Source organism: Etheostoma spectabile, chromosome 16, assembly GCF_008692095.1.
Source record: "Etheostoma spectabile isolate EspeVRDwgs_2016 chromosome 16, UIUC_Espe_1.0, whole genome shotgun sequence".
Classification (NCBI taxonomy): domain Eukaryota; kingdom Metazoa; phylum Chordata; class Actinopteri; order Perciformes; family Percidae; genus Etheostoma; species Etheostoma spectabile.
Genome location: NC_045748.1, coordinates 1,897,336 through 1,957,391, shown reverse-complemented (window position 1 = coordinate 1,957,391; position 60,056 = coordinate 1,897,336). Strand labels below are relative to the sequence as shown.

The 60,056-nt window shown below is 43.6% G+C and overlaps 1 protein-coding gene and 1 long non-coding RNA gene across 2 annotated transcripts; one reads left to right on the top strand and one right to left on the bottom strand.

Moving 5' to 3' along the window:
* Window positions 1-8,009: 8,009 nt before the first annotated feature.
* Window positions 8,010-23,194, bottom strand: LOC116704532 (uncharacterized). The gene is made up of 3 exons (XR_004335708.1): window positions 23,181-23,194; window positions 15,746-15,750; window positions 8,010-8,108 (listed from the first exon to the last, which is right to left on the bottom strand). It is a non-coding gene; the product is annotated as an uncharacterized LOC116704532 (long non-coding RNA).
* Window positions 23,195-23,849: 655 nt separating this feature from the next.
* barhl1b (BarH-like homeobox 1b) lies at window positions 23,850-30,203 on the top strand. Its single transcript, XM_032540094.1, has 3 exons — window positions 23,850-25,196; window positions 27,833-28,055; window positions 28,988-30,203. The coding sequence occupies exons 1-3, from the start codon at window positions 24,743-24,745 to the stop codon at window positions 29,280-29,282; spliced, it is 972 nt and encodes a 323-aa protein (XP_032395985.1). The 5' UTR covers window positions 23,850-24,742; the 3' UTR covers window positions 29,283-30,203.
* Window positions 30,204-60,056: the final 29,853 nt, after the last annotated feature.

Genomic DNA, 60,056 nt, shown 5'->3' with positions numbered 1-60,056 from the left:
TTTTTGGAAGAAGTAACTAGTAACTGTAACTAATTAACTTGCCCAACACTGCTCATTAGAATATAACAACCTGACTATCTCCACCCACGGCTAGGGAACTACCTTTGCAAAGGTGCGCCATATTTTTCTCGTAAGCCTATCAGAGCAGTCTGGGCTTAAAGAGACAGGTTAAAAAACGGAGGGTGAATATATCCTCTTTTGCCCCTGACGGACAAGAGTAATTGGGACAAGTTACACTCTTGACTTCAGTACTAGTAAAAACCTGGCTACAGCCCTGTTCCATTTCAGTGATCACAGGCCGCCTATCCAAGCTAATTGCAGAAATTATCTCTGTGCTAATGTTGAGATTCCCTCCTTATGGAGGTATAGGGAAGAGCTGTAACAAGGGATGGGGCTATTCATAAAGAAAAAAGATGAGAGTAACAGAGACACAGAGGAGGACGCTGGAGAGAGGCTGCACAGAGATGGAGGAAAAGGCAGAAAGAGGAATGCGCTCAGAGGGACGGCAGGACGCCGACTGCGAGCTGTAATGTTGCTGTTGCTTTTCCTCTGCGTCACAGAGCACTTCATCATAGGTGGGTTTTTCTCCAGGTCCCCTCCCTTACTATCCGACCCCCCTACCACCATTCCCATCCCCTGTCCTTCTCTGCCTCCTGGGCCCCCCGCTGCAAGTCTGATCTATTGGTTTTCAGCAGCGTGCCGAGCGATAAATCATGGGAATGGGGGCCGGTAATGATTAGGTTGCGGGGTGCAGAGAAAAGAGGGAGAAGAGAAAAGAGGGGACGGATGTGTTGGAGGAGGAGGAGGAGGAGGAGGGATGAAGGTGGGCCCAGCAGCCTTGTGTACAGCAGACAGGTTACTGATGGTGTTTGTTTCTCCCAGGCCTGTACCTGTGCAGGGGGCAGATTCTCCTGGGTGTTACATAAAGAAGCTATGGGTCTGCCGGGGCCCGACGCAGCCTAGAGGACACATAAACTGAGCTGGAATTACCCAGGCGCTGAGATATAAATATATATATATGGCATTGCTTATTCTTGCCAAGCCCATTATATCAGTCCTGCTCCTGAGACGAAGAGGAAGAGGAGGGAGACGCAGAGTGGGAGCGAGATGAGCCCATGGGAGCAGAAAATGTAGATTAATTCTGTTGCATATTTTAGCACAATTAAAACTTCATTTGTCTAAATGTGTAGACTTTAGCCTCATTTAAGCCTCGGTGGTTTGGTAGTTTTATTAACAGGAGAAATTAAAGGATTGAGCAGGAAACATTTACAGCTCACCAAGAAGAAATATTTCAGACGATGTTTTGCTTCTGTGACATTTTAAAAAATGGATTGTTACACCTTATTTTGCCCAACTTCTGGAAATTGAGCTCCCTGTCAATTATTGATACCCCCCTACCGAATCAGATTATATAAATACTGGGAGGAATGTTGAGGAAATTTCTCTGGAACTTGAGCAAAACTTTTGAGTGAATTGCCTCATTGACAGAGATTTTCCAGTCAAACACCCTTTAGCCTGTCACCTTTTACTCAGGTAACAAATCTCCCACAATGCACCCAGCCGCAATGTTTTGGGCTGAAAACACTAGCAGGGATGATAATGAACAAGCTTGTGTGTGTGTGTGACTGAGAACGTGATGTTCCACAACAAGCCCCCCTTACATTGTACAACTAGGTTTTACGGCTCGCCCATTTAATGGCTGTTCTCTGTTACTGTATGTTTCATCAGTGGCGCAGGGTGGCAGGTGGGAGGGATCCTGCCTTTGGAGGAGCGGAGAGGGGCTTTGTTTGCTTTAGTTTACACGCTCGCCCGTTGTTTGTTGCATGTTGACGCGCCAGCTCTCTGCCGTCAGCCTCGCTATCATCGAGTCTGACAGCTCCGCGGCCATGTTTTGAAGGGAGAGGAAGAATTAAAAGATAGAGATGGGTGGGAGAAAGGAAGAAAGGAATCCAGGTGCTCACCTGCTAAGAGCTTACAAACTGATTTAAGAAAAAATCTTTTTAGGATCACAGGTTTGAGGTTCAGGGTGAGGCTACAGAAGGCACCCTCAGAGCTAATGTGGGTGATTCTCTTCTTTTTCTTGGGTGCAGGGGGAGAGGAGGGGGGCTCAGGATTACAGAGATGATCCTGCCATTCATCCTAGCTCTGAACAGAGCCCCGGCTTCCCTCCCCAAACCCTGCTAATTCCCTTTTGATGAGGCGTGCTAAATAAATCCTATTTCCACGCCTTTATTCCCTACCGACTCCTGGAGCGTAGATCAGGGACGCAGATTTTAGGGGCTTCTGCCGCGGTTTGGGACCCACAATGGAGCCTGTCTGCATGGCGGCCCACTCCGTCCAGTCAGCCTCATTATGCTTTCAACACATGCCCAGTGGCCCACAAACACACACACACACACACACACACACACACACACACACACACACACACACAGTCACACAGTCACACAGACAGACAGACAGAGACTAGCTGACACATTTACACATGTAGTTTCACACATATACACCATGATGGCTTTGTGTAATTGCTAGGACAAATGCCGGACATCATGTCATGTACTTCAAATTGTGGTTGGAGTGTTAAGAGATACTCCAGGTGACCGTGTGATGTGGTGTTGTGTGTGTGTGTGTGTGTGTGTGTGTGTGTGTGTGTGTGTGTGTGTACTGTACATCTCCCTGCTGTCCTGTCGACCCTTCCGCTCTCACATGCTGAGCCCCTGCGCTCGGCTATGACGCTAACAAGCTCCTACGTCTCTCCTGCTCTGTCTACACTGGGGCCCTGTTATTAATGGGGACCAGCTGGGAGTGGTGAAGGTACATGCACAGCAAGACAAAGCCCCATATATAATCATAAAGTCATAACAAACGACCTGATGTAAATGAGGATGGGGGTGTTGTGAGGGAGGCAGGGTTTGGAGAGAATAGGGCCACGAATGCTGGGGTGCAGTAAATAAAGAATCGATGTGTCATCATCTGCCATCAAAATGGCCAGTGCCCTCTTGGCTGGCTGGCAAAGACCTGCCTACCTGACCTTTGACCTCCCCCCTGGACATAGCAGACTGGGGGTCAAGCCTTGAGAGGCAGCGCTGAGTGCCTCTGCGACGGCTCAGTTCTCTGCTGATGGGGCAGTTAGCCTGAGAAAAACGTTGCCTCCCTACGTGTCCAGGCAAACAAAAGACAGCTTTCCAGACTCGCTGCGCTGATAGCTTGGCCTCTCTGACATATGGCACCACTATAACACACGCTTCAGGGCCTGGCCGGGTTGCACAGTCTTAGAATCATTTTTCCTTTCGAGATAAAATGATGATTATGATGTTACGTTACAAGCGGTGACAATCCTGGCCTGCTCATCTGCAGTTCTTCTGCATTGGCGAGGCTTACCCAGACACATGCTTCCAATTAGCTGGGCTTCTTCATGTAAATGCTCTATAAATTATCCCCCCTGCCCTGGGATTAGGTGCTCATAAAGAGAGTTAGCATCTCAATAAACAGCAAAGGTTGTGTACGGAGAGCAAATTAGGGCGACAGTGGGAGGGTAAAGGAAGAAGGAGAAAGAGAAAGGGAGGGTGTAACTGGGAGCTGGCAGTAGGTGTTGCTGGAGTTAGGGTGGGGGGGGACAGTCCAAACTGTGTGTGTCTATAAAAACTGCCGGACAGGAGAGAGATTTTCCAGAAGAGTATCTTCTGACGTCCAAACTCTTCATATCGTTTAAAATGTCAGGCAGCTTTTTGGGGCAGAGGGATCACCTGCTGGTCAAAGATGGTTTTATCGAATATTCCAACTTTTAATAATATTATTATTTATCATTTATTTATAATCTAATTTTAAGTCAATATAAATAAAATTCCACCTGCTGATGAAGATCACACGTTTGGATCCAAAGCGCCACAAACCAACTTCATGGACTAAATATTCCAATAATATAATGATTATTAATTCTATATTTGAAAAAGAATCCTGAAAAAAATATGCGTAATTAATGACAATATAAGAATTCAATAATAATGAATACCCATATTATTGTTTTATGTACAAGATAGCAGTAAACAAGGTACATTACATATATAATCGGATAATATATACATAAAATATTTGTAATACAGGTTACTTTATAACATAATATATGCTTCCATTTGCTGAAGAAGACTGTAAGAAGCGATTGAAAGCTGAGAAAAGCTAGTAAGTAGACCTCTGAACTTATTTTGTAGTATAATCCTGTTGGTCAAGAATACTTTTCCACTACATTTTATCAAGGTGCATTTTTACACAGAAGTGCATAACATGATGTAAATGGTGAAACAAATAATGTATTACAACAAATGAGTATTTGCAATAAATCAGGTTGAAAAGTTAAAAAAAGATTTGAGGAGAATACACAGGCCTCACCTATTATTTATTATGTCTTAATTATCTGTCCGATTAGTTACTCATCTATTTAGGCTACAAAATGTCATTAAATATCACCACTATTTCCCAGAGCCCAAGGCGACATCTTCAAATTGGCTGACTAGGATAAAGAAATGAAATGTCAAAAACAGCAAACCCTCATGTTTGGTATTGTTGTTGAAGGGACTTAAAAAAAAAAGCTAAATTGTTGTGGATTTGGTTAACTGCCTGTCTGACGGACTACTCACTAAAGCACCAGTCTACCTTAATTTGACACATGTCATTTTCAAGCTGAAGCTAAACCTCTCAATACTCTAGTGCATATAACAATGACAAGAAAGCTTTGAACTGCCCACTTGTGAGAAAATACTCATGCAGAGCAACTCTCTCCTCATGCAGGCATGGGTTCATCCATGGCTACTGTATAAAAAATAAAAACTTCTCCTAAATGGCAGCGGCTGTGTGTGAAATACGTGACAGCATCATTTGATAAAGCAGCGCTGCTCCGATCTGTCTAACGGATAATAGCCGGGGCATTACGCAAATTAGGCTGTTTGGTTTGTGCAAAAGTGTGGGGTGAGCTAAGGCTTTTTGAATTCTGCCGGGAACGTAAAGCGTCTGTAAACACGAATCACAAAGAGACTTAACGCACTAAACCTCGGGCCACACCGGCCATACAATGGACTGTCATATTGAATTGTCCCAGAGCTGTGGGAGAGAGCCTGTTTAAGAAGACCCAGGGTGGGAGTTAAGCTGAGAGAGAGCCCGGCGTGACAGACACTTGTCCATATAACAGCTCTGCAGAAACTCACAACGGGCTCTCAACAACACTCTGCTTCACTGTCGATCACCGAGAAGCTCAGCAACACCGGCTGTCAGCTATACATGTAATATAAATGCAATCTCACTTTTTCTCTGTGATATATATCGACCATCTCTGAGGGGCAGACAGAGACTGACACACATGCACAAACACACACTCACGTTTGAGTACAGCACCACACAGACAGTCAATAACAGAATGGGGTGTGAGATTAAAGTCTAAGCCCACCTTCTTTTCATGTGGCAGAGCAGCCGCTGCCCCAAGATCTGGCACCAGATGGCGCTGTGCCGGTTGGTGCCAGGAGATAATCGGGACAGATCGGGCCGCATTACTACCCATTATCTTCTAATTATTCTTGTGTGGAGCGCTGATCCTGCCGTTTGTGTAAGTGGATGGCACAGAGAGCCTGTCGCCCCCGGCAGCACAAAAATCCTCCCCACTTCCCACACCCCCTCTGGGGATGGAGGGAGAGATCAGCCGGGGTAGGGAAGGAAGGGACGATGGAGGGGAGGGAAGGAGGAGCTGGTGGCAGCCAACCTAATAGAAGGGAGATACGCCTTTGTCGAATATAACACAGCGCGTCATGTTCATAAAGTGACAGCAATGATGTCAGACTGAGGGGATCTTTAAGGCTGACCTTTGACCCCTGCGTCGGCGCGACATACAGCAACATCTTGCTCCCTGACGAAAACCAGAGCGCGAACAGCCTCTTTCTCCTCTGATGACTTTATGAAAATGTGATAAGGATACAGTTCAAGTCTACCAGGCTCCATTTGTACAGTGCCTGCGTGGAAACAGACCCCAACCCCCCTACCCAAAAGGATAGCGCTTACTGCACAGAGGCATATGGCTTACCATGTGCTGGGTCCCACGTGCCCACTCTTAAGCGCAATTCTACCCCAGAACATCTTCGCTTAATTATCAGCATTTTGTTCAGCATCCTGCTATTTTGCATATTAATATCTGTCAGCTCGCTATGTAATATGAGGAGATGGAAGGCTTAGGCTACGCTAAATCACCACCGTAAACACAGGCTCCACCGAGCGAGCTTATACATGCTCAGCTGCATCAACTCCCATGGGGTGCAGAGTCCAAGATGATGTGTGTGTTTTCAATACTTTTAACCAGGTCTCAAGTGTACACGTATGCATATATGTTTGTAAAGTGTCAAAATCTGGGGGCAACGTGTGAGCTCTGTGTGTGTGTGTGTGTGTACCCGTCGTGCGCGCGTCACAATCCACACAACATGTAGACCCACTGATACACACGCCAGCATGTGCTCACACATGTGTGCCCGTGGCGTGTGATAACCAGCCCTTCCGACTGACATGTAATAAAACACGGCATTGTTGATCAATCTCGCCAGCCCACGGGCCGCACAGCAAGGGCATGTACATGCAAATGAGAATAGCTAAATGCCACTGAGGGGGCAGGAGAGGGAGGCAATCACTTCAGCTGACAAAGTGCACGGGAAGGGGGGATGCAGTTGGAAGGAGAGAGAAAGAAAAAAAGGAGGGGGGGGGACTTGATATTCAAGGGGAACATTTTAATGCAAGGTGATCCAAGAGAAATAAAGACAGCAGGCTTAATTACAGGAGGCGCTGCGAGAGATGAGTTTATCTTCACCGCAGTTTAGAAGTACAGGTTAAAGAGAATCATCATGGCATCTACTGTGCTGATCATTTTAGCCTGGTGAATGATAAAAATGTGCAGTGTGTGTGTGTGTGTGTGTGTGTCTGTGTGTGTGTGCCTGTGTGTGGCAGTGACAGAAAACCACAGAGCTGTGATTAAAATGTAAGAGAGACTGCAGCTAAGACCTGAACCATTCTCCGCCAAGCTGGGGTCAGGGAAACTGATCTGGGGGCCACTTGGGCAAATCCCAAACACAAACACGGTAGAAGAAAGGCACCGAAGCGCAAGGAGGCTGGTGGTAAAAAGACTGATAGAACGCGTCCATGGGAAGATGAACAGCCAGGGAGATCATGAAGGGAGAGCTGATTAACTGGCTTTTTAGATCTCTGGGAAATATCCAAAGGATTGTGCCTCCAGCTCCACAAATCCTGACCCTTAATGCTGAATCCATCAACCCTGGGAGCCCCTGTGCAACAATGAGAAGTCTATAAGCTGCTCCAAGCTGCTCCATTGACGGTTCATTAAGCAACAATGAGGACAGATAACCACTGCATTGCTGTATTGGTGGCTTTCGCTTTACGCCCAGAAAGGGCTTTTAGCTTACGTCACCCCAGCTTTGAAGGAGGGGGGCATTCCCTCTTATAGTGAGCCGGGGGGGGGGGGGGGGGGGGGGGGGGGGGGGGGGCGCATTCGAGAAGCGAGAGGCAAAGATTGAAGCAGGTGTTTTTCTTCTTACACATGTGGATGCTGTGTTGGATGTTATAAATGTCAGACACAGCACCATCGATATGTTTTTATCGGCCTGTGGCGATGACATGGCTCGACGATATTAAGAGGGGGAGGTGGATATTTAAGACACAGCCCCGGGCTTCATCCCACTCAAGAGGGCCTTTCCCCGATCAAAGATCCCAGAGCAGCTGCTGGTGGAATACTGCTTAGAGAGAGATTGTCCTGTAAATGAATGCTGCAGGTTTGATCCCTGTAGTAGCCGGCATGCCAGCACCTGTAAATGGCCTGACGTTCCGAACCATCAGTAGCCCCTTGTGTGTCGTTAAGCATCAGTTGCTAACCCTCGCCATAGTTTTGGTGATGTGTCAGACACCGTTGGCCCTCATCAGTCTCTCTTAAACTCTGAGGTTCTCTGTCTTTTTCTCAGACAAGCACAAATAAAGAATATACCAGGGACCCTCATGTATGTCCCTTGGAATAATTTGACACAGCCTATTTTTTTTTACACTTCTATAGTTTTAGTTATGTGAAAGAACAACTCTAGAAAAAGGAGCACAGGAAGAAAAATAAGGGGCGCACACCTTAAATTGACCTGCATCCTCTAATTTCCCCAATTTTAAGTTTTTTTACTGTTGCTTTGGGGAGAAATACCGAAACTACAATGTGCTGTTTTATTTTAGTTCACAGTCACATTTTAATTGAACGGTGCTTAACAAATGCACATTCACAAATGTGAATCAAGTATTATTGTCAATTTTAAATATTATTATTGCCTCAGCCCCAGGGTCTTCCTCCTATCTGCCTTCCTGATTTTTATGGAAACATGGTAGCAACAGTATGTGTGGACGATGAGCGCGAGGCTACGAAAGCAAGACACACGGGTGTAGATGACGTTGCCCACGCAGCTGACTAATCACTCACGGGCCCTCTCGCCTGACTGGCCAACTCGGGCAGACTCGCTCTCTCCTCCTTTCCAACATGAAATAAAAAAACAAAAACAGAAAAGTAATCAAATTTGCAGTTTGCACATGTGAGAGTAGTTTTAAAAATGGTTGCAAAAAGTCTGGCGCCCTGGATTAGAAAGTAATATATGAACTATTATAGACTAAAAACTATATATTGTTTGTTAAACTATGAAGCATTTTGTAAAAAGAGTGCCACAGACATCTCACTTTGAGAATCACTGCTTTAACTGAATTGGTGTTGGAGGTAATGGGGGATCTTGTGTGCAGCCATTTGCAAGTGCAATGCACCATTACCCCGAAAAGAAAGTGTTCAACTGTCACTGAATTTCAACAACACGCTGCTTTCTTTAAGGCTGGGCCGTGATTGGCTGGTTGCATTGATGCAACAAATAGGACATAGTTTGATTATATAACACGACTCAATGCATTTGGGCAATACAGGACAAAGCAGATTTCTGTTTAAATATGTTTCCCCCACTCAGGACTGATGTTTTCACTTGCAAATGTCTGTACATCAGGTGAAAGAGTTATCTGGCTATTCAGCTCAGTTCATCAGTGACCTCACCATGTAGTTCAGTTTCTCCTTATCTTTTGTGTCTCTTTGGCTCTGCCTTTTCCTTTATTTCACATCACTAGAATAAAGTTCAACAAAATTTGTGCCAGTCTCTAAATATTACAATTAGATATTTCGCAATTTGTGTTCGGAGCATGGTACAACACTGTTTCATCAGATTGACACCACCGCCAGCAGGAGCAGGGATAGGCTTAGACTAGTCTATATCGACGACGTTTCACTTCCGGGATTGTTCAGGTGGAAAATCCGCCTGATGTCCCTCATCTTGGCCAGATGTCCGGTACCTTCTGCTTCATTTGTGTTGGCATTCTAAACTCCGGTGGATTTCTGAGGACTATGGTTACCTGGTCCTCAGATCTCTGCAGGGTAAATCCAGACAGCTAGCTAGACTATCTGTCCAATCTGAGTTTTCTGTTGCACAACTAAACCAACATTGAACAAACACCTTCCACCAAAACAAGTTCCTTCCTGAGGTTATTTTTCAGCGGCACCAGTGCTCTGTCCGGCACTTAGTGAAGCCCAAAACAATTGTAATTGGTTTAAAGAAATGCCAATAAACCAGAGAACATTTTCTCCCATCCCGGAATGCTGTGGACTAGCCAGACCTTCCTCCGCAGAGCCGTGGAGGAAGGTCTAGCAATGCGAGACAAGGGTTAGACAGAAGACAGAAGACATGAGTTGATAGAAGCCATCAGTTTGTCTTTGTTAGGACTGGCTCTTTAAGGAAGCTACATCGTCTGTGTGCTCACACACTGCTAAGACGGGCTGGGAATGGAACCTCAACAGGTGTTTGGTATCGAACAAAAGGCATTTGTAGCAGCTAGTATCAAAAACTGTACAGTAGTACAGAAAGCATTAAATACTCACTCAGATCTTTAATTTTGTTTCCTTATTCTTTGATCAGATAGTTCTAGATTTAAGTCATGATTTTTTTTTTTTTCTTTTAAGGCAAACATTCTTGTGCGGCTGCATGTTTAGATTTAAGAACTTTTTGCACACTAAAAAAAATATATTGCTCAAACTAAGGTATCATAAAACGCATTTCTTTGGTATTTGTGTCCAAATGTATCACAGTTACTACATAAACATTTTAAATGATGCCTAGCCCTGCCAAGTCTTTCAAAATAAGAGCCCTCTAAAATGCAAAAGCAAGCTATTCCTACAGTACGTGTACGTGCACTCATTGGTGCCCTTGCTATACATTACACGCTCCACACTTTGATTTCAGGGCCCTGACCCTGACTCTACACCGGGCAAAGACACACAATCGTTCACAAGACACCTGAGTGTCAGGTGAGGTCAACCTTCCCATGAGGCTTTGTGTTAACTCTAAGATTAGGGATCACGCGGAGCGGCAGGGTCCACCTCGCACAGCTTTTCCCTCTTTTCCCCTGCCTGTGAGTGTCAATCAGTGGCGAGTCACGACCCTGTGTGACAGTAATCAAAGTGAATAGAAGAGTGAGCCAGGTGGTAATTGTGTATTATTCAACTTGCGGGGAGCATGCCACGCTGCTTTAGCCTGTTGATCGCTTATGTATAATTTAACGCAATCTGTGCATGTATTATAGATGAACTGGGTTTATGAAGTGGCAAATAGAGTGCAATTAATGTCTCGGAGCTCAGAACATGCAGATTGACTGTCTTTAGCCTATTTTCTCCTTGCTCATTTCTGTCTTTTTAGTTCTTTTTATCTCCCTCCCTTCTCTTTCACTTCCCTCTTTCTCTCCCCTGTTCCCCAACCTCTGCTGTCTCCCTCTTTCTCTGGGAGTCAACTTTACAAAGGAGTATGAGTGAGAGCGAGTGAGTGAGCACTCTGGAGGCAGTCAATACCTTATCAACTCCTGCCGAACGCTGACACCTTGACGTCCCTCACAGCAAATTATTACTTTTTCATGACGCAACCAGGTGCAATTACAGCAACATCTTTGCGCTGTATCCTGCTGCTCCTGCAACTGTCAAAAGGTGTTCCTGGTGGGATCCTGGAGGAGCTGAGACATCAGTCTCTCAGTCCCTCCCAGATCTCTGCAAAGACAGACTGACAGACAGGAAGCCAGGTAGGGGGACGGAGTGCAAAGAGAAAATAGAGGGAGCCATTCAAACATGCCCAAAGATTCAGTTAATAGTTGCATTCGACTCAAATTCCTTTACTGGGAACACTAAGAGGTTTGTTTAGAGGGCTGCTGACTGACAGCAACAACGTGACAGTGTTTTGTTGTTGTTGATGGCAAGAGGCAGGTAGCGAGCTAGCTGCTGATGCTAGCAGCCCGGTAAACAACCGTGTTTGTAATGTCAGCACACGCTCCTCGCTCTCCTCGCTTCACACTGTATAAACCCTGTAGGCCTGATTATAAAGTTTAACCACACTTGAACACACAACAACACTGAGGCACAAAAAAAAATACCAGGTAAACCTCAATTAAGACTTCAGAGTGTCACTTTCTCCCCGTAGCGCAGCAGCACAAGAAGAGAACACAAAGAGCCCACAAGCCTGTGATGCCACCCCTGTGAATATGGGGATGCTGGGTGGTGGTGGGGGAGAAACTTTGCCATCCTGGAGGTGGATGTTGCCTCATGTCTCTTTGTGTGTTTGGTGTGTCCCCTGGTTGGGAGCAGAGGGGGCGGGAGACATGAGGGTGGTGGTGGCGCTGGCAATAGTGTGTGTGTGTGTGTGTGTGTGTGTGTGGTTGTAGATTTTTGTGTGGTGTGTGTGTGTGTGTGGTTTTTTGTTTGTCATGGAGAGAAGACAGTGTAGAACAGAACAAACTGTGAACGCGCTACAAGACACCTGAGAGTCTCCTCTTTCTTCTCAGACTCATCATCCACTGATCCTCACCCCCCTTTTCTTTCCTTCCTTCCCCACTCAGCCAATTCCTTTAACACTCCATGTGCCTGGCAGTTTTTCTGTTTTTTTTTACAGACCCATTTACACACAACACACACACCACACACACACACACACACACACACACACACACACACACACACACACACACACACACACACACCACCTGACTTATGTAGGTAATGACACCTTAGTGAGCTGTTGGTTTTCCCGTCCCCTCTGTTGTGTTTTTCTCTCCTCCTGTCATCCCCCCCCAACTCTCTTCAAGCACTGCCTTCTCTCTCCTTTGCTCCCTCAGGCCTCCCCACTCCTCCCCTCTCTTTTTTTTCCTGTGGTGTCAGACACAGATTTATTCTGCTTGTGTGCGTGTAGAGTAGAGGAGTGTGAGTGAGCGGAGTGGGGGGGGGGGGGGGGGGGGGGGGGGGGGGCGGCAGGTTTCAACGGGGAGGAGGTGTATGTGTACAATAAGAGATAAGATCATGGCTCCCCAGGGGCTTGTTTGGCCCTGTACCCGATCCATCAAACGCCGGCTCCAAGTGCCAAGGTCAACTCTAATGAGCATTTTCTGGGGGTCTTATTCTCCACGCTGAACACCCCCACCAACACCAACGCACACACACACACACACACTCACACAAGAACATGAGCACACACTCTCCAAACACACCTTGGACATACCTGCTTAGCTGTAGGATGGATGGTTGTGACAGATATTATAACATGCTTGCATGCATCCCAACAGGTATTTTAGAAATCAGACATCGCTGCAGGAGAGCTAGATGCACAAGAGAGCCGGCCCAGGTGAGGGATTCCTGTCAGGTGTGGGGACGAGTATCCAACCTCAATATTTTTTGAGTAGTGACCAAAATTTGTCTGTAGCATTACTTATCAGACACTGTAAAGTATCAAAAGCTTGTATTGGATGACTGGTCACAATAACAGTCTTGTCATCATTGTGCTATTTTTCTTTATACAGGTAAAGTTATTGTATAGTTATTGTAATGTGTTAAGACAACATTAAATAACCCCTTAACATCCAATTTCTCAATTTCTTCTTCCTTAAAAGCTTTTAAGGATGGAAAAACATCTGGTTCTACCCTGACTGTCTAACTTGTATGACCTGTACTCTGTATCAGCTTGTTACAACTCTTCATTAAAGCTATGATGTATTAAAGTATTATGTTTACACTGAATTCAGTATTGAAACACAAAAGCATAATTTCCCCAAAATTCACCCTGAAATATTTTGTGTTTTTGGAAAATTTGGCATCTTTACTATAACTTCAAAAACATGTAGGTCAGTAAAGAGGTTCATTGATGCATTGGGAAGTATGGAATAATAAAAAAGAATGAATAAGAAGGACTTAAAAAACTATTCCTCAAACTATGGTATTAGCGCCAAATCTCGGGTATCATATTGAAAATGGTATTGAAATACTTAAAATGTTACTCAGCCCTAGGCTGGGTATCATCTCATCTGCTGTGAGTTTTCAGGTGTGACACCCGAAAAACCCTTCACACCAGCTCGTCCAGCTGTTTCCCCTAATTTCTGCATCACCAGGTTAGGCGCACACTCGGACAAAAATGGCCCACACAGCCAGGTAGGTGGGCTTTTAGCACAAAGAGTCCCCTCATCATCCCCTCATCACACACTGATCTGCCAAAAGTTGTTAGGGTTTGAAGGCTCGCGGAGCGTGGGTGTGCAACGGAGCATGTGGAGCATACTAATGAAGCAATAAAAGTCACTGCGGGAGGGGTGAGGGCGGGGGGTGAAGGCATGTTGGAGGGGAAGGTAGCGGCGTGCGGAGGATTGGGAGCCTCTGACAGGAGGTGTGATAATTGAGATGTTGCGACCCCACATATTACCTGCATTTTGGCCAAATTAGGAAGCAGGGAGTTTAAGGCCAGAATGGAACGCTGGAGCCCCTCCTGCCATGATCCATGCAGTGTGTGTGTGTGTGTATGTGTGTGTGTGTGTGTGTGTGTGTGTGTGTGTGTGTGTGTGTGTGTGTGTGTGTGTGTGTGTGTGTGTGTGTGTGTGTGTGTGTGTGTGTGTGTGTGTGTGTGTGTGTGTGTACATTATTTTCAGTAACAACTGCTCAATTAAGTTTAGGAGCAAAAAATGTGTGAATTACACATGTAAAAATAAGACTTCAGCTACACATTTTGTGCCCAGAGTTATGGAGTTGGACATCAAAATTTTGCAATACAATGTCACGATATAATTAGGTCATCACAACACCATTTCATTCAAACCATTTTTCAATGTTTTGAGTAAAAAAAGAACAGATTTATCAAAAAAAATCAAAAAGAATGGATGATAAAAATAAGTAGAAGGCCTAAACAGGGGCCAAGGCCATCTGTATAACTCTTGCCTATGTGTGTAAGCATGTGTGTCCTGAGTGAGACTGATAATGTGATTAATGGACGTAAGCACGGCCTCTTTCCTGCCCTCACTTCCCCACATGGAGGGAGAAGGCCAAGGGCCCGGGCTGCCTCGGCCTCCCCTGGCAGAGTAGAGGGTAGGGGGCGAACCTGGACCCTGTGCCCCCTCTGGAGCTACAGGAGCTAGAGGGGAAGTCTCCACACTGTCCACCAGCTTGTGTGTGTCTCCCTGTGGCAGCTGTAGGGGACCCCCCGCCCAATGTGAGCCCACCGATACATCATCACTCAGGGGGAGTCTCCATGACAGGTTAACATTGAACTATGACACCTTGTGCGGTGGGAAAACGACTCTTGTTTTGTGCTGGTTTGGCTGCTTAAACGCACCATTCACCGGGTGCATTTTATCAAATGGAAATAATTCTGCTTTTCTGTTTCACGTCATTGCAATTGAAAACAAGCCATTTGAAGAACCCCTCTTGGGCCACGGAAACCTTTGATGGGCATTTTTCACATTCCCACATTATGTTATACTATATATATATATTATATATATATATATATTATATATATATATATATTATATAGATATTATTATATATATATATATATATGTATACAGTAGAAGCAGAAATTATTAGACAGATTGTTCAATAGTGAACGTAAGTGCTACTTCCCAAGTAGGCCTACTTACTAAATACTAAGCATTCAACGTTTTGTCAGATTCTTGATTACTTATATATTTTAGTGGGTATATAATTGTGATTAAAATCATAGCTTTGCTATTTAGATTGCATTTTATTTAGACGTGTCTGCACAGCTGTTTGTGTTACGACAACCGTAACATTTTGAACATAAGATGTCAGCTGGGAGGAGGCCTCGGGGAAGACCCAGGACTAGGTGGAGGGATTATGTCTCCAACCTGGCCTGGGAACGCCTCGGGATCCCCCATTCGGAGCTGGTAAATGTGGCTCGGGAAAAGGAAGTTTGGGGTCCCCTGCTGGAGATGCTGCCCACGCGACCCGATACCGGATAAGCGGACAACAACAGATGGATAAAGACGTCTAGCTTATTTTGTTAGATGAAAACAGGGTTTTTTAGAAAAATGTGTGTATCTTCTTCAAAACAATCAAAAAAGTATCACACAGCAGGTACCATATAGGCCAACAAGTCCTCTAAACTAAAACAACAAAATATGTTGCCTTCCAAAATTTTGGTCGGAAGTGTTAGCCAGAAAAAATGTTACCAAGTACTTATTGAAAAATTACATACATTCCTTTAACTAACAACAATCTACAGCAGTAGTAACTAAAGAGCATTTTGTGATGGGATGACACCAGCCCAGGGGCGTAAAGTGCCAGTAGCCCCTTCTCTACTTCTTCCCCCGCCACTTCCAGCACCTTTTCTCGAACCACACCTAATTTCCAACTCTGCCGTTATCTTGATCTCAACTACACACCTGGGCGCCTGTGTAGCTCACCTGGTAAAGCAGGGGTCCATATGTAGAGGGTTACTCCTCGATGCAGTGGCCACAGTTTTGACTCCGAACCTTTGTTGCATGTCATTGTCATAAAAGGTTTGTGACTGTATCTTGCACAGTTATCAGGCCAGGGGCGTAAAGTGGGAGTGGTAACGCTATTGCATTGACATCTGGTTGCAAAAAGACAGACATAAACAGCTGGCAAAGAACTCAAACTGCCACTGTGGTAGTTCCTGCTACAGTAAGTGTTTCTAGGACTACTTTTTGCCATGACGGCACACACACAATGTAAAAAACAAAACAAGCTTCAACAACCAAAGCTACCAGTGGCTAGCTGGCAGCTAACTACACACATACTTTTCAATTACGGGCAGGCACATTTCTCCTCTGGCTAACTGCCTCCCCCCACCTCCTGCCCGTCCTATAGCAGTCTGTCCACTAATCCATCCATCCATGCGCTGTTGAGATAGCAACCGGCCCTCAAATGGTAAAGTAACAAAGGACTAGCACTAGGATTAATAACTGTAATGTCTCTGACACTACTTGTTAATGAAAAAAGAAATCACATAACTATTAAAAGTTACTAAGTAAATCTCAACCGCCAAATAACTGTTACAAAAAGAGTCAAATTGGTGTTTTCTGATCGGGTTCTTGGTTACCTAAGGAAACCAGTTATGTATGGGATTAAGGGAAACATCCCGCTTTGGCTTAAAATAAGTACTGTGTTATAGTTAGGAAACTTTCATCGTCAACGGGAAACAATTTGGTTCGAAAGAAACCAATGATGACTTAAAAGAAACAGTAAACAAACAGTGGTCACCCATATCCAAGTCACAACTTTTGTCATCCCATAAACAATCTCAAGCTCCTCCATACAAAGTTTTGTTGTTGTATACTACTTCTGCCTTAGCTGACAGTCAAGTCAGAATTCACACAGCTGCTTGCAGTCTTTAACATAATATTCATATGCTGTTTTAAGGCATTAGAACACCTGGGATGGAATTCCTGCATGAGGAACAATTGGACTACTTGGTAATTAAAATAATAATCAGATGAAGCCCTGTTGCTAATTAAAATACCTAACACTAACCACTTAAAGCCAGATCCCCTCCATCTCATTCCTGATGGCTCTAATCATCTTCTTGGTTTAGGCCCGAGAGGTCAAAGGTCAGCAAAAGTAGGGTTGGCCCTAGTTTGAAGGAGCTGGCATTCCTCACGAGGGCCGGTTATGATGGATGGTTGTAGGCCCTCGTCCTCCCCCTGCCCACAGCCCTCCCCATTGGCTCCTCATTCACCTCTCCGCCCCTTGGCACCGTCCCTCCATCCCCTCTTATCCTCTGACCAGATGTGTTCGTTGAACTCTGTCAAGAATAATAAAACACTGGCTGCAAGGGGCATGCACGCCAGGGCCGACAGCGCAGGGCGGGTGGCTAGGTGCATATTCAGATGCCTGTGTGGACCTGCAATTAGGAAATACACACACATTAGTCAAGAGAGCCAACTAAGGCATCCTAATTATTATAACTACTCATTAATTGTGGTCTTTGTGAGGCTGGGTTAGGTCAGTTGGTAGAGCAGGCGCACGTGTATAGAGGTTTACTCCTTGTCGCAGTGGCTGTGGGTTCAACTCCGACCTGCAGCCCTTTGCTGCTTGTCATCCCCCCCCCCCATCCCTTTCATGTCTTCTCTATCTAAAGACCTAAAATCCCCCAAAAAAAATCTTTAAAAACGAAAATTACAATAAACGAATGCGGCCCACTACAACTTATTTTCGATATTTTACAAAAACAATTTGTATGATATGTTACAAAATATGACGTTCTATTTGTAAAGGTACGTTACCATCACCGTTACGGTTAAGTTTAGGCACCAAAAGCGACTTGGTTTGGGTTATAGTAAGTGCCTCCGGGACACAAACACCAGTCCCCTGGGATTCTTATACTATGTCTCCTGATTTCCTTCTTTGCTCCGGCCATTATTACTACGGATACTAAGTCAATGCCTTACAGCAAACGTCAATGTGGGGCTTGCTGTAATAAATACTTGGATTACATTCAAATTACAGTGCATTACTTTTCATAGCTTTATGGATGAACAGTAAATGAGGAAAGCCCGACCACTATCTGTCTTAGTTTGACCATGAAATGCTGCGTCAGTGTCTCCAAGCCAAATCGGGGAAGGTGAATCACTCTTGTCAAAGTGCTCAGTGGCCGATTTTTTATTGTGTTTTGTATAGAACATGAAACAACCTAGATCACTCTTTCAAACCATTAAAAGTGCTCTACGTTTTATACAATGAGACCTGAAACATGATGCCATCTGGACAGTATAGTTTCATTAACGGATGAAGATATTTCAGAGTCACTTGACATTTGGTTGACACTGACAATCCACACAACACATTACAGCACCATGAATACAAATATTTACTAGAGTGTAAGTGGCCCCATGGGAATCCATATGTGAGCTACATGAGATCTCCACCGTTGAAAGCTGTCAATAAACACAGTGCTGATGTGGATCCAGTCCCAAAAGTAAATAGACTTATCAAATTCTGGAGTCCAACTAATTATTTTTCCATGTTTAATCTTGCCTCTCCCTCTGTTTTCATTGTCAAAGAGCAACGATAAAAACATCTAAGTAGTTGTGTTGCTAAATGACTGGTTTCAGGCTTTCCACCGGATATTGGAACCTGGCTTCAGCCACACAGGCATTAACGGGTGGGGTCCAACACTGGCTCTGTTCAGACCTGGCGTTAACATGCATCTCGGGTGATCCGGTCCCAAATGGACAGCTTTAAGTACGCCACATAAGCATCTTGAGTGACCAGTTTCAATCGGATCTCACTTCCCGGCTCTCTATTGAAATAAACACGTACATCACTTCTGTTTGCAAAGACCACAATGCGTTGTTTATGTTTTTAACCGACGGGAAGCAGCAAAGCACTTCCCCTGCCTGGTCTGCTGGAAATTAAAAGTATCAAACTGGGTCAATTTATTTGCGTGTTCCAGGCAAACCAAATCGACCCAAGATGTTTGACACACGCAAAGTATATTTCTATTGGCATTTCAGTTTTTTTCAGATGTCCTGGACAAAGCCAGTTTATTCGATTTGGTTCGCTACGGTTACACAGTGGACGCCACATACCCACTGCTAACAGAAAGTGCCAATATGTGGCCCAGACAAACTCCAAATGTGGTCCGAGCGATTGGATCTCAATGCGTCCTCAACGCATCTTGGGTGCATTCACACCCGTACTTGGGTGTGTTACACCTGGACGTCTACTTGTCCTCTGATCACCCAAGACGCCTGCTAATGCCAGGTCTGAACAGGGCCACTGATGTTGGCTGATAAAGGCTCGCAGTCAGTGATCCAGTTCATCCCACAGGTGTTGGATCAGGTTAACGTCAGGGCTCTGTGCAGGTCCGTCAAGTTCAACCTCTTCAAAAACACTTTTGCTTTGACTTTTAGAAACAGAAATTCCTGATGTAATTGCCCTAATAAATAACAGTAACAAGTTCCCTGCCCGGGTCAAACCAACAAAACTGATGAGGTGGCTGAGTTGGCTCAGTACTGTAGAGCAGGCGCACATATACATATAGGTTTATGCCTCAACGCAGAGGTCCAGGGTTTGAGTCTGACCTGTGACGCTTTCCTGCATGTCTTCCTTTTCTCTCTCTTCCTTTTCTCACCTAGCTGTCCTGTCCATTAAAGGTGGAAAAGCCCCCCCCAAAAAAAGAGTGGCTACCAATTTTAAGAAATAATTTGAAAGCTGGATTCAGATACAATGAACTACTCCTGAACCCAAACCTGCTTTCTGCCTGATATTCCATTTCCACTTTAACATCAATTATTTTCATATTCACCAACATTCAGCAGATACATCTTTAACGAGCACATGGAGAGAAAGCAGACTATAGAGACTACACAGTCGCTTCACTGAGACATTTTCTCTCATGGACAGATTAAGTTTAGGATTCACCGTTTCCTCCAGTCTCAGTCGACGGAGGAGCACGAGAAATGTCAAACATTGCTCGTCCTCTTTTGAAAGGATGGCATCTGCGGCAAGAACCCAACTCTGTTGATGGAGGATGAAGAAAAGGGGAAAGATGAGGAAGAGGGAGAAACTGGTCTCTTCTTTGATGTTGCTGCTCGGAAAACCCTCCGGGGACAGAATCAAAACCTGGCTCCCCTGAAACCCTCTCACCACGGGCAGCCGGTGACCACCGCCCCCCCCCCCCCCCCCCCCCCCCCCCCCCCCCCCCAAAGAGCCGCTAGATGAGAGGGAAGACCAGGAGTGATGGCAGAGATGGAGGCTGGGCGAGCACATTGATGGCTAGAGTGATGATTTCCTTCACACACACACAGATGCCTCCAGTCATCCATATACCTCCTCCCACCTTCCCCTGGCCCCAGGCAACACACACACAAACACACACACACACACACACACACGCACACACATGCACAGTTAGGCCTCCAATTAAATCAAAAGTGGTTTGTTTTTATTGGTCTTTTGCGCTGACAAGTGGGCTATCATTCTGACGGCTCTACCTGTCAGCGAGCAGCTGAAAATCCTCCGTTGACAATGCCCAATGCTTCCAATTAGGGGAGAATCAGACTCCTGGCGCGCTAGCCATCTTTCCACCCCCCCATCCCCCCCCCCAGGCCCACCTTCCCTCCCTTTTCTCCTCTGCACTCGCTCCACGATCCTCAACCATTCCCCTCTATCCCTCTCACTCTTGCTTTACTCCTTAATATCTCCCTCATCCTCCTCCTCCTTCTTCCTCTCCTCCTCCTTTCCACTCTCTCTCCAGGAGAAGGGGGTCTGTCTCCGCTGCAAATTACCGACACAAAACGAAGGTGGTGGCGGCGCTGGCGCTTGGAGCTGCCGGTCCAGGGCCCTGTCAGCATTAATGAGACGATGAAGGTTTATTTCGCCCGCATGCATGTGCTAAATTCTTTCTTGTGTGACAGCTGACTGGGAAATGTGAGTGTTAACCTTATAAAAGATTCAGCGAGTTCTCATTATTTTCTGTCAACTCCAGTACCTGATGGCGTTAAGGTGCATCATTTGCATCCCTGACTGGTCCAGGGTGCAGCACCAGCTCCAGAGCAAGCGCCTTTTCCTTTTTCTTTTTTCTCTGCCGTTTTTTAATGCTGTTTGTTTGTTGAGAGGAGTCATCTTTTTACATATATCCCCCTCGAAAGACATGCTTTACTCCATGTTCCAAAACGATAGAGATGCCAAAGTTTATTCAAAGGCGACACACATTTTTACAAAACATACCTAGATATATATTTAACATTCCTGCTCAATTGAGCAAGTAAATAAAATCTAGCACAATGTTTTCTCTTTTTTTACCCCGCAAAAGTCCAGGAACATGAGGAAGCCCAGCAGGCATTATTAGTAGTAAAGCTCATGGCCAGGATTCCAATAATGCATTGAAACAAATAAAAACTAAATAAAGCACCAAAGATATAAATTATTAACACTGACAGGTCAGTATGGACTATGATAGATAAAACTGAACCTGCTGGTGCCAGTTAATCTTATATTATTGATATTTAAGAAAATATTCAAAGACTAGTAGCCTGATCAGAAAAAATATTAATATCAATATCTTAAATACAGGCGTGAAGAGGCAGACAGCAATGCACCATTCACTGACAATTTCCTGAAAACATTTCTGTTTCTTCTCTTTAACATGGATCAATAACATCCTCCCACAACATCAGCGTGAGTCGCGTGTGTGTGTGTGTGTGTGTGTTGTGTTTGTGTGTGTATTGGGTGGGTATTTCATTATTGGAGTAAGAGTTGCACTGGCCCTCAAATTCAGACAACTTCCTGAGAAAAAAAAACTGAAATAACTGAACTGTGCTTGACCAGAGGGACACAAAACAGCACCAGCATGAGCCAATCAAAACACACACACACACACACCACACCACACACCACACACACACACACACACACACCACACACTTCTGGCTGCTAATGTTTTCTGCCAAAAAGGGCTCAGATTTTAAAGGCTTCATAAACTTTACCAGAAGCCAAATAGTAACATTCAATTGAACAAAATCATTATTATTTGAATACACCTGTACACTCTCAGTCTATTAGCGCTAATGAAACAATTATTTGTTTAATTGCATTTTTTTTCACAACACAACTAAACAATGTCTCCAGTTTGAGAATTTGAAGCTTTTTTCTGTTGTGTATTATTATAAATATGAATATTTGGGTTTTGGACTGTTGATTGGACAAACAAGAGACATGCAGATGTCCTCTTGGGTTCTGACATTTTTTTTTTTTACTTTTCTTGACTGTTCTGACATATTTAAGACAAAGCCATTATTGAAAATATTATTAACAAAATACTTAACAATGAAAATAATCCTTAGTTGCAGTTTCACTCTATGTAATGTGGCCTAAAATAATCACACAGGCTATGGCACGGTGGGGCTTTTATTTTAAAATTTTTTTCAAAACTAATCATTTTACTTTTTCATCCTATTGGTTGGTTTGTCAGACATTTAAACCAATTAAATAGCATATGTCCCTTTTTATTTTACCCGCAATTTGTGACATAAAAATGTGGGGAAAATTAAGAAAACTCAAAGCAGTTTGAGTAATAAAGAGTTCAAATTAAAATCAAAGAAATTAGGACTGTCTGGATTTTTCAAGAAACAAATAAAAATAATGAAAGCTCCTCTATAAGTTGAACAGGCGGCGTGATGATCCCTAAGAGGACGAAGCCAGTTGAATCACCTTATGATTTATTTAGGATAATGCTGGAGCTGTGGTCATGCGGCACCGCGAGGATAAAGACAAGAAGACAAAAAAAAAAACTGTGAGAGAAAGCATCAAACCACTGCTTCTTTTCATGCGCCAGCAGAGGAGAAAGAAACAGCTAAGTCAGGCTTGGTGTGTGTTGCCTTATATCTGTGTTGTCCCCGCCTCGTATGTGACAGCTTGCAGCCGCGGTGGGACCCCATGGGAGCGGGGAGCGGATTCACTAACCTGCCGGTGTCTGAGACCGACGCGCGCCTCCAATCTGGTGGTCTGTGGTCACATGGGGTGGAGAAAGAGGAGGAGGAGGGGGGGGGGTGTCGATGATGATGAGAAGGGGGTAGTTAGATTATTAGGGGCTGTCGGGGCCGTCGCGCGGGTCAAACTGCTGTGCAGAGAGTGGAGCTAAAAGTGCACACAATGGTATTTTACGCATGTTAAGGTGCGCACAATGGCAGACGCGCCTTGAAGTTGTGCGTCACGCTCGGATACAATTAGACTATTAGAAGGTGATTGTGCTCTAAATGATGACTGGGAAACGAAAAGACATTGCTTCTGCTTAAAATTAAAAAACAAAAATAGTAATAGTTTTTTTTGTTGCAATAGCCAATATTTACGAATATTTCCATTCACCAATTTTCTTGAATGGCATCATAAAAAGATATTGTGGTGGTGTATGCAAAGATTGTTCGTGGATTTGGACAAACGAACCATTAAAAAATTACAATTCAGTAATAAAAATACTAAATAGAGGCCTCTAACATTTAAAATTATTTTAACAATAAATTAGGCCTAATAATAAAATAAGAAGAATAATTTGTCTGTTTTGTCAATTTTGCAACATCAAAACATTTGCACCATAACAATGTTAAATCTAATAAACCGATAAATAAAATATCCAAAAAGAAATTAGTGATGCTGATTAAAAAAAGAGTAAAAAGAGGAGCTGTGGAGGTGGGAAATAAATCCAGAGAACGAAAGGGAGTCGAAAAGAAAAGCAGCGAGCCGCTGCACATAATAAGCCCATTATAAGCCTCATCAATGATGTAATGAAAGCAAACAGTGTGAAAATTGCCTGTAAACAGTTGGATCTGAGTCTCCTGATGAATTCAGTGTCTCTTTTATCAAAGTGAGGATGAGCCAGGGAGACGAGGGGAGGACGGGGGAGGCAGGCAGGGAAGGAGGGAGGGAGGCAGAGAGAGTGGGCGTGTAGGGAGGTCCACATCCAGCTCCCCTCAGCCAATGAAGGCTTGTCACAGGGGACTCACGTGGACGAGGCGCTCTTAAAACCTAGCTCCTGACTTTTCCTCAAGTTCAATTTTTTGGGATTCCCTCCCACCCCTATCACATCTCGTCCGTTTACTTGCCAGTTGTGACTATTTAACCCACTTTACCTCTCCTTTTGTCGATTCTGCGGCGCGCATCGCATCGTCTTCCGCTTCTTCCTCTTCTGTTCCCGCTCCAGCCCTCGGACTCCTCTCTCGCTCTGCTTCGTATTATTTTTTTTTTAAGGTTTTGTTGCTCTAAAAGGAATAAGAAGAGTTTTCCATCTGTCGTTGGTGTGGCCACATGACGAGCTGCCCTGAACATTTCCCCTCCGGTCCTCGCCTGGACCTGTCCATGGTGCTGAAGCGCGTTCTTCCCGAAGACACCGGTGCGCTGCTGCTCCCACATTCCCAGACAGAGTCACTATTTCCGCATCTTTTCGAGTCTTGCAGGTGAGATAATTGCAGCAATAACTGGTTCATCTTCCCTGTGAGGCTGCTGGACTCAAACAGAAGGAGTTGGGCCGAAAGGAAGCAACAAGACTCGACTGTGACTCTGCCAACAGAGACTACAGCGGCTGCATCGATTTCAGGAGGGCTCATTTTTTTTCTAGACTTGACAAAAAGACAAACAAGAGAATCGGATGCTGGAGATATTCGCTCTTTAGGGAACCAGTTGGGAAACTGGAAATAGCGGAGGAATAATCTTCATTTAGCGTATCCATTCACATTCTTTTCTTGGTGCGGGGAGGGGGGTTCTTTCTCCTCGGCTGGATCAACTTAGACTTAAACAACCCCCCTCCCATCTCTCCCTAAAATAAAACTTGTCCTGAATACCAAATGGTAGTTTGAGGAGGCCTCGATCAAGACAATGGAGTCGTCCGCAAACGGGTCCAATTTTGGCATCGACTCGCTGCTGTCCCACAGGCCTGGAAGTCCGCTTGCCAAAGGGGACAGCCTGGCGGGGGAGTGCCGCTCGCCTCTGGAGTTCAGCCCGAGATCAGACGTGGAGAGCGGCTGCTCGTCGCCTCCATCACCGCGGAGGGAGTGCGCAGATGAGGTGGCCCAGAGGCAGGGTCACGGAGGCGGCGGCCTGCCGCCGCACCTCCAGCACGCGCAGATATCTGCGGGCTCGCAGCAGAGGACCGTGACCTCTTCGTTCCTCATCAGAGACATTCTCGCGGACTGTAAGCCTCTGGCCGCGTGCGCGCCATACTCCAGCAACGGCCAGCCGACCCAGGAGGCGGGGAGGCTGGCCTCCAAGATAGCGGAAGACTTTATGGAGAAAATCCACAGCAACTCGTCGTCAGACAGTGAATATAAAGGTAAGGACCGACACGGGGACGGGAGTCCAGATTGGAACTGATCTCGGCTTCTGCTTACACACTTCACTTCAGCCTCCTGTAGAAAACACATATGTTCTTTTGAAATGTGACCCTGGCTGTGTCCCTATGTTTACCTTTCCGGGTCTGTCGTTTTCTGTGTTGTTCAGCTGTCTAGTCTTGGTGCTTTTTTCTGTCCTAACATCTAATTAGGCCAACTCAAATAAATACTGATTTAATAATAAAAAAAAGGGGTCAGAGAGATAATAGTTACAACAACAAAAAGGCTGTGAAATGGGGAAAAAATAGAGCATGAAGTTAAAACAACAATAAATTAAATGTCAATGAAAGCCAAACTTCTGTTTAGAATCTGATGCAGAATTTAGCTTAGCTGGGTGATGACAAAAAATAAGACATATAAATAAAAAAATAGGTAGCCTATTTTAAGGTATTTTGGGCCTTTTCAGATTATTTTACAAAGATAATAATTATCATAGGCAAATAATAGTAAAATAAAAATAGTAATTTAAAATAATAATACAAATAAATAGGCATAGCTTAGTGTATAAGAATACTATTTTTCTAACTCGGCTTGAATTTTGTTTTGCTGGTGGAGTGAAAAACTGTAAGATCTTTATTAATAAAGTGAAATAGATTTCATCAGTGGCCGGCCACCGGAAGCCATCCATAGGGAAAATGCACCGGATCCTCTGCTGAAACATGAGATTTGACCCTGCACGGTGACAGGCTAATGAGTCCAGTTTTTCATTACGTTTTTACATTAAAAATAATAATAATCCGCGGCTGGCCGCGTGCGAGCTTCGCGCTAACAGAACATCCGGAAAGCATCTGTTGATGTCCGGGAGGAGAGGATGGGAGAGATGACAGGGTCGCCTCCAGATAAATGCCATCAAGGGCCTCTCTGTTTCCAATCATGTCAGCCATAACAGACATGTCACCTCCATTGACAGTTTAATGAAGCAGTGCCTGGAAAGAAGACGACCGCTGTAGGCTATGAGGGGGAATATTAAACTTATCCTATAGCCTACATTATTACTATTTCATTAGTTTGTGTTTCTTTTTGTTTCATCTGCTTATTGGCTCACAATGAGTTTTTCCCTAATTCATTTTTCTTCAGCTATTGATACGGTGTCACGTCATCAATTCCCTCGACAAATTCAGTGTGTGTGCGTGCGTGCGTGCGTGTGTCCGCGCGCTCCCGCGTGTCCCGGTGTGGATGGAGATGCTCATCGACGCGCTGATTGATGGAGGAAGCCGCGGGGCCCACACGGCGCCTGCACGGCAGCTTTGATTTCCACCAGTCCGCTTCCTATAATATTTCAGGGATTTGATGCAATTTGTCCCCGGCGCTAATCAGATTTGTAACCGGCGCGGGGCCGCCCGCCTCTTGATTTCCACTCATTTCCACGGTCCTGTGAAGTTTCTCCGGTCGCGGTTGAAAGGCTCGTCCTTCCCTTGTGGCTCAATTAGGCGGATTATTGTGCTCCTTGAGACGATTCAACTATTCAACTATCAAGATCTCTCGCCTCGCTCGTTCTCCCCCCTCTGTCTCTTTTCTTTTCTTTTCTTTTCTTTTTCTTTTCCAGAGAATTGACTGTAAGGACTGTATACCAATGCTCGCCCTGACGTGACACCACGCAGCAGCAGAACAAAGACCGCGGCTCCGCTCACGGGGAAAAATGTCAGATTGGAAATGCGAATATTGGAAGAGCTTTTCATAACAATTTAAGAGCAAATCAAACAGCTCCATCCAGCCCATAGGCCCTGCTGCTAGCGCCGAGGTTTCCCCCTCAACACTGGGAATAATCTCTTCCCCAAATGTAGATAAATACACACAAAAGCCCAGCATGCTGGTAAAAAATCACACATGTTTTTAAATATTTGACCAATATCTGTTTCAGGCGTTTTGGCCATCCGCAGTGAATTAATAAGTAGCCTTTGGTTTACTTGGCGTTCGAACCAGTGATTTAAGTTATTATTATTATTAAAATAAAAAATAAATATTTCTCTTCATGGATTAAACTAAATTCACAGATTTACCTCTCTTACACTGACGTAGGCTAAAACTTTATAAACTTTTAAAAAAAAGTTACATTTCAAAACAAAGAAACCCCTCATAAATCCAAAGTTGGGCTTTATCGCGTCTTTTGAAAGAGGGAGCAAGATTCTTTTATTATTATTATTATTATTATTACTAATATTATAATTAATAATACTATTTTTATTGGCTAATATTAAATCTAACCAATTCAACCAATTCAGTTTATATTTATATGGCACATCACATACAGGACATGCAGCTCAAAGCCACTTCCATTTAAAAGCACAGAAATGAAATGTTAGTAGAATTCTGTCATTTTGCCTTGATCCACTAGTGTTTTTCATATTTCACATATTTTATTATTTCTCCTGAATTAAATCCCTGATTAAAGTAAGCAAGGTCACACTAATGGAAAGTGATTTTTAACATATTTCGTGTTTTAGTAGACACTGATAGGCTATTTGTGTATCGAGGTTGCGTAAATATGACACAGTATGAGGCCTTGGCTCGGTTTTCACCTTTCTTCTCTTCTTTTTTTGTCTCTTTTTTTCTTGTCTCGGCCGTTTGTGTCCGCCAGTGAAAGAGGAGGGGGACAGGGAGATCTCCAGCAGCAGAGACAGCCCGCAGGTCCGGCTCAAGAAGCCCCGGAAGGCCCGGACGGCCTTCACCGACCACCAGCTGGCCCAGCTGGAGCGCAGCTTCGAGAGGCAGAAGTACCTGAGCGTCCAGGACCGCATGGAGCTGGCGGCGTCCCTCAACCTCACCGACACTCAGGTCAAGACCTGGTACCAGAACCGCAGGTACACACACTGCTGCTGCTACTTAAGGCTGGGGGGGGTAATCTGGTTTCTCACGGCTGGCTCAGGACTAGCTGGACCCAGGGACGCCATGTTTTCCTTTCACCCTAAAAAGATGGCATGAGTTCAGTCACTTAAACCCACATGAGCCGCTGCCACCTGGCCTGAAACATAACGTTGTTTTAGTATGGAATCATCTGCCGATTTTTCTCGGTGAATTGATTAATCGCATGGTCCATAAATGTCAGATTTGACTGGACAAGCTCCACCACAGTTCCCCAAAGCACAACGGGAAAGAAAGTCAATACTCCTTCACACTGAAGTGGAACATGTTGGCATTTTAACTTTTAACAATTCAGTAGTTATCCTACAACAAGAATGACTTTATTAAAGCTCATATCCGATTTCATTCCATGCAATGACCCTGCAAAACCGTTTAGTAAATAAATCAAACTCCACGCGCAGTTCAGAGGACCCGTTTTCCGCAATGTCTTCCGCAGTTCGTTTGAATTAACTTGAGTATTTAGTTGTCTGCAGCTTTGACTCTCAGGCAGCTAAATGACATAAATAAATATAAAACAACACTTCGGAGTATGAATAATGCATTGTTGCATGTGTGCATATCAATAATTCAAACAAACCACTATATCTATTCAATTATCTTTATTATGAATTATTCACCTGCATGGAGTGCATAGTCTACTGCCAATCTCACAGACTTCCTTGGGTGTGAAGACAAGTGGCAGGCTGGAGATTTGGGGGATTTAAAAAAAAGAAGAAGAAAAAACAGATGTATTCCTGACTTTTAATTGGACTCCGGGTAAACAGATGGGAGCTATTTTGCTATGTGTCAGATTCAAACACACTCACTTAATACCGCGTGTATTTATCGTTACACAGAGGGTAAAACAGCGTGTTTTCTTTCTCTCTTCCAGGACGAAGTGGAAGAGACAGACGGCGGTGGGACTCGAGCTGCTGGCGGAAGCTGGAAACTACTCGGCCCTGCAGAGGATGTTCCCATCCCCGTACTTCTACCCGCAGAGCCTGGTGTCCAACCTGGACCCCGGAGCGGCCCTCTACCTGTACAGGGGCCCCTCGGCGCCCCCGCCGGGCCTACAGAGACCTCTGGTCCCGCGGATCCTGCTGCACGGCCTGCAGGGGGGCAGCGAGCCGCCTCCGCCTCTGCCCCCCATGTCCGGCGTGCTTCCCCGGCCAGCCCAACAGCGGTGAGCCGGCTGCTGCAGATTCTTGTCTTTTCTTTTTTTTTTTTGTACGGCGATGGCAGCTTGGGACTCATAGGCAGAAATAAAACCAAGACAGAGAAATTAAAAGACGTGACGAACAAGAAAAGAAGAAGAAAAAGAAGAAATAAAAACTGTTCGAGGCCTTTTAATGGTGCGAAACGGCCGATTCAGGCTGAGCCCTGTGGACGGAGCTCTGGGACTCAAACTGTCTGTGTGGAAGGATTTTTTTTGGACATGAGATTTATTTATGACTTATTTATTTTTCAATATGAATCTAAGTTATGTATTTATTTGATACAAGTTGCAGTATTTTCAGTTTTTTTCCCCCATCAACAGATGACCTACAGTTCAATGCCAATTAGACCCTCTATTATTATCATTATTATCATTATTATTATTATTATTATTATTATTTAGGCGTTCATGGATAGTGGCAGAGGCAGAACCTCCTTCCATGTAATATGAATATAATGTAATTAGAGGAGCCAAAGGAACAATGAGTAGCCTAACTCTGTCATTTTCTTTCCACGTGAAGAACAAGATGATCAGCAGTCATAAACCTGTAAATAAGAATATTTTGCATTTTATTGGAAAGAGACTGATTTTAAAGAAACCTTTTTCTTTCTGTTGGTTTGATCCAGTAGTGCGTCTTTTTCAGAGCACGGTGATCCAGTTTAACCTAATAGGCTAGATTAGCCATCAGAAACTATACAAGCGAACGAGTCAGAATAAAAAAAAATAAAAAATAAAAAGCATATTTGTCTGAGAAAGAATGCCTGGACCCACATTTAAAAAAAGGCACAAACACGAGAGCTACGGAAAGAAAGAAATCTATATAAAGTCTTTTTCTTGTTCTTAGTTGAAGTTTTAGCGAAGTAAAAATGTCAAGTAATTTATAAAAAAAAAACGGTTTTATCCCTGCAGAGGGGGCGATGGGAGACGCAATCACCTCACTTAGGTTTTTATTTTTATTTTTTATTTTTTTTGGCTGAACAAATCGGTCGGACTCGGGTCCACGTGCAGGTGGAGCTGCCTGTTGGTTCGCTTTAGATGTATTTGAACAGACGTTGTGCATTACTTATGTTACTTCATATGAAGCCGTGATACCCCTTACTTGTTATACTCTCCTTTGGTGAAAATGTATATTGCAGATATCAAACTTGTGGAGTGGTTCTCGTATATTTCCTGGATCGTTTTTAATTTTTATTTCTATTTTTCGTTCCTCTCTAGCTTCCCCTAAACTCTCTCCCCATTTCGTGAAGTTCATTTTTTTTTTGGGGGGGGGGTGACATTCACAGCACCAGTTTGGGAGGGAAAAGGAGGAAAAGGAGGGAGGATGGGGGGGGATTTGATGTAAAAGAGAATTACTTTTATAAATGTGGAAATAAAAAGTCTTTCATTTAATGACGTGACTCCTTGAGAATGTGTGAAACGGAAACGCCACGGGGCTTTTCAGCTGGAGGCGACACCCAGACCTGGCAACACGTGTGCTGCTTTCAGGGTCGCTTTTTGTGTTGGCCAGCCTTAAAGCAACTCATTTCTGGATAACCTTCCCATATGGAATCACACAGGTAACATGTGGATATACAAAAAAAAACTCATCTCGACACTAAAAGGACATATTTAGTGCGTAAATGTATATATGGGTTTTGATATTTTAGCACTCTGGTTTGGTGGCAAAATAAAATCCATTTTTGACCAAATCAACAGAAAAAAAAAGAAATATAGAAAAATAAATGATAGAGGCCTGCCTGAAGGCTTGACTGGTCACAGTTTAAAACAAAAAAAGAGTGATATGAACACATGTCGGTGCCAATGAGCACAGGTTGGGGAGATGGCTGCTGCCGCTTTAATTAAACAGCTCCACTTTTCTGGAAGCAGCTCGAAAATAAACCCAATTTTTTTTCTCCAAAGTTTCTATTAGAGGAAAACGTGTTTCAGTGAATTTGAACATGTCTGTCAGACGGCTTTCCACTCCTCTGTTTGGTTTGGTGTCGTTGATTTAATTTGTTTAATGTTGAGATGAGGGCGTGGGGGAAAAAGCAGCGGAGCAGCTATACCACTAGAACATCCGTTTGGTAACCTTTTCAAAAGAAAAGCGGAGATTTGCAGAAAGATTCCACAACTAAATTCATTTCGGACAAATGTAAATGTTATTCTGGGTTAATTATACAAAAATGTCGACTTTTATACACTTTATTTTCGTCCTAGGTTATAAGTAGGCTATAAGTGCCTGAACACGTGAAGAAGGGAGAAAGGTCGTTTGATTGGAAATGAAAAGCAAACAGCAATCTCGCACACGTAGTACACGCACGACTAACCACACACACACACACACACACACACACACACACACACACACACACACACACACACACACACACACACACACACACACACACACAAACACACACACACAAAAGTGCAATCAAAGATCAATTCCAGCTAATGTCTTTAGAGAAGGGCCAACAAAATGGAGCGCCCCCCCCCCAATTCTCTTCTTTGCCATTCCCACTTTCCTAAATTAACAGCAGTAACTCCGATTCGTTTTCCATAAACAATGCAGGAGATGAAATATTAATGTTATGTGCGCAATTGTTTAAGTGCCCTAAATGATCCCATTTTGAAATTGATTGTTTCCATCCTTCTTTTCCTTGAGGGTGCTGGATGTGCGCTCCTCTGCCAAACGGCTCCAACAGCTGGTGACCGGGCTGGAGCTGACTACAGACCGGGGATCAGCGTGTGGACAGCTGGTCAGCGGCTCCGCCACCCCTCCCTCCTCCATATCCGAGCACCAGCCTCACTCTCCCCCTCCGAGTCTGCGAGGACCCGAGTTATCCGGCCGTGGCGCGTTGGGGGTTAAAGGAGTTCAGGCTGACGGACAAGACTTGGCGTGTAGGATGTTAACGATTAGACAAAAGACTTTAATAGGTTTTAATTGAAAGTCGATAATGGGTTTGATAGCCAGCTCCCCCTGCTGTCATCTACGCATGGCACCTGTTATCTGGGGCCTCCACTTAGTGGCTGACCACGCCGTGAAATATCAGACTGACGGCCTGATAACTGGTGCGTTTATGATGCGTAAAATTGCATTAAAAATACAGAGCATGTGCCGAGCCGAGTTTTGACGACTGGGAAAGTGAAGAGGGGATAAAGGGAACGGGTGGGGGGTTGGGGGGGGGGGGGATAAAACACCTCCCAACTTGCCAAAAGATCATTATAGTCCCATCATGAGGATCCGTGACCGATTCAGATAACGACGACCCTCTTAATGGAAAGGGGGTTACTCTTGCAAAGTGTACAGCTGATTATTTAAGGAAAAGCCCCTGTGTGTCTTGTTGGGTGACTCGGAGAGTTTTTTTCTTCTTTTCTTTGCATGTGAAAGGCTGGTGGTAAATCCCCCGGCTCTTACCATGGATTGTCCCCGGCTCAGGGTTAATGAAGTGCGGATGGAGTCTCGTTGAGCTCCCGACACAAAAAAAAAAAAAAAAAAGGCTTAGGCCCAGAGGATCAGTGACTCTGCTTAATCCCATGGACTCCTAATAATAATACTAATAATTCAAGAGAAAAAAAAAACTTAACAAAAAACAACCTTTTGATGAAATTAAGAGCTAATCAAAGCGTCATTTGCATTGTGCTCGTGCTGGGAAAGCTTTTATATTTCCTTTCATTCCTAGCTGTGGACCAATGAGGAAAATCTGCAGCTTGCATTAGGATTGTTGCAATACACTGGCGGCGGTTTTGCTTACAAAATCCGCGGGGGAAGATGAAAAATAGATCAATTAAAAATGTTCAAGAAACGCATGGCCTATTTTGCCAGTTTTCCTGAACAATAGCCATAAACGGAAATAAATCTCTTTTTTTTCCAGTTTTTTTGCATAAGCGAAATGTGCCTTTATGGACTATTATATCTGTTATTCACAGAAGAACTTAGGTTACATCAAGTTATTCCCACATGCCGTCCATATCCTACATATTACCTATTTAGGGCAGTTTGGAATAACCTTTGAAGCCACAAAGTGTTTCAAACAGAGGAAAACCGCTGTATTACACACATACCCTCATGTAATACTGCAAACACAGTGTTTGACTTCTTGAAATATGGCAGCCTGTTGTCAATGGGATCATGGGTTTTGTATTTCAACAATTCTGATTTCAACAATTTTGATTTCAACAATTTTGATTCATCCTTTCGATTCCGGTTCTTATTGATTCTCGATTCAGATTTTTTTTTGTATTGGTGGAGTTGAAACTGTGCTGGAAACCAAAAATTGCCAAAAAAAGTTCAAATTTGGAACAGATGATCGGACTGGAAACCAAATTTTCCAATCAATTCCAAGTTGGAACCGGTTCTCGATGGCCAATCCTAATCCCGATGTAAGAAAATGTAAACAGCCTCTGTAGGCTACAGCTGGATGTTCGGTTTATGTATGCTGCAGGCAGGGAAAGGTAGGAGACATTGTGTGTAACCTTTGACCCTGGCAAAGTAAAAAAAACCTAACCTGTGGGCCTATTTTATTTCCCTTTCATATTAAAATCTAAAATGAAAAAGTCACCCAGCTCCATTCACCTAAACAACATTTCTATGGCTCGACAGCAGAAAATAAGGAAGAGAAAAGGAGGAGAGAGAGGCTGGCGTTAAAATGAATCTGACTCAGCAATGAACAGAGACATTTAGAGAGATGAAGTACATGATCAAGTATCAACCCTCCCGGTTAGAGATCCACTCCTTGCCTGGAGTTACGGGGGCCGTGAGGAGGAATGAAAGCCTCGCCGAGTGGAGATAACCCCACTAATCATTTCCCCAATATGACGGGGGGGGGACTACAAACTTGGGTCAGGGGCGCTGGGATTGACATCCCAATCTCAGCAAATAATGAAAGCTTTCCTCTCGGATCAGAAGGAGGGTTAGGGAGGAAGAAAGGAGTGGAGAGCGGGAGAAGGGGGGATAGACGCAGGATAGAAAGAGGAGGAGCTGCTGCTTCACAACCACACACATTCACTTCACAGGAAAGCTCTCATTTCTCTATTTCTACTGGACTGCAGAATATGGTGAATATCCTGATGAACTGAGTAAAATCAGCATATGTAACAGCTTCTAGATGACCCACTCAGGCACCCGTAGAACTGCCAAAAACATTACAGTGATAAAATTAATAGAAGACAGAACTCAATTCAATTTAATTCATAGTATCAAACCATAACAAGAGTTATCTCGAGACACTTTACAGATAGAGCAGATCTAGACCACTCTCTATCATTTACAAGGACCCAACAGTTCTAGTAGTTCCCCCAAGAGCTAGCAGTAAGTGCAACAGTGGCGAGGAAAAACTTCCTTTTAGGAAGAAACCTCGGCCAGACCCAGGCTCAGTGGCAATAATAGTCACAGTAAAGATAATGGAATGAGAAAAAGGGTTCCGAAAATGTCTAATACTTATGTCCAATTTGTCAAAACAAACGGCCTACATTGTTTCGGTACAGTCAGCCTTGTCGGGCTGATGTTATTCCATTCATTCTAAATGCATAGCTTAGCTACAGTAGCTAAGCTAACAATGTTAACATAAGTAGGCTAACTTAACAGGTGGGCTAACTAAAGCAATGTTGCCAGAATGGGAACAAAGGGAACACATTCTTCCTACATGGTTACCCCATTTGCGACCCTAGTCCCAGCTAAAGTCAGAAAGTTTAATCAGCTGTTTTATTATAACATTTAGGCCTAGAACAAAATAGTAATAAACAAAAGCTGCCTTGAAATTAGCGGAAATTAATTAGTGTTAATGTTGGATTTTATTAAGATGTTACCGCCAGTTAGGGCTGGGCGATATGGAGATAATCAAATTTCAAGATATGTTTAACCAAATACCTCGATATCAATACCGCAACGATATTTCAGTGTTGACAAAATATGTACACAATGAGATTTTGGATAAATAATCATCAGTCTGGTAAGTTCAGAAAATGATATCACATTACTGTAATGCAGCCTTTAAAAACAGGAAAAGACAACACTTATGCCATATTACAATATTAAAATATCCAACATCTAAGACGATATTCAGTCTCATATCACAATATCGATATAATATCGATATTCACAATATACTATATAATAATACTTGGAATAACTGCAACAAGAAGACTGGTTGATAGTTTTCACCTGCGGCTGGTAAAAACACGGTCTGAGCTATGATATGGCAGGTACATATTTTACATCTGTAATTGATCATAAATAAACAGGACACAGCTGCATATTTTCATAATTTTGTTTGATCCATTTTTTTCCCTGAAAGACGGATCACTGTTAATAGTTAACAATAGGCTGAAATGTCTGGGAATATACGGTAAATACGACACCTAACACTCAGTACTGTAGTGTAATTGTGTACTGTACATTTCATATTGAAATTATTTATTGGAATATAATATAATCATATATTTTCTTTTTAACAAAGGCAGCCACGTCTCCTCAGTGTTTTAACAAAGGCAATATTCTTAAAATAGTCTAAAATAAACTAAATAAATATAAAAACACCAAGCCAAGGAAGAAGTGAACAATACTAAAAGTACCGGACTCAATGCTATCTTTTGATACTCTGACAGATCAACCTGGTGCCCATTACAGTTCATATCCAAAAAGGACTCAAGTTTGATAACCTGTCCTGATAATGACATGGTTGACTTTGAATAGTCACCAAGAAATCAGAGACCTGCTGTCACCCTATGAAGCATCTAACTTGTGTTTTGGCTGTATACTGGCAAAACACAAGTAAAAAAACAACAACCCTTTGTTAAACATTTATTGGGTTGGTCCTTCATTACAATTGCCAAGCAATCCTTTCAAGCCACATTTAAAAGTATATTTTAAGTTGTTCTTTGAATTGCTCTTGCAACGACTTGCCTCCACTTTTCCCATGGAGTGATGAAAGCAGTGCAGCTTGCAGCAGGGGGTCTGTGTAAGCCGCATCACTATTAGATGACACAGAGATTATTCAATCAATAACTTGTTGCGTTACGACACGCTTCGCCGCATGCCACGCTGCGCTCTCAGCAGCCACTTTGGCCTAACGACATGGCAGAAACAACACTCACACACACACACACACACACACACACCCCGAGGCCCTGACCCCCAACGGCCAACCAGCCCTGGAAATGCCTCTGGGACCAAACGACAACATCAAGCAGTGAGTAAATCTCCCACTGATCTGTAAATGACTTCCAGACAAAGACATTGAAGGAAATAGCACAGCTGGCCATAAAAATACCAACACAAACCATTCATTTGTTTCAGCTATTCTTTCAGAATGAAAATGCAAAAGGAATTCATCTTTAGAAGACACATTCAGCAAGAGAAGAAGACAATAAAAGGGCTACATAGACTGAAAAATACCCCCGTCTGTGTGAAGCCCCAGACTGTTTGATGTACACGTACGAAATTGGTTTGACTGCTATCTTATGATTCACCGTGATGATAAATGCATCCGATAGAGGATTTGAGGCATTTTACAACTTCATCTTAATTGAAGTTTTTGTAATTTTCATATTTCTATAAACTGAAAGGTTACATGGCCCTTAATAGATTAAAACGACAAGTAGTTAAGACTATTTAAAAATACATTTTAATTTTGTTATACATCCAAGGTCAACAATCTCATGCTAGCGCAGATTCCCCAAACGCTGAAAAAAACATATTTTTCTTGAAACTACACAGTATTCAACACAGCAGCCATTTACTATTTATAAGTGATCCCTGCATACAGCTTATAAATGTGGAAGAGTTTCCATGATCTGGTCTCATTTGAAAGCCGGCTAAATTAAAGGGAACAGGCAGTTTCTTGGACCCCTCGGTGGACCCTGGGGGTCACTGACCAGGGCCACAGGGAGGCCTCTCACCTCATAAACATAAAGGGAGGAGAGGCCATCAATAAATGATGAGGAGTGGTATACATGTATTTTTAACGGTGCATCCGTGTGATGTCTGGCAGCTCTCTCACACTCGGTCTCCTGGTGGAGGGCAGAGAGCAGAGAAGGACCATGCATTTTTTTGAATTAGGCCTTCCTCCCTCCCTCCCTCCCTCCCTCCCTCCCTCCCTCTCTCTGTGTGTTGGTTGGGGTGAGGAAGGGAAAGGGGCTGAGTTACGGGGCCAGGTGGTCTTTGTAAAAAAATGAAAAGGTATCGATGGATAACAGGTTCCTGCTTTTGCCAGCAGGGTCATTGCTGTGTGTCAGTGTGCATGGGAGCATAGAGAGTGTTTTGATAGAGACGTTTTTTTTAAATCCCCAAACCATTAAAAATGGGCATCACAAACACTTTGATTATGTAACCAAGATGGAGATATGTTAGTAGGGTTTGGTGATATGATTGATGTCAAGATCACTGTGTCAATTATCTTCTGACATCCATTTATGTGACAAACATCAGACAAATCCCTTCACACACACGTAACAATAAATTCCATTATGGATTCATCTCTCAACTATTTTTTATGGTTTATGGATTGTTTAGTCTATCAAATATTAATAGAAAAAAAGCAGCCAAGACTCTATACAATACATTTAAAAAGTGAGAACCAGAGAATGTCTGACATTATTTTCTACTTACACAAGTAATAGATTTACTAATCACGCCTTACTGTTACAGCACTACAAAAACATTAGCTTGAATCGTCAATAGGACAAACATTTTTAGTAATATGATAACAAAAGTAGGATCATATCACCATCCAATTCAAATTAAAGTTATTATTAACAAGCCCTGCGTGTAGGAGATGGAGGTGGAGTATTAAACCAATCGTTTATTTATATCTAGGATTTAACATGTCAACCAGTAGTAGTAGTACACACGTACACACACACACACACACACACACACACACACAATTTACGTATTTATAATATATAAACCATTTTCTTATTAAAATTTGGTTATATTGAGCATTTGTTTTCAACACTGGATATAAGTTATGGGAACGCTCCAGTGTGGTTTCTGGCAGGAGGGAAATGATTGATTCTGCCGGTAGCCTACAGGGGAGCAAGCAAGCACACGGCAAAGGTTGCTGAATTATTGTCCTTATTAAAGTATATGGGCGGGCATTAGACTACATCTCTGCCAGCTCCTTCACGTGCTAGTCCTGAGCTCTAGCCAATCAACACATCAGTGTTAGATTACCTCGGAGTGTGAGCAAATGAACCCAATGTCCGTTTATATATTTACAGCTTTGGGAATTAGATCAGGTGGATTTGAGCTCTGTGATTGGACAAGCAACTCACTAATCAAGTCTGGTCAACTGTAAATAACTGTCACTGACTTATCGCATTACTGATTAGCCTCTGCAGTACCAGGCTCTGCATACTGAGCAATGCACAAGACGTGTCACAAATTCACGGTACCGTCTTCAAATTGGTTGTTTTGTCCAACCATTTATCAAATCAAGTCAATTTACGAGTTCAGCACAAGATATAAATAATTCTATTTTACTTTAGTCAGCTATGTATGTCCATAAACTACTCGATCGTGTGCATGAGTCCCCACATGCACGCACAGGCTACTGCTATTTTGTGTGTGTGTGTGTGTGTGTGTGTTTGCCCACACCAAAGATTTATGTGTACCTGTGCTCTTGCAGGGTATCAGGTGTGTTCGTCTAGAGGCCAGAGATGTTGAAGTATCAGTCAAGAATGGACAACTTGGGGACTTAAAGGGGGGCCAAAAAGCCCCTAATTGGACAAGTGAGACTGGTGTCGGTGAGGCTTACTGTGGGGAAGACAATCTACCTCAGTGACCACTCCTTGACATGCCATTTGCCTCTGAGGACCCCCAGGGCTGGCCGAGCAGCTGCCCGACAGAGCCATAACTCCGGGCCAAGGCGAGGACCTCGGGCTAACAAGGCGATAACGAAAGACTAGTGGAGTGTGAGAGGCAAAGACAGCAGAGAGTGGTAGAGCAAAAGTAGGAATAGACCGAGAAGTCAAGAGGAAACACAGATGTGCTACGACGCTTTTCTTCTCGCGCAAACTTTATTCTCTAACACGCACAGGAGCCGGAGATCTCACGCTGCCGAGCGGATGTCTTTAAACGCAAAAGAAGCGGTGTGGTTTCCCTGTCTTGCTCCGGATCCTAATGCTCATTTCATCATCAGACAAACTGACACCGATATATTTACACGGAGCCGGAACGGCAGAGGAATTTGGAGGCATGTTGCCTGGGAGATCAGAAGCCTGGTTTATAGAAGGGAGGCAGCACAAACAAACAAACAAACAGTAAAGGCCCCTGGCTCCACACACACACACACACACACACACAAACAAATACACACACATATAAACACAGACACCCACAGACGCCCACAACTATATACACCTGAGTGGAGGAAGACACACTCTCCCAGGTTTGAAGTTTGTCTGGAGTGGCAAGCCGAATAAAGCGTGTGAAGCGTGATGCCAGGTAGGAGAGAAAACCAGCTTCAAACGCTTATCAATACAATTGGCTGTGCCAGGCGCAGCAGTTTAACCTCTTTAGCGCGCCGGATGTCTGCTAACTGGATGTGACGCCTTCTCTGGAAGGCGCCTTCTGTGGTGTCGTCTTCACAAAGACTCACAGGGGCCTGATGGGTACTGAGAGTCCCAGTTTAACTGTGTAGCGCCGCGTCCCTTTGACAGTCCCCAAACTCAACTATAATAACACCCCAGGAAAACACAACAAATTCTCCCACTTGCCAGAGAATAATAATAATAATAATAACAAAAAAAGAAGAAAAACACAGGTTGTGATGTGCAGTGGAAATTTGCAAAACAGTAAATAGTGATTCAAGTGCTTCGCACGACAGATGTCTCAAGTTAGCCTGTTTATGGGAATCAACTTTTCCTGACTGCTCTCATAACACTTTTTCCTAAGAATATCAACATCCTCTTACACACTGTAAAGGACAAACACAAAAGAATTCTAACATATTTGTAAGCATTGACACAAGTACAAAGATAAACAGACTCCCTATGAAAAAACTAAAACATTTTTTTCTACACAGCACAGTAATTCCATCTTGTTTGTTGTCTTTTTATATACATATATTATGCAATTACTTCCAGCGTAACGACCCATGACCACATGATTTTAGCAGGATTTAAAGGCTGAGCAGAGATCACTGGTCAAACCTCATCACTGAATGGCATTATTGTATGTCACATATCCTGAGGCGTGAAGAGGAGCAAGCAGGAATAAAATGAATTCAGAAGGAGGAAGCTTCCTGTGTTGCTAAGACAGAGAAGCTGGGGAGGAAAAAGGGCAGGGGAGCAGCCTGCCAAGGATGTGGCGGGGGCATTAGGGATTGCAGCTGGCGCGCACCCGAGCTGGCTGGGCGCGGCGGCAGCCCCCGGCACCCCTTGATCCTACACAGAGGCAGGTCTCAGCAGACCAGCGGGTGCCAAGACACCTTCCCAAACCTGGAACCATCAGCCTCCACATGGACACATGAAAACAAACAAAAAAATATGCACACGCGTCTGCAGTATGTAGATGCATGCAGGCACACAAACACGTCTTCCTTTTCCTTTGCACATACTCTCCCCCCCCCCCCCCCCCCCCACACACACACACACACACATACCTCTGACAGGCCGTACACAGATGTTTCCATGATAACTATGACAATGTCAACACACACTGCTGTCTAACTCACATCCTAAGTCATAATGAACTAGAGGCACTGAGCCTACATTTCTTCTTCTGGGTTTTCTCTCTGACATTTTGTAGACTGCTGCTGGCTCCAGGTTGTATTCTGACCTCCGGGAGAAGAGGGAGAAATGAAGAAGAGGCTCGGAATAACAGCAGCTGTGTGTGTGTGTGTGTGTGTGTGTGTGTGTGTGTATATACACACATATACACACATATATATATATATATATTTATTTATTTGTTTATTTATTTATTTATTAGGGGTGGAAATCACCCGGGGCCTCATGATACAATATTATCACATTACTTACATCACGATACGATATATTGCGATTTTAAACATATTGCAATATTCTGTGATATTGCAATTTTATTGTTTAATTATTTATTCCCAATTTCAAATGATGTTCCCAAAAGGATACTTTGTCAACATCTGCTTCATCTAAAAAGATACATTTCTCTGTTTGTTCATTTCACTTTATATAATAATAGATTGATACTTGGCTTCTGCGTATTGTGGCAATATTACGATACAGTATTGCCACAGAAAATACCGCGTACGATCTGTGATTGATTTCCCCCACCCTAATTATAATATAGATATAATTATATATACACATATATATATATATATATATATAATATATATATTATATATATATATATATAATACACACACACACACACGGTGTGACCCTACGGAATGGCTGTCCCCTTCAATTAGGCCAGGGAGAGGATTAGCAGCGAGGGGAGGCAGGAGGGACAGGTAAAGGAGCGGGGGGGGGGGGTGGGGGGGGGGAGAGAGGCTTGCAGAGATAGAACTGTAACTGGGCAGCAACGGAGTATTAACGAAAAAGGGAGGTTGAGTCATAAGATGCAGCGGAGGGAAAGGTGAGGAGTCAGCGGGGGGTGGGGGAGATAGACCGGCTGATATGAGGACCTAGGCGGAGTGTGGCGAGGATCACAACACACAAACCCACACACACATACAGAGGAGTAAACTATAGCTCTGCTGCATCATGTTCTGCCCAGGCTCTATAGACACACACACACACACACACACACCACACCACCACACACACCACCCACACCACACACACACACACACACACACACACACACACACACACACACACACACACACACTTTTGAGTAGGAAACAAGTCCTGTGGTGGAAAGGTTGTGTAGTAGGGTTGGCTGTTCATTTCAAACAGTCAGTAAGCAAGGGTCCTATTACAAGTTATTTGATCCACACCTGGAAAAAAATAAAGTGTAAAACCTACTTTAAGTCACTATGTAGCTGTAAATGTTTATTTATTTATTTAATCAAGCAGAATCTAATGTGCAGAGGATACAGCCAGCAGTATCACTAGTATTCCATCAACAAAGGAACCTACTGTATTCTCAAACTGAATCTTCATTAGTTTCGGTGTGATAAAAAAAAAAATAATACTAATAAAAATACAGACGAATCCTGTGTTTCACCCTGTAAACCTGGTTGATGCTTTCAGATTTGGTGTCAAAACAGTTTAGTAATTTAATTCAAGTCAGAAGTGGTGAGTCTTTTTTATAAGGACTTTACAGATTTCTCTTTTAATTAGCCTGTGCCCGGTATCTGAAAGTCAAAAGATACTATCCCCATTTGAAAGATAAAAATAAAATTAGTTGTTGGATGTTTGAGAATGCCACAGTCGGCGAACACGTGTGAGGCTTTGAGTACTGGAGCATCAGGTGCTATTTGAAATGTTTTACAATGAAAACCATGATGTCCTGTTTATTAAAGCATGGCCTGAGACAAGTGAGAAAGAAGTGACCTTTGCCCTTTGTTTCACATTTTGAGCTACAATCAAATAAAGCTGTAGCAACTCTACCGTGAAAACCCAACAAAACACTGTTCTGCTTTCCTGCTGCTCATCTCCATTACAGCGAGCCTCGACCACGATTACCAACAAGGGAGCGCTGCGAGCCCTCGGCGCTGAGAAGAACCGCTCTGACAGCTGCACTAAACCAGACGGAGAGCATGACGGAGCAAGAGAAAGCCGCAAAGAACTATTGTACAGATTCCAGCATCACACAGTTAAATCAACTGCTGCTTTTTTTTTATTTTGGCTGCCTTTTATCACTTTGGAGCGCTCACCTGAGCTCCCCTCCACGCTATTTAATTTTAAGCCACAAAGTTTACTGCCAGTGCATGGCCTTACATTACCGCCTACGCTAAGAGAGGGGAGGGTAGAGGGCAGGAAAAAGGAAAAGGCAAAGACTTAGTTATTGTTTTTATATGAGATCTATTCCCCCGGTGTTCTGGTCAATAATGACTTGATATATCCGCGACTGCCTTGCTATTTGCACTGTTTTGGGCGTGTTTTCTCTGCCTGTGATTGAGCGGAGCTATTTTCACGCGTGGAGAGAGGTGGCTGAGGACCAGGGAGGCTAACGTCTGTTTGAATAAAGTTTATGTGAAATTTTCCAGGGCTCGCCGGGGGAGTCGCTGTTTATGAACTGTAATAAAAAGAGTCATTTTAACGGCGTGACCCCGGTGCAAAGGCAAGGGGGGGGGGGGGGGGGGGGATTTGGTTGTGTCTCTGTTTGCAAGGACGAGGTGCTCTCACAGGCCGTGGAAAAAGAGAGGAAGGAAGGGGAGTGGAAAGTGAAGCGAGGAGTGAGGAAGAAGTCATGCATTGTGAGTTAAAGACATTGATGGAAAAAGGATAGAAATACTACCAAAAAAAAAACAAAGGAGGAGGAAGGAGTGAGTGAATGGGGGGATTACACCGCCGGGTTGTTTTAGCAGCCAGCCAACAGCTCTTAATGAAACACTTTGGTTCAATTTCAGATTCATCTCGCACAGCGTGATCAGCGTTGTCCCCAACAATCCTCCTCTCATCTGAATTTAATGCATGGTAAATGAGAAATTAGAACGCACACATTGCTGCAGACGACTCTCAAACAGGGAGGACAAAGACAAGGAAGATGAACGCGCCGTTTCCCGCGCCCTTAAGTACGTTATGAGAAAACGGCAGTCGATAAATACGTATAAATAGTAACCTTTGAGAAAAATCAAATAATGTTGACCTTTCCCGGAGCCGATAGTGTAATCCTCTGTGCTCCTGGCTGCATGTGGAGACACTTGAACAGTATCACACTTTTAATGAAGAGATGATTGGTCTCCAGGTTGAAACGCTTACAGCTGGACTTGGGCAGATGCTCTCCAAAAGCATACTAAATGATTAGGTTAACGTCACATTAGCTATTCCTCTCATAGGATGAAAGAAAACCTTAAATTTCTAATCTTCTCCCTCCCCTCCCCACAGTTGCCAGCTCATATAGCCCATGGCAAACTGAAAACACGCAAAGCAAGCTACTGCAAAAGGGGCTTTCTTTTTCTTGACTCATGCACTTGAAATTACAGATTACAACTGAATGCAAGAAATCTATGAACATTCTAATTGGTTTGAGCAACCCCCCCCCTTTCAGCTGATGTTCAGTAGAGGTTGAATTGAAATATTTAGCAGCAGACGAGACATTACTGTAGCTACCACGGTGTACAGCTTCTCTAAATAAAGCTCCCCGGGTCAGTGAGACTGCAGGAGAAATCACGGCGTGATCCAGGGAAGCTTTGCTGTGACAAAACTCCTGTCTAGTTCCTGTCGGAGATTTATCAGAGGTTTCACAAAATCAATGCCGCTCGCTGTAAGAAAGATCACAGCAAACACTGGAAACCCATCAGCGGTAATAGCCACCTCGACACGGACGGGGGAGAGAGGAAAAAAAAACGGGTTTGTCAGAAGTAGCAGCGAATTACAGGAAAAACCACACGAGACAATGAGTTGAAATGTACACGTTTTTATGACACTTCTTCTATCGATATAATGAAGGCCGTTTTGTTTAAAAAAGACAAACTCCTTGACTTCACAGCCAACATATATTCCCTTTTGTGCATCTATATGTTTAGGGCCATTCGTGTAGGAGTGTGTTGTCTGTAGGCTATGATGTTCATTGAGTCTATATTTTTATTGTCTTCCTTTGTTTTTATAATATCATAGAACTTTGTAGAGCACTTTGTTCAGCCTAGGTTGGTTTTAAATGTGCTCTATAAAGAAATTGACTTGCACACACGTGATAAAGAAGAATGTGTGTAATGTGTGTGTCCAGCCCAAGCACACACAGCCATCACACAGAACACCTATGGGTCTGTGGCTGCTGCTGCTGCAACACACACACACACACACACACACACACACACACACACACACACACACACACACACACACACACACACAGGATTATTGAGGTAGTATCAAACAGGAATAATAAAGCAGGTTCTTAAGATTTTAATAAGAATAAAATGAAACAGTAACCACAGAGGGGCCAGCAGGGTTAATCCCTTCTATATTACTGAAAATAAAAAAAGGATAAAAACAGACAGGAGGGCAGAGCGGGAGCCGGAGAAGAGAGAGACAGGGAGGGAAGAAGGAGAAGAGGAAGGAGAGGGGGCTGTGCGGAGATGAAATATAAGAATAGTGGTCGGCTGCTATCAAAAGTAGAGCCAGTTAAAAAGGGATTGAAATTAACAAGCAGGTTTAAAATAGCACAAACGAGGTTATAATTTCCCTTCTATTTCACACGCACACAGACACACACAAAAACACACACACACACACACACACACACACACACACAAAGATGACACTGTTTGACTGTGTTTAGACTTGATGAAAGCTCGGTTCATTCCCTATGCGTTGAAACACCCGTGTCGGTTCAGCAGCATATTTCCAATGTCAAAGCACGTGCGCCGGCAGCAGATGGCATGAAACAGTTGGCAAGAGTGAGCGAGCGTGAATATCTGTTTACTAATAACCCTTTAATTACTTCAGATGGGCAATGGGATCAAACATCCAGAGCCACACAGGAATTAGCCTTAAATGAGACTGGACTGTATCTAGTCATATATCTGTCTAGGCTAACCTCTTATGTTGCCGTAAAGTGTTGCTGTGAAGATTGGCGCTTCAAAAAAACCTTATAGACAGAGAGCAGAGACACTTTGAATATTCTCTTTACCACTTTTCATTTAAAATCAAAAATATCCAATGATCATTTGCATTATCTGTAGATTTGTGTTTTTTTTTAATTAATCGGTTAATCATTGAATCCATAAAATGAATGAATCTATACAATGCCCATCACAAGTACCCAGAGCTACAATGTGAGGTATTTAAATATGTTTAACAGACTTGACAGTCCAAAACACAAATGATATTAAACAAATAAAAGCAGCAAATCCTTGATAAATGATGTCCAAGCTAAAATTTACAATTATTTTAATTAAAAAAAATAAAAAATTAGAAGTGGTTGTAGTAAGAGCGTTGGCTGTGTCCTGCAGCGGCGCAGGGTTCGAATCCGACCTGCGGCCGTTTGCTGCACGTCATTCCCCATCTCTCTCCCCCTTTCCTGTCTATGCGCTAAAATATATCTTTAAAAAATGTTTGACATAAGATAGGGCATTTTTTGTTAATTTTTTGTACGTGTAGGCACATTGATGTTTTTTAAGTACATGTTTGAGTTAATAAATATACCTATACAAGTAGTTAGCCTATGCCTGCCATGATATTGGCTTGTCCTCTTATGGACATAATGCAAGAAAATACATATTTGAATATATCTGAACCCATGCGTTTTTTTAGAATGAATATTCAAATGTAATTTTCAACAGAAATAGTAAATACTAAACAAAAACAAAAAGGATTTCTTAAAATTCTGTTACAAAATTGGTTATCATGACCAATGGATACTGAGCGGTACATTTGACAGGTGAAAAGTGAACCTGTCAGTGCTCTCTGGTGGACAAACACTGTAATGGCGACACAGGTCTACTCGACATTTTCTTATTCCGTAATGGCCAACATACACAGTACACACATACCAATACCAAATCTGTGAAATTCTAAAATCAACCAACTGATTAAGCTAAAAAACAAAAACTGAAGGCCCCTATGTTAACCATTTCCCACACACACACACACACATCTCCTTACTGTAAGTGGTGCAAATTGAGCAGATTCCATCATTAAAAAAGTGTGTATTGCTTCCTCAAGATTATGTACTTCCTGGAAACAAGAAGACACGTTGAATATTTTGTACGCTTAATGCATATGCCACTGCTCATACGCTGCGTAGTCGAGTGTTATGAGGGTGCTCCCAGGGAGAAAATCCCTGCTGTGTGTAAATGTCAAGAAAAATGCCTTCATCTGCCAGAATAACGTTAACCTTCTCCATTTTGTTTCACTGAACCCACCTCTTGGGCAAATGTGTTACTAAGACATGCACTCTCAGCCTCCGACTCCTTCTTGCTTTACGCCTTTCATTACGTGAACAGAGAGGGAATGCAGCTCGCCGGCTGACCTTTTTCAGCACGGCTGCATTGAGAAAGCATACATTTTAATGACGGGACCTTTACTTTTGAACAACGGTGAGGAGGGAAGAAAATAAATTGCTGTTCAAAAGGAGATAATACTCTTGGCATTGTGGGATTGCCGGGGATTGGGCAGCTGTGTGGCAAAGACCCCTACGCTGAGACCAACCTGTATAAATTAAGATATAAATAACCTCATCTAGAGTAGTATTACCAGGGGTGTGCTTGAGTGCTCCAACACATGCTTAATATATGCATGTAGGTGTGTGTGTGTGTGTGTGTGAGTGTGTGAGTGTGTGTGTGTGCACCCTCATGAGGGATGCAGAGCGAAAAGGAGCATGCATATGTCCATAGTACAATCTGGTGGCATAACAAAAGTGCGAGCGTGTGTGTGGGGGGCACGTGTGCACGCACACATACTTGTGACAGAGTGCTGGGAAAACCTAAATCCCGCTCAAGTGCAAGGCAAACAATGGTGGCAGTGTGTGGTTATTGTATTTTCTTTGCTTGGATCCCAGTAAACACCCCCAGGCCTGCCTGCCTGTCACCGCGGCCATCCTGCCATCAGCGGCCAGCTCCACGCTGCAGCCAGAGCCCTGGCGCAGGCCCCACAAAGAAATTAAAAGGGGATTAAGGCTGGCTGACACTTTGTGGCCGATTACTCATTTATTTTTTGTGTGTGTCAGAAGCGTAGGGTGGCATCTTGTCTTGGCTAGAAGGAGCTGGGTGGGGCCTGGGGCCGAATGTAAGAGTCATAATAATGAAACGCATCTCCCGGTAACGTCAGTATTGTATATGGTATAGATGTTTTGTTACTGTTGCCAATGCAAACACCTGAATTTATCAATTATTTTAATCTGAGGTATCATTTTTTTTTTTTTTTTGAGAAAAGTTTCACAACACTATTTTTGTCTTAACAAAAGAAATTCTGAAATGTTTTTGAAACACGAGCAGGTGAACTTTCACTGAATAAAAAATGTAGCTCACCTGGTGGAGCGTGTGCCCCATGTACACAGGCTCATTCCTCGCCGCAGCGGCCGCGGGTTCAGTTCCGACCTGCGGCCCTGTGCTGCATGTCATTCCCCCTCTCCCTCCCCGTTCATGTCTAAGCTGTCCTATCAATAAAGGCCTAAAATGGCAAAAAAGGCCAAATATTGAATTTAATTAGGATCTATCTGTTCAAAAAATAAGTAAACATGACCACATATGTGGCCAGACATTTGACACCAACAGTGGGTGCTTGACAGTTTTTAATACTCAGTCTCAGTATTTATGGATACGCAGCCCTATTATCATCAGTGAGGGGAGAGAATTCAAATCCTTAAAGAAAGGGAAAGTACAGCAGCTATACCAGTGCTGTTATAAATAAATAAATAAAGTATTACATTTAAAATGTTCTTATTTAGAATATTATCTAACCTCATTCTGTTTCTAACCCTTTTAGACCATGTTAAAAAGCATTGGGATTAAAAACCAAAAATCATACCCACTTTACTGAAACACTTAACATTTTTAAAACGAAGTTGTTCTCTATGACAACAGCATAGTTGAGATTATCTTAAATTAATTGTAAAATTTGAGTCTACTCTAGCTTGACTACAGCGGCCAGATGATGCAATACAATATTTCCTTCTAAAACATACTGAGGTACAAAAGTATACAAAGTACATAAGCAGTGCTTAAGTAAAAGTGACTTCTCACCTCTGTCCTTTTTCTGATCTTACAGCAGATCATTTATCCTTTTGAAAATTTGGATTTGCCCTTTATTTAGCCTGTGTGGTGCATGATCCTGGCATTAAGTATGCTTAGCAGCAAGTCCCCTTTGATTGTGATGCGCATCAGGCAGCTCAGGTTTACTGCCTCTTTGTGTTAGAACTCAAGATCATCGCTGCAGGGAAAACAAACTGTACAGATGCCAGTGTTTGGTCTGCTAATTAGCAGTTTGTATTAGTAATTAATAGGCATTACCAGTCAACCGGGCTCCTGCTCGGCAGCCTCCAAAAAGCCTGTGAAGGAGATCCAGGCGGCGCGCTGCCCCCGCAGCGCTGCATCGGAGTCACTCTTAAAGTCAGGACGAGGGAGAGACTGTGTGTCCTATGTGACGGCAATCGTCATGAGAGGGACAAAGCAGCATAAAACCAAAAAAAGCCTGGAAGTTAGGGCTAGGTAACAACGCAGTACTTTAGGGAATGGTGTCTGTAGCACCAAGAATCAAAAACTATCAAGCAATAGTTATTTGTCGTAATTACTTATTCTTTGCTAGATCCTGATAAAAATTATTATTTTGCTAATTTTAGCCTGTATTTTATTGGTTTCTGTGTAAATGGAGGGGCAGTTTATAGAAAAATGTATTCATATTGTTCAAACCCAGGGAGGTTTTGAATAAAGTATTGTTATAATATTTGTACTTAAACTAAAGTGCTGTATTGGCACTGGTATTAAAGAAGACAGAAACTCAACACACCATTAAGTCAAGTACATTTTTTTCACTTGTTCCACCATTTCTACAGTGCAAAACAACCTGGCAAGCTTTAAAATCTGTACATTAATGTGTCCACCACTGATCCGGGTATATGATGAGCTGAGGCGTTGTGGGCACGAGGTGAGGCGCGCTGTGGTGGAGTGGCAGAGTTATCAATTATCCAGAGCGCAGTGGCACTCTGGCTTCCTCCAGATCTAGTGTTAAATTAAGTTGTCAGCGCTGTCTCTCCGATTTCCCCCATCACACAAGCAGACGGTGATAGTGCATGACGGCCGCTCACCGGAGCTCCTCGCTGGCTGCCGCCCCGTATCTTGCCTACAATTTATCAGCTTCTGAGCACACTAGCCCAGCCTCGATCCACGCCAACGCACGCCGCGTTGCACCAGAGCCAGCCAGCCCGCCAAGTGCTGTGGCAGAGGAGAAAGGATCGGATCACCTTCCAAAAATGCGCCGTAGAGGACAAGGTGCAGTGGACTTTTGCCCCCACGTCTGGGGCAGGAGTGGACGTGGTGCTTGTTTGAACTTGGAGGGTTGTTTGTGTGGGTGTGTTTGTTGTTTGTAATAAAAAAGAGAAGAAAAAAAAAAGTGTGGAGGGAAAAAGTGTTAAAATCGGTGGAAGGGCATCGTCTTGGGAAGAGCATTGTGCACAATAAAGCCTCTGGCCCTGCTGTCCCGTTGGGGCAAGGCCTCAGGTGAGGGCAAAGAATATGGGACACAAAGCAGGGATGCTTGGCACATGGGCACCAGCCACCAGCTCCCCCCCCCCAGCACACTACTGAGTTGAAGGGCACCGGAACATTCAGTCACAAAGGGAAAGAGCTCCAGTGAGGGGAGGAGACAGGAAAAGGACAACCAGGTGACAGAAATAATGGATAACTGTAAAGCAGCGGGGTGCTAAGCTCTCAGTGCTTAAGTATTTATTTGTGATGAATAGTAATGACGGCACACTTACAAAGCACTTGTTTAATATGGAGAGGGCTCAAGAGGGGCGAGGATCATTCCCGCGCTCCTTTAACAGGGCCGGCGTGCTCTGAGGCGACCACGGGGAGATGCCAAACCCTGCCCAGCCCTCCACCTCCCATCTGCATTCAAAAACACTTGCCGTCCCTTAAAACTGTCCCTGCCTCGGTGCTGAATAAAACATTAAAAACACAATTCTGAGATATTAACCTACTTATTGAAAAAAAAAAAAAAAAAATCTGTGATTTATGTCTATTTTGTTGGCTTTCAATGCTGCCCAGCTGTCACCGCCAAGCCTGTAACCTAAATTATCCAGCGATGCTCTTTCACTCCAGTTAAGGGAATAAGCACTCCTTTAACACTTCAAAAGGCCTGACTGGGCTAACTCAGAGTTGCTTTATTTTTTTATACACTTCTTAAGTTCAGTAATTATTCAATCTGGGAGATAATGAGCGCATGGTTGACCTTGCGGATGAAGAATATTTTCTTTTATGTTTATGCTATGTTTGTGCATGTTTTCCAGGCTAATTTAAGAAAACCGTGCTTAATCTTTCACCAAAAGCAGCAAAACACCGGGCCCTCGGATTCTTAGCGCCGCAGTGGGAGGACCCCTGCGATTAATAAGCAGCATCCAGGCCCCGGTGCATAACTGGCAACGGGTTCGGCAGCCATGGATCAAACAGTCATAACCTCCTGTTCCAAAGATAAGCTGCAATCAGATCTGTGGGGGATCTTTAACCAGGGAGGAGAGTGTGTTTGTGAGAAAAAAAGAGGAAGAACAGACGGGGGAAGTAAGCATGAAAAAGAATGCAAGGGTGGGAGGAGTGTGTATATATGGGAGTGTGTGTGGTTCATAGGGAGGATGGCAGCCCGCTCATCGGTGACGTGCCTGAACGGAACCCAGAGGGGGACCCGGACTGAGCCCCTGCGCTTAATTGGGCACTCAAATGTTACCAGGTCCCTTTCCAAACGACTTGGAGGTGACACATGGACAAGTGAGGGAGCGGAGAGGAGCTTGTGGAGAGAGGAAATGGAGCAGAGGGTTTAGCACCTCCCGTGGCCAACTTCTTTCCTCCAGTCAGGGCGGCGGACGGCGTGAGTGATAGTGCATTTGGCCTCTTGCTGTGCCAAGGATGACACGGCAAAATTAACCCCTCGATAATCGGGACAGATGGAAACGAGGCTAGTATCACTTTTATTTTCTCGTTTGTAGCTGAATGAACACATTCATCTGTTGCAGAGGCGAGGGCAATTGTGGAAAAAACACATAACCTCGTTAAAAAATCTCATCCCCGAAAAACAAATCTGTACATTGAGAACGAGTGTAAAATGATATTAAACACTGGCACTCGATTATTTGATCAAGGCGAAAAGCCAAAAAATGAACTGCAGTTTTCATTTAAAAAGACAAGGACTTCAAAAGTGTACTAGATCAAGATGGGAGCAAATTCCTATTTTTTTTTCAGTTCATCAAAGCCTCCACCGGCTAATCCCTTTCTTATATAAATAGCTCTTTTGGTGGAGAGGGTAGCTGCCGCATAGAGCTCTAACCCTTCTGTCCCTGAAGCTACAGCCAGGATAAGCTGTGTGTTGGATTGGCACATCGGGCTGCCTGGGGCCTGCTGCTGCGCTGGCCGCCAGTACAGATGGAGGGCAGGGCTGGGCAATGCCAGCTTGTCAGTCGGATTAAAACGACTCATTTATTCACTGAAGTATCGTGCAAAGCGACCGGGCCAAAGCGGGGTGAGGCAAAAGGGGGAGAGGAGGGTCGAACAGCGGCGAGATCGGGGCAGTTGGATGTGAGAGAGAGGATGCTCTCTGGCCCTCAGCCCTCCCTCCCTCTTCATCCCGCTCTCCTGCCTTTTTGCCTGTTACTTATCTTTCTAGGGCTGCCAGAAGCCATTACCGCAGTGTACGGAAGGCGGCCGGCAGGGTGGCTTCTCCTAGTGCCCGGGTGACAGATTGCCTCTCGGCATTGGCGGCGGAGGAGGTAAGGGGTGGAAAGTGATTGGCTCCAATGGTCAGGAAGTGGGCACCAAGGGCTGTAGAAGGAGGAGGAGGAGGGCCGAGAGTCAGGGAGAGGATGACAAGACCTGGCTGTGTGACCTTTGGTATGGCATGAGTTACTTAAAGGGGCACAGGCTCTGCTTTTAAGGGCATGCTTGGCAGTGGTGGCCGCCGTGGTGGATGCAGGCCGAACACGGATGCTAGGGCAAGAAGAGGTGCCCTCGATACTGACTTCTCTGGTTGTGCCCTGGACCCCGCGGTCCCTGCGAAACCTCAGCGAGGATAAGTAGAGGACAACTGGCAACTTCTGCAGATTCATCCAAGATAGCTCACTGTGGACAGACTCACCTCTGCAACTTCACAACCGCTGCCAGCGCCGTTCTTAGACAGCTCAAAGTCAGACTTTGACCCAAAAGAGAGACAAATCCTTAACCCAGAGATGAGTGCTTGATATTTTTCAGAGGCCAATATAATCAAAGTTTATAAGCCCCTAATTTCATTTTAAATGAAATAACTGTGAAAACAAAGATCTGCATTAATAAAAAATAAAATTGGTTTGAAAAAAACAGCTCAGGGCCTGCAGCCTTCTTTCACAAAATGGCACACTCAGGTCACTGACAGGCCAAAGCTGTGTGTGTGTGTGTGTGTGTGTGTGTGTGTGTGTTGTGTCAGGGGGGGGGGCGAGGCTTGGAAGGGTTTTATCGGGTCTAATTACTCCCGATAGCTGTAATTTACAGGTTGACAGCAGGGAGAAATCGGCAAGATTCACACTTCTGCGGGTCAGCATCTGTCGCCATTACTGCGCGGAGCACACTGCCGGCCAGTCGGCGAGCAGGAGGAAACAGTAAACAACAAACGGTGTGTGACAGATTAGCAGCGCGGGCTAAAGGACCTTCCACTGACACATCATTTCTCTCGCTCCGCGAGTTTGTTTCGCGGCAGCTGTCACCAATAAAATAGAAAAGCAGGAGATGGGGAGGGGAGGTGGTGGAGGTGGCTTTTGTTCCAGATCCAGAGAGGTGGGTGGTGGAAGGAGGAGGAAGACAGGGTGCAAGAAGAAGAGCAGGAGAGAGTGAGTGAGTGAGTGAGAGAGCCGGGAGAGAAAGAGAGGTGGAAGAACTGGAGAAGGGAGGGAGGGTTAGTAAGAGTGACCTGTTTTAAAAGTCTAGCCTCACTTTTTAATGGAGTATTAGGGGGGAAACCAGGGCAGGCCAACGTCAAACAGTATTTTTTTTGCTGACTGCAATTAGCCTCCCTATTTCTCCCTTTTTAGGTCTGCAGTACAAATTGCCAGTGTCACCCTGAAGTGGTAATTTTAGTTCCGTTTGCATCAGCCTGTGTGGTACAGCCAGCAAGGAGCACAGAGTTATTCTAGAGGGTAAGCATTATCTCAGTGCATACAGTATGTGAACACATTTGTTAACACTGCGGAGAGCTCTCCTCCCATCCCATGTGGCTCTCCTTCTCTTGGTCCCACGCAGATCAGAGAAGAGCCAGGTCGGTCCAGTGCCAGAGAGGGCTGGTGGGCCACACTGCTCCCCCCCGTCCACCTCATTGCCTACACACGGCCTATCTGGCCAGCTCCTGTACATGGGACTAACACCGCGTACATCCTGGCAAACAGACTTTTCCTTGACCTCCAGCTAGAGGACGTTCCCCAAGTTGTTGGCTAAATAAGCTGGACTGTTTTTGTCCACCAGCTCCACAGAAATGAAGGTGAGGCCTCCTCAGAGTGGTTACTGCAAACGGAGCAGGAAGTGTGACTGGAAATGGTAGCGTTACTAAATAACGTTGGGCTGTGTCCAGATCCATTTGGCGCCCCATACAGTGCCATGTAGTTTGCATCAGAGCTGGGCAATGTATCAATATTATGTCGATGTCGAGATATGAGACTAGATATCGTCTTAGATTTTGGATATCGTAATATCATAATATGGCATAATTATTGTCTTTACCTGGTTTTACAAGCTGCATTATAGTAATGTTTTCTGAACTTACCAGACTGTTGTAACTGTTCTATTATTTGCCTTTACCTACTTACTCATTATATCCACATTACTGATGATTATTTATCAAAAAGCTCATTGTGTAAATATTTTGTGAAAGCACCAAGAGTTAACACTACATTGTTAAACACATGTTGATATTTCGTCCAGCCCTAGTTTCCATGTTTTTTATACTTCAGAATCGCATTTCATTTGTTTCATGACCAATTATTACAAAGTATACATTACGCAGTCACTTAGGAAAAGAAAGCAACACTGGGAATGTTTGCCTTGTGTAGCTACTGAAAGCGAGACTATTTCTGTTCAATCATTACTAGCCAAATGAATCATGTTTACATTCTATCTTTCTCCTCTCATAGAGTGAGGATTGTAGTGAGCAGAAGATTTGCTGTGGAAATGGCATAATAACAACATACTGTTACGAGTAGGGAAAGGACAATGGAGCCTTTCAATTTTATGTTTAATTTTGTTTTTCACTATCAACAGTATCTAATGGCAAACTACAGGAAAACTCTTAAGACGCATTTTAGCGTTTGTACAAAAGACCTACTCTTACTCAAGACCAAAACCTCATAATTCTACTCACAATGCTTTGTTTTTCAACGGGTTATGTCCAGGTTTTGGTTTTCACACAATGATGCTTTTAATACAGTGGTTTTTGGCATGATGAGATGCACCAACAGGGGAGAGTTAAAAGCAGTCATTGCTCTCAACTGCATTACAGTGCAGACACAGCCAGCGAGTCGTTTTCCATACTGTATCACCACAGGAACTGAACGCCATAAGGTAGGGAATCAATTTACAACTAAAAAGGTGAATTGGTAAATGGTTGGCAATAATGACAAATATAAAATGTACAGCTGATAAAGTGAAACATCCCAAAACAATGTAATGGTCCTTTCTGGGCAGATGGAAGCCTCTTGTGCAGATGTGTCTCCATCCCCATCAGCGAGCACATCCATAACGCTTGGTGGCCGTGGGGTGATCACGTAGGTCTGGCCCTGTCCTGTTTCATTTCTAACGGGAGACTGCCTGGTGACTCCACATGCCACCTCCAGAGCTCCCAGTTCTTCTCACAAGCGCCATATGGGCTGCCCAGCCCCAATTCCATTAGCGGGGCCTGGGCAGAGGCAGGAGCGGGCCTGGACCCCAGCCCTCCTGGCCTTCCCCTGGCACTGCCACAGGGCATGTCCTGCCCACTGCCAGCTGCCCACACTAGGTCAGACGATGCAACAGCAACTGCCTACCTGAGTCTGGCAGCAACCAGCTGCAGTGAAACAAGATGCATCAATGGAGGAAAGACCATCCAAAAAAATCATAACCAAGACTGAACTCACCAAAGGGAACGTGTTTCAGAGCCATCTCACACCATCAGCTAAATAAAGCAAAATAAAACCCGTTCCTGCGTCATGGACCAACCTGTAACCTCTTATTACAGTCATACATACATATTCTACTTCTGTACCTCTGAACATCCCCATGTCCACTTTTAGCTCTCAGAGAATCCAACTGTACTGTTACATTGTTACTGTTTTTCTGTTAAAAAAATAATATCAAGTGTTTATATTAAATCAAAATTGATTCTCGTTAATAAAATAAATTGTGCAGAAGTAGTGCTAAAATAGCCAGAGTAACTAACCTGTATAATAGTTTCTACAGGGTCTCTTCACAAAATGGTGGTTAGGGTGATACAATTATGTTTGCAAGTATGTCACTGCAGCGCTGCACCCACTAGCATCCAAGTTCTCCTCGTGTGATCCATTTGTGTTGGAGGCTTATACTGAGCACATCAAGTCCAAATAAGCCTATCATTTATACTATAGGCTCTTTTAAAGCAGACTTGAAATGTTAAACACGTTCAAAAGTGTAAAAACATTTTCAAGTGCATCCTGGAGCAGGAAAATTAAACTACTGATATTAAGAATCTGCAATCTGTTTTGGGATTTTGTTTTGAATTCCACCATTATAGACGCGACATTTTGAACAGTACTAAGCCAAAAATACAGTAGATCCACAGTCTGTTTGGAGTTTGAGAGGTCAATCAGTTCAATTCACCTACAAGGTTGTGCTGTTTGACGATCTAATACAGACAGTTGTGGATACAAACGCTGATGGGTGACGGGGCAAAATGTATTTAGGAATTGTAAAATCTGAATCCGTCTTGCTGTGGGAACCCACTGGAGTACCAACCCTGTTACGCTGCATCTTCCTTTTCAGTCAACGCATGGTAGAATACAAAACTGTAACATACAATTTACACTGTACAGTCCAATAGGACAATTATGCATCCATCGCATCTATATAGAGCCAACTGAAATATCATAGGCTAAAGCACACCATGAAAACTATCTGAACTTGCCCCCCACCCTGCATTTACATACGATTAGCGGGCCCCAGTCTTTCACCTCTTGTATTTTTGAATTAGGTTAAAGTGTTGGGTGCACAGGCATGTAACATGTGTGAGGGCACTTTCCCTAAAGACGTGCAGAGGAAAGCAGGAGGAGGGCAGCGGAGGCAGAGACATCCAGCACATCACATGGGAATGTCAGCATGTGCCTCGGCAGCCTGTACCTGCCACAGGACCTGGGGCCTTTTTTAATTAATCATTACACAGGATGAATAATTCAACCATTATCGCTAGGAATAAATAGAAAGGCTGGTTTTCGTCCTGAGTTCCACCCAATCAGTTTGCATGTTTCACTTAATAATAACCCACAGATTAGGGCCTGGCCTCCGGTAGACATACCCCCTAGCTAATGGTTAGTGCCGGGATTTTGTAAAATAAACAAATAGTCCCTTGATTCAGCACTTCTAGAAAGTTACTTCTTAGATTTGAGAGTCCTGCGGATAAATATTAGCATGTAAAATGACCACAGGTGATCTACTGCTTGGCCAGTGCTCATTATTTACCATTTCCATATTTTTTATAGGGAAACAGAAAAAGAAAAACAGGTAGTTGTAAACATTGTTGTACAAATGGACCTGTATGACAAGACAAAAGATATTTTTATATCCTTTTTTCTCATTCATCAGTCAACTATCTGACATTTATTTTAATATGCAAATGTAATAAGGCTCCAATGGCAAATGTATGCCATGTTAAACGCACTTTGGTAGGCTCCCTCTGTGGAGTCCAATAAAAAAAGTTTGTCCACAGTTGTTTGGAGGTAAGAAAGCTTGTGAAATGGTATGTGAGCAGCACCAACAAAGGACACAGCAAGTGTTTGCACCAGTGTTTGAAGAGAGTGACAACAATATTCTTTCCAAAACTGCATTTGACGCCAGTTATTATGTGAAATGTACCATGGTGTCACCCAGAAGCACCAACCACTTTGTGGTCTTTTTCCAACAAAGCACCTCCAAACATTGCACGGAATACACAGTGCAAGGCAGTCTCTTCTTATGCAGCAATACGTTTCCCACTAAGCAAAAGACAACACGTAATCATCTATTTAAAAATGTCTATGTATTGTCTAAATACATAAAAATGTCTAAATATTTTTGACATTTGAACAATAACTTACAACCACAAGTAATCAGCTTAGCTACTACCAGAAAACACACCACATGGGTTTAAATGTACAATATGTAGGCTAATGAAGTACCATGGGATCATGGGAGTTGTTGTCCTCATCATTATGCCGGCATTGCAGTCAACGTTTCACAGTTAGGATTTCTTCAGTGGTACCATATTATCTGCAGAGGTCAACTCCTCTCCAAACCAAAGCAACCCAGTGAGAAAAACCGGTAAAAACACTTCATTAAGCAGTTAAGTAGACGGTGGCCGACAGGGGCAAACACCCTGCAACGTAGGAAAACACAAGCAAATACACAAAACACAAGCAAATTAAGAAACAACTTCATTAATTTAACAGCACAAGCGCAGCATTCAGCAAACACGCTGCAAATACACACAACACAACCAAATATGCAAATATAGAAACAGTGCAAAAAGAAAAGCACACAAACCCCAAAAACAAATGCAACAAAAAAAATGCTGCATCCACAACGTAATTTTCGCTGCATCCAAACGGAACGATTACACATTGGAAATTCTCCAGGCCTCTAGGGGGACTTCCCCGAGGGACTGTCCCTTAAACGGTTTGCGACGGTTAGCATACTGAAATTTATGAAATCCATGAAATAATGAACTTTTCTCATTACAAACAATAACAGAAGATGGAAATCATTTCAAAAACCTTTTAGCTATCTATGACTGTTTGATTGCTAACATTAGCCCAAAAGCCATTCCAGTGACAGCCTTTGTTGTGTTTGTAGTTAAGCTAGCAGTCATTTAAAGAGGTTTTAGCTATCTATTATTGTTTGATTGCTAACGTTAGCTCAAAAGGCCATTCAAGTGAACAAACTTTGTTAAGTAGGTCCATTTTTACTGTATTGACATTACAAATCTGCACTCTACTCACATTTGGTGACAGGGGCTGCAAGCCGAGCTGCTGCTAACGTTTGCTTAGACCAGGGGTCTCAAACTCAACTTACTTGGGGGCCGCTGGAAGTAGAGTCTGGGTTTGGCTGGGCCGCATCAAGTATTCCAAAAAAACCCTCTATTTCTTCCAAAAAGGGCGTGGAACTGCCGGTGCTTTAAGCCCCTACATCTGATACGGTTGGTGCATTTCACAACAACAGACATCACATTGTCAAACCTCAGGCATTTGCCGCAAAGGGTACTTAGCTAGCTTGACAACCGTTACGCCGCTGTCAGGAGACTACTATAGCCCATAAGTGACATGCGCAATGACAAAAAGTTTCAGAACGCGCGGGCCGCACTAACACTTAACTTTGATGTCAAGTAGGGGGCCACAAAATATCATCCCGCGGGCCGCAATTGCCCCCCGGGCCGCAAGTTTGAGACCCATGGTTTAGACCAAATGTAACAGACCATCACCTTGATTAAAATGACTGATTTCTCTGGGTTTGAAAATTGTTGAAAACACTTACACTTAGGATAATGGAAGTACACAATTACAGTCCTTTTTAGACATTTTAATGCAGAAAAGTGGGCTATATATTATACCTTTAAGTTAATTATACCTCAGTTTTTTACAGCACACATTTTAAGTTGTCATAGCATGAAAAGCAGATTAAAAGGTGTTACTAAAAACATTAACTGAGCCAGCATGCACAAATACAGCAGCTAAATAGCTAAATAAGAATTGGCTCATCATTAACTTTTATTCTTTTTTATTCTAGATTTTTTTTTTTTCTTTTTT

What these genes read in the sequence shown, in the direction of transcription:
- barhl1b (XM_032540094.1), top strand. Translation starts at nt 24,743, where the DNA reads ATGGAGTCGTCCGCAAACGGGTCCAATTTTGGCATCGACTCGCTGCTG. An exon ending in GTCAGACAGTGAATATAAAG is followed by an intron (nt 25,197 to 27,832) that starts GTAAGGACCGAC and finishes TGTGTCCGCCAG; the next exon opens with TGAAAGAGGAGGGGGACAGG. An exon ending in ACCTGGTACCAGAACCGCAG is followed by an intron (nt 28,056 to 28,987) that starts GTACACACACTG and finishes TCTCTCTTCCAG; the next exon opens with GACGAAGTGGAAGAGACAGA.